At 41.6% G+C, this 72,089-nt stretch overlaps 1 protein-coding gene across 1 annotated transcript; it reads left to right on the top strand.

Annotated features, from left to right (window-relative positions):
- Window positions 1–27,489: 27,489 nt before the first annotated feature.
- LOC131480287 (uncharacterized) lies at window positions 27,490–32,718 on the top strand. Its single transcript, XM_058664173.1, is given in 1 exon segment — window positions 27,490–32,718. A coding segment is annotated over 1 exon segment (5,229 nt).
- The last annotated feature ends 39,371 nt before the right edge of the window (window positions 32,719–72,089 follow it).

Raw genomic sequence — 72,089 nt, 5'->3', positions numbered from 1 at the left:
CATGGAAACAACCAAAATGCCCATCAACAGAGGATTGGATAAGAAAGCTATGGTTCATCTACTCCATGGAATACTACTCAGCTATTAAACAAAACAAAATGCAGTTCTTTGTGGCCAAATGGGCCAAACTGGAAACCATAATGCTAAGGGAAATGAGCCAATCCCAAAAGGTTAAATACCACATGTTTGCCTTAATTTAAGATGACACGATGTTATGTATAACAAGTTATGTTATGAATGTTATATGTTGTGTATAAACCTAAATTGAAATGTCAATGAGGTGGTCACAGAAGGTGGATAAGAAATCGCATTTACTTTTACCATATTGGTTACTCGTTACTATGTCAATTAATTCCATGGTGATGTAAATTTTTGCTGATGGTATGTTGGAGCTTTTAATTGATCGGGATGATAGTCTGCTGGCTCTGTCTTCAGACCAGAGAGTGTATACCTAAGAAGCCGTTGAACTTATCTGGACAATAAGATGCTGGACTCTATGTTTGGTATATGCTTGCAATGGGGGAATCTCAACTGAACTTGAACTGTGGTTATGCAACAAGGTGGAGGAATCCACCATGGTGGGAGGGTTTGGGGAGGGGTGGGGAGAATCCCAGTACCTATGAAACTGTGTCACATAATACAATGTAATTAATGAATTTAAAATAAAATTAAAAAAAAAAAAAAAGAAAAAGAAAAAAAAAAAAAATGGCTTTCATGGCAATCTGTAGGGTTTTTTCCTTGTTGTTTTTATTTATCTTTTTGGTTTTAATTCCATTTATTTTCGTTTTTTTTTTTTTTATTATCTCTTGCTTCGTGTTCATTCTTTTCTTTTTTAATGAGTCTTTCAGATGCATTATTAAATAATTTTTTTCAGATATTTTTACTTTTTGAAACATATTTACTTTGTGTTATAAATGTGCCTCTCAATACTGTTTTAGCTACATCCTGTTTTTTTATTTCTTTGTGGGTTTTTATATTTTTTCAAATTTTATTTCTTCAAAAAAGTTTTTCTTTTCATTTTCCTCAGTAACACATGGGTTATATATATATTCAAGACGATCTTTGATTTTCTTTTTCATTTCTTCAGTGACACATTGGTCATTCAGCATGTTATTTAACTTCATGTTGTGTATTTCCTAATTTTATTCCTGTTGATTTTGTTTTATGGCTTTTCATTTAAGGGTATGAGTAATAACTGTAATAGAGGCTGTCCTATTTAGATGTGAAGATAGAATGCAGTATGAATCTTTACTTTCAAATCAAATATAACTTCCAATAAAACTGCTCAATATATTCTGATAATAGGATGCAGGACTCTGCCATTGTCCATGCCTACAATGTCAGGATACACTTAAATAGCAAAATGATGGACTTATGACTGCTTATGAAGAAATATGCTATCATGATAATATAAGGGAAATCAGTAGGGGGTAGATGTTTTGAGGAGGGGAGAGCGGAAGTAAAGCTTATGGAATTTTATTAATAATTTAAAATGCACTAGAATAATAAAAAGTAAAAGTATTTGTACTATAACTTTAAAAAATGTAAGGTTTATCTTTTGCTAAATTTCCAAAGCCAAAGTGTTGTCTCCTCAATAGACCACTGTTGATATTTGACAGGTCTTTTACTACATCTGAGAGTTTAGGGCACAGCAGGGATTGCATCAACAAAAATACCAGCTTTGTGTTGGGCAAGTTAAAGCCAAACACAGCCTGGGGTCCCTTCTCAGTGTCTAGTCAAAGTGATGGATAATCCACTTTCCCACCAGCTTTTTACTAATTCTCACCTTGTGCGGGGATAGGTGACACCTCAAATACTTGATTTCTATCTCCCCCTGTGGGAGGTCCTATTGGAGTTCCCGTCCCCTGATTTCAACCTGGCCATCCCTGGCTATTGAAGGTGTTTGTGGAGCTGAAAAGAGAATATAAGGTCTTCCTTTTTGTTTCCTTGTAACTTTGTTTCTCTGTCTTTCCAATAACATGAAAAAAAAAAAGTTCAATGCTCTAAGAGATTCTTGACTCATCAGGGAAGGGAACTATGCATGTAATCAATGAAATGCAGCCATGGTTGACATGCAGAGTTCTTTGACTGTAAAAAGTTGCAAGCCTTTGGAAGTCCAGACAGGCTCAAAGAAGTAACACTCAAAATGGGAGTTATAGAATGGATAGGAATCAGGTACTGCCCATCTATTTCTAAAAATTTATTTATAGGTCCTTCTGCTGTTGCTCTCCCAGATACATTAACAGGGAGCTGGATTGGATGTTGAACAGCCAGGCAGAACCATGCCCATGCAGGATGCCAATATCATAGCCCATGAATTTACCTTCTATGCCACAGATCAGCCTTTAAACAATTAATTAACCTCTGTAAGATATAAACGAGAAGAAATGATACGGGTTGTTTCTTAAGACAATGGAGCAGAAATTAGTTCTTATGGATGACCACTGATTGTATAAACATGTCCTCCATGTTATCTGACTCTTTTGCTAATCCTCAACATATATTCAGTTAAAGCACACCCAGTTTTGAAGAGCAGGGCACTATGGTACCTAGAAATGGAATATTTTAGTTTAAATCTTCATTTGTCAAATTAGAACATAAACTTTAACTTCGAAGTTTAGAGTCAAAATTTCAATAGATATTACACCTGTTCCCAGACCAAGGATCATTCATTCTGAGACATAGACATTTGAAAGAAGAAAACATACATCTTCACAAAGAGGTTATAGAAGAACATGAAATACAGGATAGAAATTGAACCGGGAGAAAAAATAGACATATCTTCAAAGATGGGAAAGGAATTGGTGCTTGACAAGCAAGAGTCATACCTTTTGATTTGAATGAGTTCTCCTGAGCTGCATTGTTTTTGTAATAGGATGTTGGAGGATTGGTCAAATATTGCTGCGGAACATGAAAATACTGGACCTGCTTTCGGTTAAGCCCACAAGATAGGAAGGCTGCCTGTGTCCCTACCTCGTACATGGGTGGAAATTCAGAGTAAAAGACAACAAGCCAGGCACAACCACAGCACAGTAGCTGGCATTTGCACACTTGCTCCCCACAATCCCTTAGCCTTAGGGAGGTAGAAGCCAGCTTGAAAGCGAACATTCACCTTCCATTACATGGCTAGAGGAAATGGCTTATGGATTCCTACCTAGTGAACCTGCTCCAGGTCCCCACAGGCCTCCAGATAAACCATGCAATGCCTGTAGCAAGTGGTGACCTGAAGCAGAACACTTTCATGAACAAAGCAAGTGCTCTATGGGCCAATAACTACATGAAACCAGGATCCTATGTTTTTCTTACTCCCACCTACCCCTGGGGACTCTGAAAATTTCAACAATCAGGACAGGGGTAGGGAACATCTGGCCAGCCAGCCAGCTGCATGAAGCCCATGGAATCATTTGGTCTGGCCCTGGCAAGGTAAACAGTCATGTCTCAAAATTCAGTAAATTTATAGCAGACCCTTTAATAAAATATTTCAGTATTTGAGAGAGTTACTGAGAGAGACAAAGATGGAGAGAAAAACAGAGAGCAAAATTTCAGTCTGCTGGTTTAACTCCCCCAGATGGTCACAGCAACCAAGCCTGAGCCAGGCCGAGGCCAGGAACCAGGAGTTTCCACCCAGTCTCCCACATGGATGCCAGAGGCCCAGATACTTAGGGCATTTTCTGCTGCTTTTCAAGACCATCAGCTTGCATCTGGAGCAGAATTAAAGCAGTCAAAAAACAAATTGAGTGCTACCCATATGGGATGCTTCTATGCCATAATATCACCCCCAACCAGGGCAATTTTGAGCAGATAATTTTGCATGGACTACACATAATGTTATAAACATCCAAATGCTATTTGGTAAAGGAAAAAAAATTCCCATACCAGCAGACAACAAACAGGTACACGATATACAGGTTGAGATAACAAATAAAATGATCAGAACAGACAGATGCTGGGCAGACCAACATTTATGCTCCATTGCCACACATGGCCATGCTCAGGTGTTGAGATTTCAACCTTGGCCGTTATTTGCATAATTAACCAGCACTGATTTGCAGGTCATTGTAAGTAACCACTAAGCAGGTGAGGTGTTAGAAGGCCCCTCAAGTCATCAAATTCAGACCACAGCCTTTGATTTAGGAAGGCGAACTGCAGGTGAATATCAAAAGGACATAAAATCACCAGACTCCACAGAGCTTCCGAAGAAATAAAATGAATTATTTTGGAGGCCATAAGAATGACTCTCCATTAAAGAGAAGCTTCAAAAATCAGGAATGTTAATGGGGCTTCTGCCTGTAGGAGCAGTATCAAATGAAAACACATTTAAAGAGAAGCTTGAGCCCCTGTGGTGTGTGCACCCCGGGAGAGTCATTAGCTTTTAATAATGTGGCTGCATTCCTTCCCCCATATTGTTGAAATCGAAAAATTGAAGATTCTGAGAAGCTGTTTTCACAAGAGACACTCTTTCCAGCCTCATGAAATTGTTTATTTTATTGACTTCATTTCATTTTAAATTTCTTCCTGCAGCAGTTGAAATTGTGTTTACCTTGTTTTATATTTTTTTCAGAAATGCACAGCTGCTCATGAAAATCAGATGTGGTTTAGAGAGTGCATGCAGAGATTAAAAAGTACAAAGAACCGCGGAGATCCATGGGATCCTCTGTCCAAACACAGAAGAGATTCCTAAGATTTGGTTAAGTTCAAAATCTCTATTCCTGAGTCTGGTGAGGCAGGCTAGTGGCTAAAGTCCTCCTCTTGCAGGCGTTGGATCCCACATGGGCCCCTGTTTTAATCCCGGTGGCCCCATTTTTTATCCAACTCCCTCCCTACTTGTGGCCTGGGAAAGCAGTTGAGGACAGCCCAAAGCCTTGGGACTCTGCACCCACCTGGGAGACCTGGAAGATGCTCTGGGCTCCTGGCTTTGAATCGGTGCAGCTCCACCACTGCAGCTGCTTGGGGATTGAATCAGCAGATGGAAGATCTTCCCCTCTGTCTCTCCCCCTCTGCCTTTCCAATAATAATACAAAAGAAACAAAAACCAGGTCCTGTGTCATTGTTATATGACTAAGATTAAACATTATCTGTTAGTTATCCCACCTCAAAGTTGTAGCCTGCTGGTTTTTTAAATGATTGGCTGATGGTTAAGTTCACACCATCTGTGGGCCCATCTGCTCTGTGGCCTCCACATCTCTGCAGTGGTTCTTCCAGCCTGAACTCTGTCCTTTGATGTCCCTGAAACTGTAGTCTTGTTCGGTGTGTAAGAGGATGGAGCAGCAGGACTTGCGAACCCCTACTCCCTTCTGCTTCTTTATTCTCTGGCACCTTAAAATTCTCTGGCTCTTCCGGGTCTCCCACGCATGTATAGGGTCCCAAAGCTTTGGCTTATCCTTGACTGCTTTCCCGGGCCACAAGTAGGGAGCTGAATGGGAAGTGGGGCTGCCTGGGTTAGATTCAGTGCCATTATGCGATCCCAGCGCGTTCAAGGCAAGGACTTTAACAACTATGCTATAGCGCTGGGCCCAATTTTTGCTCTTTCATCTCTTCTGTGCTTGAATTCCTTTGAAGCCACGCCCCAGTTTTTTGAAGAAATATTCTTCACTTTGGCCCGGCAGCATAGCCTAATGGCTAAAGTCCTCGCCTTGAACATGCCAGGATCTCATATGGGCGCCGGTTCTAATCCCGGCAGCTCCACTTCCCATCCAGCTCCCTGCTTGTGGCCTGGGAAAGCAGTCAAGGACGGCCCAAAGCTTTGGGACCCTGCACCCGCGTGGGAGACCTGGAAGAGGTTCCTGGCTCCTGGCTTCAGATCAGCATAGCAATGGCCATTGCGCCCACTTGGGGAGTGAATCATCGGACACAAGATTTTTCTCTGTGTCTCTCCTCCTCTCTGTATATCTAACTTTTCAATAAAAATAAAATAGATCTTAAAAAATTTAAAAAAAGAAATATTCTCCACTGGACAATAAACAGACTTATTTACCTGCTAGGTTTGGGGAAAAAATGAAGTCATGTAACTCCGCTAATAATACCTGCAAGTTCCTGAGCCTAATCCACACTTCACCTCCCCAGGCCCCAGCATCAGAAGGAACCTTGGGAAAGGATTCCTATTGTCAAAGTTGCCCTGCCCATAGTCAACTCTTAAGCATATTTCAGCACCCACTGCCCTTAACTTCCCTGCATTGCTGCTGCTTCTCCATGGAGAAGAGTCTGTTGCATTGTTCCTGTTCTCTCCTGGTCACACCCATTTCCCTTGGCTGCCGTCAGAGCTCAGCCATTTTTCCTGGGTTGAAAGTGCGGAGTGCAAACCCCTTACATCACAGAACACCAGCTTCCGTTTTCTACCCCAAACAGAAAGATGAAAGGAATAATTCAGAAAATATTAGATTAGAAACAGAAGGGAAATAAGAGTTGAAGCTACAATCAGAGGAGGAAGCCACCAGTCCCACCTTTGCGTGTCATTTGGTTCCGAACAAGGTGCTACATTGCTGCCTATTCTAAGTGAGGCTTTCTTTCTTCATGTTTTTTTTTTCCCTCACTTTTGCCCGTTGAGTACCTCTGTTCAGATGGTATATAAGAGGTAATATTTTCTGGAGCCTGGCATGGTAGCCTAGCTGCTGAAATCCTTGCCTTGCATGCAAAGGGATCCCATATGGATGCCAGTTGTAATCCTGGTAGCCTCACTTCCCATCCAGTACGCTGTTTGTGGCCTGGGAAAGCAGTCGAGGATGGTCCAAAGCCTTGAGACCCTGCACCCACGTGGGAGACCTGGAAGAATCTCCTGGCTTGGGGCTGGCTCAGCTCTGGCCGTTGTGGCTGCTTGGGGAGTTAATCAATGGACAGAAGATCTTCCTCTCCGTTTCTCCTCCTCTCTGTATGTCTGACTTCACAATGTAAATAAATAAATCTTAAAGAGAGAGAGAAAGAGATTTTTTCTACTAATTCATGGATCGTTCCTTCCTTTGAGCCCCTTCCTGTCCCCATGGCATGAGATCTCTGTTCTCTCTTAAATTTCCTCATGTCTGTCCTCCCTTGGCACCCCCTCTTGTTGCTATGGTAGGAGCCCTCTTTCTTCCTTTCCTGAATAAAAAATGCTTTGCAAACTAGAAAAGAAGAATAAGAAGAACTGAAGCTAGAATGATCATGGTGGAGGTAGAACTTAAGACGAGACTAGGGAAACTGGTATTGTGTCAAGCCAGAGATTTTGATGCCTACTTTACCCCCATATCCGAGTTCAGGCTTGAGTCCCAGCAGCTTCAGTTCCGATCCACATCCCTGCTAAGGCATGCAGAAAGCAGAAAATCACAGACCTGGCACCTGGGTTCCTGCCACCCAAGTGGGAGACAAGGATGGTGTTCCTAGTACCTGAATTCAGCCTGACCCAACCTCAGTAGTTACAGCCATTTATGGAGAAAATGAACAATGGGATCTATCTCTCTCTATGTCACTCTATCTTCCAAATAAATGAATAATGTTTTGAAAAGCACAAGAATATATAAGCTGATATTCAGCATGTTGATGACCAGTAGGTAGTAATATTTGAGTCAAGAGGAACCTGACTCATAGTAGATGCTCAGTAATACTTTACCAGAGGGATGGGGGAATATTTAATCTAGTATCCCGCCCAATGCCTTTCTTTATGCTGTATTCTGTGATTCATCTTAAAGACGGTTTATGTTCTCTGAGAAGTCTGCATCAGGACCTCTGAGATGGCCTCACACTCCAGAAAAAAAAATATGATTTTTGATTTCCAGATGTAAATAGGAATGCCATACAGTCTTCACACATCTCTGTTGCAACACTTCATACTGCTCTGCAATAATTTATAGAGTTGTCCTGTCCATTAGACTGAGTTCCTGGAGGACGAAGGCAATGTTGCAGTCACTTCAGAAGACCCCCGCAATAATTTCTACCTGCTGCATGGCAGAAACTCACCAAATGATATAGAGGTGAGACTTTTATTTCTGACTAAATACCCTGCTTGGTATAAATAATTATCACTCTAGGCTTTTAAAAATATCTCATATTAATATGCCAAGTTAGACTGCTCTTGAGGTCATACGGTGTTAACACTAATTTATCAGCTTCCTTTTATGGGCCAGGGATTGGAAAGTGATAAAAGATGCAACACTGAGAACATTTTTTCATGTGCTAGCAGTGCTTATCAGAGCAGTATTTGTTTCTGTTGCCAACGTGCACACTAAACCAGGCAGAGCCCAGGAAATGCAGGGCTTCTGTAACTGGAATCGAATTATGTTATTCTCAAGATGAACATAACAGTCACACAAATTTAATTTAAAATCCTTATTTGTGCTGAAAACAAGAAGTTATGGCTAGGATACATCACCAGGAAATGCTGTCAATTTTAGAAATTCTGGAGACTATTTTCAATAACTGCTTTCAGTCCACAACCAGTAGGATGCCAGGAAACGCTGTACAATGTTATGCTAAAATTGTATTATGTTAGATCAGTTTCCAAAGCATTGCTGACACTCCAATCTTATTAAATTAATCAGGTGAAGTAGAGAGTAGATAGAATTTGATATCTTCCTTCATTTTTAAGAGCTGATAAAAGAATAAGGGATTTATGCAATGAACCAAGATCTCCCAACACAAATTTCCATTGAATTGAATGAATAAATGCCCAGTTGCTTTAGTACATAGAGTATGCTTTGAAAAGAAAAGTAGCAATAAGTTTTGTGAATGCGAAGATATAGAAAGCACGTACAACATTGGAGTACCTGACAAAACCCAAATAAGGAAACAAAGGATGGGATTGGAAACTGTAAGAAAATAATTGGGCTACACTTGTATTTTCTAGAGTAGGAAATGCACCAAGGAGCTGGAATCAGAGTACAGCAGGTAAGGCTGCTACTGGCCACATCAACTTCCCAAATGAGTGCTGGCTCCTGCCCTTACAACTTCTCTGTTGATCCAGCCCCCAGCTTGTGCTCTGGAGAAAGCAATGAAAGAAGGCCCAAGAGTTTTGGCCCCCGCTTCCCTTGTAGCCATCTGGAGAGTGAACCAGTAGATATAATCTCCTGTTTGCTCTCTTTCTGTCTCTCTACATGTTAACTCTTCCAAAAATAAATAACGCTTTAAAACATACGTGAAAATATAACATGAACTACATCATTGGCACTGTCTTTGTCTCTGCTGTTCTAGATCTTCATCCCACGTTTTTGTTCTGGATGAACATGACAATCTCTTGTCTCAGCTCCTTGCCAGCCATCACAGTTTCCTTCTGTGTGTGCTCTAAGAATTCTCCAGCCTGGCAGGAACACGCTATTGTAGGAACAAATTTCTTCAACAAGCTCATCAGAAAGCAAAGTCCAAAGTCAGTTAGGTGTGTGGCTCTGTTTACACACTCCTCCTTGTAGGCTATTCAAAAATAAGAAGCAGTGGTCTATGCACTCTCCTGGGACATTTCATGTGGTCTCAGTTTCCCTCCACTCTCTTTTATCCTTTTTCAGTCCATGACAAATCACATATACGATGTTGGTCTCATAAGTCGTTGACCTATGGCTGTGATAGCCATCTTAGATGTTTGCACAACAGTGAACTCATCCATGATGCCTTTTTCAGAATTTATCAAGCCCTTAAGTGACACACTGCTGTGTCTTCAGACTATATAGAACAGATATGTTTTCAATCAACTCCGGTGAAGATCTCAGAATGCCCAACAATGTATGAATCAATTATTGACTAGCATGTTCCAAAATGTAAAAGAGAAGTTTAATGCTATGGTGGAATTCAAGGGGTATGCTCACTTTAACAAGTAGCCTAGTAAAGGAAATGTGATGAAGTTAACCTACGCAAGGCTTTGGGACAGACACGTTTTACAAACGAATGATCTCTACATACAATAAGAGAAAAGTATCTTGAGCTTATTTATTTTTTCCTATAAAGACAAGTAAAAGGAGATTTGTTATATTTCTACTTAATCTGATGAGTCAAAATGTCCAAATTAGTTTTCAGGTTGGGGATGTTGTTGTGGAATTGCTTATTTCTGTGACATGAAATTAATGTGCAAGGCAAGACAAAATTGGTTCTCCATAAGAATAAAAAAATTGTATCATCTAGAAAGGGATAGTGGTTTTTTTATTTATTTGTTTTTATTACAAAGTCATATGCGTGGAGAGAGCAGGAGAGACAGAGAGAAAGATCTTCTGTCCAATGATTCACTCGCCAAGTGACTACAACAACTGGTGCTGCAGCGATCCAAAGCCAGTAGCCAGGAGATTCTTCCGGGTCTCCTATGTGGGTCCCAAGGATTTGGGCCGTCCTCAACTGTTTTCCCAGGCCACAAGCAGGGAGCTGGATGGGAAGTGGAGCTGCTGGGATTAGTACCAGTGCCCATATAATATCCCAGCACATTCAAGGCGAGGATTTTAGACGCTAGTCCAATGCACTGGACCCGATATGGATTGGTTTTAAAGATAAAGGGACAGCACCCTAAATTATTAAATGTAAATAGATTGCTTCTTCTTTTAAAGAGTGAAAATGCTTTACAGAATCAACTTTTATCATTTTTCCACTGATTTAGATATTATTCCTTTTAAAAGAGTCTTATGTGTTACTAGGTTTCTTCTTAGATTTTACTTTTATTTATATATTGTAAGTAGAAAAGTGTATTTCTTTACTCACTTGATGAGCTACCCTCAAACATTTAAGCCCCACATATCCAGATTCTATCAAAATCAACTTGAAAATACAGGTCTTGCTGAAAACATTTTTTTCACAAAACTCTTCTTTACAAAGCTGTGGCCATAATGAATCTCGAGTTACTCTAAAATGTCACATTACTGACTTGTATCTTGACAGCAAAACAATGCAAAACAATCCCCTTCTCCCCCTACACCATCAAAATAAACTCAATCATTTGATGAACAGAGTTGCAGAGAGAGAAGAGTCAAAAGCAAAAAAATCTTCCTTTCATGGATTCACTCCCCAGATGGCTGCAGTAGCCAGGGTTATGCCATTCTAAACCCTGGAGTCAAGAACCTCTTCTGGGTCTCCCACATGGGTGCAGTATTCCAAGGATTTGAGTCATCCTCTACTGCTTTCCTAGGCCATAAGTAGTGAGTATGATGGAGCGTTGAGCAGCCATATCACAAACCAGGACCCATATAACATCCTGGAACGTGCACGGTGAGGATTGAACTACTGAGCCATTGCACCGGACAAGACACCTTATTTTGTGATACCTCATCATATCTATACTTCTTGAGTCGCCCATTTATGACATTTTTCCTGCCACATTAGCTATTAATTCTGTATCTTCCATGCTTGCGCACCTCCTCACCTAACACTTGGACATTTCACATTTTTCCACTTCCTTCGTTATGTCACAGTCCTGTCGTTATGATTACCCAAGAAAATGTCTCTAAATTAGGACCCACCTTCCCATGTTTCTTCCTGCCATTGCTTCAACTATCCATATTCGCACACCTACCTCTAATTGACAGGCAAAACTCTGTCCTCCTAGTCTGCATCATCACACTGGTAGCTTATCACCCTGTCATGTGTCTCAGGTCCAGATACCCATGACTCCTCTCCATCAGGCCCACATTTCATCCATCATTGTGCCCCTGCTGCCCTCTAGACTCATGCAGAACCAGCAGCTTCTTGCTTCCACTGCTATCAAACCTCAAAATCTGCCACCGTTCCCCATATGAGTCACTGAAATACCTTCCACTTGTCCTCCAACATCTGCCTTTGTCATCTGTCCTCCACCTACCACCCACATGTTAGGGAGGGTCATATGAAAGTGCAAAACTGCCATCTGACTCTCTGTATTGGAAAATGAAGGAAGCAAGGAAGAAGGGAAGGAAGGGAGGGAGGAAAGAAGGAAGGAAGGAAGGAAGCAAGGAAGGAAGGAAGGAAGGACATTTTCTCATCTCCTGAAACTTGCAGGCCAACAGAAGGTGTAGAGTCCCATATCTTTCTTGGGCTCCCTTCCTACTCATTATTGCAGGCCTTGCCTTAGTTCCTTCAGTCCATTATGTGATCAGCTCTGAGTTTCATCAACCAAGCACATTAACAAATAAAACATACAGAGTACAAAATCAGTGTTTTTTTTTTTTACATCTGTTTAATTTGGGGCACTGTTTCAATAAAAATAAATGAGAAGTGTGAATAATCTTAAAGAAAAAAAAAATGGGCCCAGCACAGTAGCACAGTGCCTTAAGTCCTTACCTTGCATGCACCGGGATCACATATGGGTGCCAGTCTGTATCCTGGTTCCACTTCCCTTCCAACTCCCTCTTTGTGGCCTGGGAAAGTAGTACATGATGATCCAAAGCCTTGGGACCCTGCACCCACTTGGGAGACCTGGAAGGAGCTCCTGGCTTCAGACCAGCTCAGCTCCAGACGATGCGGTTACTTGGGAAATGAAACAACAGATGGAAGATCGTTATCTCTGTTTCTTCTTCTCTCTATAAATCTGACTTTCCAATAAAAAAAGAAATGATATTTAAAAAATAAAAACAAAAAAGAAAAAAGTTTATGCTTGATTATAGCAAATTAAATAAATTTTTGATTTGAAAAAGATACTAGAATTTCATTAAAATTGGTCAGCCAGTATTTTTAAATGTTAAAGACAGAGTGACAGAGAGATGGAGAGGGAAAAATGGTAGAAGTAGATACACAAATAGAGAGGGCAAAAAGAGGGGAGGAGAAGCGAGGGGTGAGAAGATGGGAGGGGAAAGGTGGGAATGGACAAAAAAAAAAGAGTAGAAGCCATTCATACTTTGATTTTCTCCCCAAATACCTGCAATGGCCTCATGATGAAGGACTCATATTGAAGCCATAAGTCTGAAACTCCATCAGAGCCCCCGTATGGTTGACAGGGCCTCCACCACTTGTGCCATCAGCTGCTGACCCCAAATTCTAGTTAGCTGGAAGCTGAATCCGAACAGGAGTGGCTTCATCAATGGCCATCAGAGCAGGCACTTTGCATGGGATGTGGATGGTTCTGAGCTGTGATGTCTTCCTCCTGGAAATCCTTCTGATGCTTGTTCTGGCTTACATTCTGGGTTTAAATAAACTGGGATCTACTGGGGGCAGAAGGAACAGCAGTAGCCTGACAGTCCAAAGGCACCCAGCATGCTCTGCCTTCCCCCACCTTCAAGATGCCTGAGAACGAGGCATCTCTACCAGAGAGGCCATGGAGGAAATGCCTGAGGAGGGTGACCTCGTAGACTGCACCTGCAATGACGAAAATGAAACCCAAAGAGTAATCATAAAGAATAAGTCGTTTGAAAAAAAAAAAGTGCAGTTCATTGAAGAAAGAAGTGCTAAGGAAAAACACATCAATGTGGTGAATCAAGAGAGTAAATATTTACCTGCAGAAAACAGAGAAATAGAAACAGGTGATTTGGACCCTGATGAAGCAGAAGAGGAGGAAGGTAAGTCTAACACCACCCAGTGTAACTTATTGGTGGTCCTTGCCCCCCTTCCTACACAAGCCAGAGAAAATTTTTTCAGCCACTGTTTTGCAAATCCAAGTGTTTTAGCAGCTATGGAAGCATTTTGTAGAAGTGGATAAGCCCATCCCACCGCACTTTAGTGTAAATGATTTTGCAAAAGGGAAAAGCATCTACCAATTGTCTTTTTTTGGTACAGAGAATCTCTCAGCGTCTCCCACATCTCACTGTGAAACTGGCTGCTGTTGATTTTCTCCAAGCACTGTCATGTTTTTTGAAGGAAATCACTTAGCTCACCTTGCCCAAATCCACTTACCGATTTGTCTGGTTGTAAGATACTCCTAACACATGTACAATTGTGTTTATGTGAGGAAACAACCCATATCTATGTAACTTGACTTTGTTCAAATTCATCTTATGGTTTTCAAATAAGCATAAGTCATAGCAGAATCATTTCATAAAAATACAGTGTGAGAGGAGACCAGGTTCATTTGTTGAAAAAGCACCTGAGTATTCAATATGGTTGTCTCAGTTATATTGATATCAACAGATGTCAGGGTAAATCTTTCTGGGTATGTCAAAGTAAATGACAAAGTAAATCTTTGGACAATTGTAAGAAATTGATGACTTAAGAAAAAAAAAATAAGAATTTAATGGCTTAGGAAATAGAGCTCATTCCAAAACTACATAGAAAAATCCATTTAAGTTTTCATCTCAAAAAGGGGTCAAAAGCTCATCACTTTGCCCTAATTTGCATAGTGCTTCACTCTGTCTTAAAGCTTTCCTTTAAAGTTTTCAATAGCAGAGACAAAACAAACAAAAACTGTCCAATCCATGTCTGAATGAGGCAGTAGCAGTAATTCCTTTCAGGTACAGATACCTGTCTATGGCAACAGATCCCTGAAAGTGCACCATCTCGTCAGGTATAGATATCTAACACATATGCCATCATTCTGGAGGATGGCAACTGTCTCCTCTCTTTAACATGTGACACAGTTAGCCACATGGGAATCATTAACCCTTTCTGAAAAGCTATCCTGATAATCTTGCAGTCTAAGGATCCCACTATGAAACTGCCAGCAGGCACACTGTTGGAGCTAAAGAATGACTTAGTAATAACACAGCCCCATTCTTCAAATCCTTCCATGGCATCCAAGGAATTTCACTCCAAAACAAAGTGCAGGTTGATGGAGAGTAAAATGTGAAACCCACTGTCTCCAATCCTTGCAGCACATCCAGCACCAGGAGCTGCCTCATGTTTGTGTTGTGGGTCTTTGTCTTCTTACGCTGTCAGGGACTTGCCCCGTCCACTCTCAGACAAGGCTGTCCAAAGTCATCTGGAACATCAGTAGGGCTCATTTTAATCCACAGACTCTTTGAGGAGACTATTTTCATTCTAAGCTTCATAAAAAGCATTTCCAAGACTTTTCAGACATTGCCCTCACACAACATGGAAAAACTATGAATGCAAACCTAAGAATCACATGACACAGGCCCAGCACAGCGTTATAACTTAGTGGCTAAAGCCCTTGCCTTGCATTCACCAGGATCCCATATTGGTGCCGGCTTGTGTCTAGGAGGCGCCACTTCCTATCCAGCTCACTGTTTGTGTCCTGGGAAAGGAATCAAGGACAGCTCAAAGCTTTGGGACCTTGTACCCCTGTGGGAAACCCAGAAGAAGCTCCCGGCTCCTGGCTTTGGATTGGTGTAACTCCAGCCATTGAGGCTACTTGGAGAGTGAATCATTGAACAGAAGATCTTTCTGTCTCCTTTTCCCTGCATATGACTTTACAGTAAAAATAAATAAATCTTAAAAAAAGAATCACATGACACAAAAATGTTTTTTGCCCGATATGACAGGTGTTTTGTGTGGCACTCCAATCCAGTGAACTCATAGGGCCTGCAATGACCCTGCATGTTTGACACCATTTGGTTCCTCCATCCAGGAAGGAGACGGATGCTTCGAATGATGGCAGCAGCTTCCCAGGCCTCACAGGCACCCTTGGTTGACATCATTAGCACGACTCCTAATTCACCCCTTCCCACTGTCAATGGACCAACATGGGTCTCCTAGCAGCTCTTCAAGTGTCTGGACGTAGAATCATCCTCAACACCACAATATAACAGTTACGAGTTTCTTGTCTGAACACTTAAGACCCCGATTTTTGAAATCTAGCCATAAATTGTTGCTGTCACTCCTTGCTACTTAATGTATGCCAAATAAATTACAATCAAGATTTAATAATAAAAACAAACACTTCTGTGTTAGTATCCATAGAATAAGAAGTTGATAAAAGCTTTTTCCTCATACAGGGCAAGGAAAAGCTTAAAGGTTTAAACTGCCAAAAGTCCCCAAATAATCCTAACAGAAAACAAAAACAAACAAAACAAAAACAACCACAACAACAAAAAGAAGCCCCAGGTCAGCAGTACACTGAACTCTAAGAGAATGGGGCTGTGGGTTGTACAGCTGCAGTTATGGATCTAAGACATCTCTCCTCTGCATGAACCACTTTTCTGTTCAACAGCAGCAGGAGTTAAAGTCTGAACAACGAAGAGGGCTACGATTGTGTTTAGACCATGTAAGTCCTTACCAGCCTCGAACTGTTGGTCATGGAGTAAGCAAAGAACACTTCATGTACAGGTGGAGAATTCTAAAACACTTGAAAGCCTGGTTTTGCTATAAAATTAGAAGCTTATAAAACTAGCTACAAATGAGCATTTCAGAATTCACAGAACTAATTCCCAGAACTGACTGGCTCCAAATCATAAACCTCCCTAGTTCATTCAGATCCCACAGAGGCTTAATCCTAAGGTACTGGTATAAGACTCCACCCAACAGGCTTGTTGTGCCTGTATCACTAAATCAGAGTCCTGGGTTTAATTCCTTAAGTCTGAGAATAAAGTCAGCTCTCAGCCATGTTTAGAACTCTTGTAGGCTTTAAGTTTGCACAATGATTCTTCAATGTTAAGGAATTGGGAAGTGTGAGGGATTCACATTTACAGAAGGCCCTCTCAGCAATGTTATTTAAGATTAATATCCAGTAATTGAACAGGTCAATTCACACACATTTGCTACGTGAGGATCAACCAGCGCTGATGTGATCTGCACTGATGCACTATAAGTCAGTATTACGAAATGGTGACATGTGATTCCATACATTCTTATACTATAAAGTAACACATTTTACTTCCAGTAGCTACTATAAAACTTTATGTTATTAACCCCTCTAGCATAGAATGAGGTAAACCTGTGTGTATTACCAATGCTATTATTCCCAAAAGTAGAGCATTATTTTAGAAAATAAATTGCTGGTTTTTAATGTTCTATGCATTTTAAAAATGAAAACAAAAATCTTATCTTGTTTTATTATTATTAATTTTGCGTGATGTGAACACCCTCTCCCATCAATATTTGTATTATGGTGTTATATATTTGGTAATGATCCTTTCATATTGGGACGGGATTTTTAAAATGCTGTGATTAAACTAGGTTTCTTCCTTTGATTTTCGTACTTTAAATAAAGCCACAGTCATTTATAAAAAAAGAAAAGCATCTGTCCCTGGGCAACTCTTTTGAGGACAGAGCTCAAAGTAAACTGCATAAGGTTTTTACAGCATTTCTGTATGCTTTTGATATGTAGATTAATATCTGTATAAATTGAATCTTTTATTTTCTAGTAACTTGTGATCATTGAGAAAGTGTTTGAAACTTTCTCATGAAGTATATATATGATGGTGAGAAAAATTCCTTCAGGGAAATTTACCTTCCTTTTATTTTTACTAAATTGCAAGTTATCAGCATGGATGTGAAAAGCATTAAAATTATAGCTTTGTGTACAACATGAAAATAATTCACTCAATTTGCCCTTTTTTACACAAAATAAAATGTTAAAGTTTTAAAAAAAGATTCAATAGCACACTGATGGAATATATGCCAACTGAATGTAATCTCCTATCATTTTCTCTTTCATACCAGCAATAAAAGTGACTGCCTGGGAACACTGACAGTCAGATCAGGCACATGACATTTATCCATGTAAGTGTGCATACCAGAACCAGAACTGCCCATCAGCACATTAGGCTGCCACATGTAACATAAGCAGCCTGTGGTTGCCAGTTGAAGTCTTTGTATTTCTACCTTTGATTCAACTTCCTCGAATGTACTTGGGAAAGAAGTCGAAAATCTCACCTACCCCATAAGCATGTCCTTCAAATCAATAAATACATTGTTGACACTATACGAGAACAAGTAAAGCGCTATGGATATTGTGATGTAACCTTTGCAAAGGGATGCAAAGGGATGGATTTGGAGAGTTAAGCAACAACATAAAGTACCAGTAAACCTGTCATCGTTTGCTCAGCTTGGCTCCAAGCTTGCCAAATTCCAGCAACCCCCTCCCTAGAATAAAAGGAAGGAATCAGAAAGAAAAAGAAAATATTTTTCACTTCTACCTATAAAACAGAAAAGTTGGGCCCAGCGGCGTGGCCTAGTGGCTAAAGTGCTTGTCTTGAATGCCCCGGGATCCCATATGGGCACCGGTTCTAATCCCAGCAGCTCCACTTCCCGTCCAACTCCCTGCTTGTGGCCTGGGAAAGTAGTCGAGGATGGCCCAAAGCATTGGGACCCAGCACCCATGTGGGAGACCCGGAAGAGGTTCCTGGTTCCCGGCTTCGGATCAGCACAGCACCAGCCGTTGCAGCTCACTTGGGGAGTGAATCATCAGACGGAAGATCTTCCTCTCTGTCTCTCCTCCTCTCTGTACATCTGACTTTGTAATAAAATAAATAAGTCTTAAAAAAAAAAAAAAACAGAAAGAAACCAGGTGACATTTTGTAAGCTAAATGTATTTGAAGCACCAATCTTCAAAAATACATAAATAAAAAGATCAACAGATTTCAAAGAGTTGCAGAGAAAGAGGTACAAAATGAGATTTCTCATTCACTGATTTGCTCCTTGAAGGACATCAATGGCCACAGCTTGACCAGACCAAACATGAGAGTCATCCACATGTTTGGAAGGGCCACAAGTACATAGCCCATGCTGTGCTGGTTTCCCATGAATATTAACACAGAGCTGGATCAGAAGTGGAGAAATCAGTAAACTCACACTGGCAGTTATATGAGACTTAATATTGGATAATGTGAATTGCAGAGTATCCCAGAGAATAGTAACAAAAAGTACTCACGTCTCATTAAAAAGCCAATAGTGTAAATAATCTAAATTTTCTCTACCTCTGCTCTGTGACCATGACCAATTTCCCTATTTCCTCATAATTTACACGTGTTTTCTAATGAGTGTAAGTTTGCATTTTTAGACTTGGCAGAACGATGAAATGTAATCATGCATGAAACATCTACAGAAGGAGGTGGACAGTCAGTAACCAATGCTTCCCACTGGCACTACTGTGTTGGCTATAGTTAGCACTGTTTCTGTCACACTTTGACGCCCCAGAGGAAACCCTCCATTCCCTGTGGCCAAGACTGAAGTGTCTGATGTCATCGCTGTCACTGGACCTGTTGATCTGCCTCATGAGGCTCCCCTGCTTTCCCAGGGAGGACAACACAGGGTGGCCTCCAACTTGGTCATCAGCTGTTACTTGTCTTTTGGGACTTGGGAGCTTGACAAATGAATTCTCCATTCCTCCTCCTCCCTCTCCTTTTTCTCTTCCTCTTCACCCTCCTCCTCTTCTCTTACCCTCCTGTTCTCATTCTCCTGCTCCTGTCTCCCTCTTCTTCGTCTTTTCCCTTTTTCTTCCCTCTACCTCTGTCCCGCTGAAGTTGCTGTGTGTAAATCCGAAGCTTGCCCTCCTTTCCACTGAAGGTTTCTCCACAGAGAAACTTCCCTGGATGATCTTTACATTCTGCTTAGATGTCTGAGTTACAAACCCAACCTCTCTAAAGAACCACATGAGATACAGACACTCTGACCTATTACTCTTTTCAAAGGCTAGTTAAAGGGTGACCAACTGTATCTCTTTTTATATAAAGCACTCTGCCCTGCCAATGGATTGCCATGTTTTATTGCACCTTTCAGTTTGAACATGCTGAGAATGTTACCTTTAGTGTTACACAGTTTGGGATTTCTCTGTTAAGTATATGTTAGTAATTGTTATTTGTTTGTGCTGGAGTAACCTTGGCTACCTCTCACATTATTATTTTAAATGCTAGAGGGTCCACAGGTTCTTTATACAGGTATCTCTTCTGCCTATACTGATACATACATGTAATATCTATGTATTGATAATTCCCAAATGTACAATCCCAATCAGAATCTCTCCCAAATAATTCTCAGACACCAAAGATTAAGAAAATAAATGCAAAATCTAAGATCAAATTCAATAAAAATCACAGTATATGAAAAAATGGAGTCAAGCCATTTCACTGACTTCAGTTCCTACTTCATGTACCTGGTTCAGTAAGGACACATTGAAGGTCTGTGCCATTAGACATGAATATATCCCAACATCCCTCACTCATTGAGGGAAGATATTTCTATGGAAGAAACACCTCCACTAGGTCACGAAGGATGAGTATAAGTCGTCAACACAGTACATCACCCTGGGACTAGGAGACTGGACAGTTCTCTATGGATTGAACAGGAGGGATTTCCCCCCCACCCAAAAGGCAAAGAGATTTTTCACATGAAGAAGTAAGAGATACAGAGGCAGCCATGCTAGACTGCTCACAAGAAATCATCAAAGCTGAACATCTAAGAGAAATGTGTGTTGTCTCACCTTTCTGGAAGCTTGAGTCCACACAAGGCAGAAGCAAGGGCTGTGCTTCCTGGACTCCTCTACTTCCTGGTGATTGGGCGTGTCCAGGTAGCAGGATTCTAGAGGCTGAGTGACATCATAAAGGACCACTCAGAGCAGACTTCAGCTCAGTGTTGGAACAGGGCCCCGGAGTGCTGCAGCTGAGCTGTGTATCAGCCGTTCAATTATCATAGCACAGACCTAACCAGGGGACTGAAAGGGGTCCCCCAGTGGATTTGAATCTCAAACCCTGTAAAGTATCAAATCTCATTTGGAACAACATGTTTGAGCTATATTTGAAGGACCACAGAACTTTTCCTTAAAGTACTGGTTGAAATGAATATACTAGATATTCACTTGGTTAAACTCTGGTGTCTTGAAAGAGCACATATTTTAAGTTCTTTAGGATCTGATTTCGCTGCCAGCTGTAGTGCTATCATACTAACCATAAGGCCTCAGGCCAATCATTTGTTCTCTTTAACCTAATTTTTATTCCATTTGTTGAAAAGGTGTGTAATACACTTCCTCTTACACAAGCTGCTGTCACAGAGGAAACCTTAAGAGAAAGGGATCTATGCAAGGCATCTTGCTGTTCTTCAGTTTTCTCACAATCTTTTCCGAAATCATACTAACCCGGAGCACGTACTTAGAATGTGGGATAGGCAGTAGAACTGAGATGTTATTATGAAATTATCATTATCATTATTACTAATGCTTTTGCCAAAGAAGTGGGCTCAGGGCGGCGTAACCTAGTGGCTATAGTCCTCGCCTTGAATGCACCGGGATCCCATATGGGCACCGCTTCTAATCCTGGCAGCTCCACTTCCCATCCAGCTCCCTGCCTGTGGCCTGGGAAAGCAGTCGAGGACAGCCCAAATCCTTGGGTCTCTGCACCTGTGTGGGAGACCTGGAGGCAGTTCCTGGTTCCTGGCTTTGGATCGGCACAGCACCAGTCATTGCGGTCACTTCAGGAGTGAATCATCGGACGGAAGATCTTTCTCTTTGTCTCTCCTCCTCTCTGTATATCTGACATTGCAATAAAAATAAGTAAATCTTAAAAAAAAAAGAAGTGGGCTCAGAAAGAAACAGCTGTGGTTGTGCTAAAATGTCAAAAAAGTAGTAATCAAAGAAGTGTTGCCCATTGGGTGTTCCAGTTCTGGATTTAATAACTGGTAAGTCTAAGTTCCCTCTTAGTCATTGTGTGCTGAGAGTTTAACAGGTCAGGTGTATTCCCTCACAGCTCTGGAAGCTGAAGTACAATGTCAAGATGTTGCCAGATGAGGTTCTTCTAAGCCCCCCTGGCTTGGTTAGTAAATGACCACCGTCTCCTCTTTTATAAGACCAATTATATTGGGCCCTGACCTCAGTTTATATATGCTGCTGTTGAAAAAAAAAATACCTCAAACTGAAAAATCACTAAAGGATAGAAATGTGTTTCTCATAATGTTAGTAGCTGGAAAGAAAACCCAGGATCGAGACACCAGTAGAGGCTGAGCATGGTGAAAATGCGGTGGATGGTCTCTGGCTGCAACCTCAGGCTGTGCTAGGGGTGCGAGGGACAAGATCTGTTCTGGAATTGCCAATATGTACACTAACCTCATCCTAGTGAGCGGAATCTGAATCATCTAATCACTCCAAGTGATTCCACTTCTTAAATTGATTAGTTTGTGGTTTAATATACATTTTGAAGGGATACATACATACAAGAAATAATTAGCAGGGAGACAGCACTGTGGCATAGCTAATTAAGTCACCGTGTATAGTGTGAGCATCCCACATGGGCACTGGTTCATGCCTGGCTGTTCCACTTCAGGGACAGCTACCTGCTAACACACTTGAGTGAGCAGTAAAGGATGGCCCATGTCCTGTGTCCCTGTACCCTTGTGAGAGACCTGGAAGACGCTCCTGGCTCCTGGTTTCAGATCAATTCAGTTCTGGCCACTGTGACCAGAAGTAGTAGATGGAGTTTTCTCTATAACTCTGCACTTTGTATAAATTAGATAAATATTTAAAAAATATTTTGGATCCACTCTGATGGATTTATTTTAATCCTATCACATCTTTAAATACACTCTCTGAGAATAAAGTGTTTTTCTGAAATATTTGTTAGTAATCCAACATGCAAAGTTGCACAGGCAATTCCATCCATAATAATCACAAACTTTTCAAAGTATTAATGTAAAGAAAGTTTGCAGAGATATTAACCTTTTACTCTGCCTCTGTGCTGTTAGTTTAAGACAACATCCCTATTTAAAATTACTGTATAAAATACTCATTTCTGTTATGTCTACTTGAAGGCAACACTTTTGTGTGAAGAAAGAGAAAAAATAAGCATAGCAAGTAAAAAGGAGTTCCTACCCCGAGTTATTCAGCTGAGATGCAGGTGAAGTCTTTCTCTAAACTGGGAAGAAAAACAAGGTGATACAGATTTGTTCCTGAGGAGTAAAGAGAGCTAGCTCCCGATCACAGCTCAGAAGTCCTCTAATCATCATGCTGCCTCATGTGTGGGCGAGAGATAAGACCTTGTTGAAAGGAAGAACAGTAGCTCTGAGGTTCACAAAGCTTGCAAAAGAATATCTGGGAGGGCCCGGCGGCGTGGCCTAGCGGCTAAAGTCCTCGCCCTGAACGCGACGGGATCCCATATGGGTGCCGGTTCTAATCCCGGCAGCTCCACTTCCCATCCAGCTCCCTGCTTGTGGCCTGGGAAAGCAGTAGAGGACGGCCCAAGGCATTGGGACCCTGCACCTGCGTGGGAGACCCGGAAGAGGTTCCTGGTTCCCGGCATCGGATCGGCGCACACCGGCCCGTTGCGGCTCACTTGGGGAGTGAATCATCGGATGGAAGATCTTCCTCTCTGTCTCTCCTCCTCTCTGTACATCTGGCTGTAATAAAAAATGAATAAACCTTTTAAAAAAAAAAGAATATCTGGGGAAGGGATTTGTTTTGCAAATATATTGTTCATGCTCCAGAAAATTTGGAAATTCAAGCAACAGGCTTGAAAGAAAAGTAAACTTTTGGGTTGCTTTGATACAATGATTATATTCCAGAAAAAGCGTTCATTTATTTTTCAAAAATAGAGCTTATTTTGTAAACAAATCTTGGACATTTTTAAAGAATCATTTTATTTTTATTAGAAAGTCAGATATAGAGAAGAAAAGAGAAAAGACAGAGAGAAAGATCTTCTGTCTGATGATTCACTCCCCAAGTGGTCACAACGGCCGGTGCTGCGCCAATCCAAAGCCAGGAGCCCAGAGCTTCTTCCAGGTCTCCCATGTAGGTGCAGGGTCCCAAGGCTTTGGGCCACAAGAAGGGAGCTGGATGGGGAGTGGAGCTGCTGGGATTAGAACAAATGCTCGTATGGGATCCCAGGTGTGCAAGGTGAGGACTTTGGCTGCTAGGCCACCATGCCAGGCCCTTGGATGGTTCTTTGTTGAACATGAACTTCTGATCATGTTGTTGTAGTGTGTTCTCAGTTCTCTCAAGTTATTCCAGAAGAGACATCTGCTCATCTATCCAGGCTGAACCAAGAACCATACTCATTCCTTTTCTATGATCAGCTGGTTGATATTTGCACATACAAAATGAAATACAAAATGCATTCTTACTTTCTCACAGTCGTCCTGATTCGGTTAGTGGATCTCAAAGCCTGTCCCACCTGTCTGACACACTATACCCTTTGATCAAGAATTCCTCCTTCCCTTCCTCATATCCGATAGCCTCTGCTAATAGCCATGTGGATCTTGCAAGTTCAGTTTGATTTGTTTCTATAGGTAAATCATGTATTTCTCTGCCTGACTTACTTCTTGCATTATAGTGTCCTCCAGGATTATCCACGCTGTGCCAATGATAAAATTTCTCCATGTTCAAGGCTGAAAAGAACATATGTGTATGGGGGGGTGCCTTATTCATTCATTCACACTGGGGCTGCTTCCACATCTATTGTGAGAATGGTACAATAAATAAAGGACAGATGTTCCCAGATTCTATTTATGTGGTAGTTCTCTTTCCACTTTATTGAAGGACATTTGCAGCATGTTCAGTAAGGGCTACGCTTCAACTGTAACATACATCCCCACTAGTAATGTAACAGAGCTCCATGTCTCTGAATCCAGTAAGGGCTACGCTTCAACTGTAACATACATCCCCACTAATAATGTAACAGAGCTCCATGTCTCTGAATCCAGTAAGGGCTACGCTTCAACTATAACATACATCCCCACTAGTAATGTAACAGAGCTCCATGTCTCTGAATCCAGTAAGGGCTACGCTTCAACTATAACATACATCCCCACTAGTAATGTAACAGAGCTCCATGTCTCTGAATCCAGTAAGGGTTACGCTTCAACTATAACATACATCCCCACTAGTAATGTAACAGAGCTCCATGTCTCTGAATCCAGTAAGGGCTACGCTTCAACTATAACATACATCCCCACTAGTAATGTAACAGAGCTCCATGTCTCTGAATCCTCTTTAGCATTCATTCCTTCTCATCTTTATGAGAAAATTCATTCTGACAGGTGAAAGGGATATTGTGAGTGTAATTTGCTTTTCCCTAATAATGAGAGATGCTGTACGTATTTTTCTTCATGCATCTTTTCCCTGTGTGCCGGCATTCTTGGGAGAAATGCCGGTTCATGTCCTTGCCTGTTTTATAAGGTGTGCTATCTTCTTCCTTGCTACTGAGCTGTTTGAGTTGGTTAGGTATTTTGGAATTTAACTCCTAGTTGGATATGTGGTTTGCCAATGCTTTCCTCTCATCCTACGCGATTTGTTTTAATTCTTATTGATTATTTTCTTCTGCCATGCAGAAGCCTGTCATTTCAGGTCATCAGCTTTGCCCGTGCTGTTTCTTGCCTATGCTTGCAGAGTTATTGCCCACAGAACTTTCATGGAAATTTTTCCCTGTTGGTTTTTATATTTTCAGGCCACATGTTTAAGTCATTAAGTCATTTTCAGTTAATTTTTGAATGCATTATAATTCAAGGACCTATGGTCCTGTGACCCTTTAGTTCTCCCATTTCCCTGTATCCAAGAGACATTATCTCCCCTACTGTGTGTTCCTGGCACTCTTACCCAAAAGCAGCTGGCAGCAAATGTTTTTTCTTTCTTTTTTCTTATCTTTTTTTACATGTTCCATTGATCAACGCATCTATATTCATACCATTACTGTTTTAATTACAATTGCTTTATAATATGTTTCGGAATCCAGAAGTCTGATGTTCCTAGTTTAGTTCATTTTTTCACAATTGTTTCTCTGTGGTTCCATTCAAATTTCACGATTCTTTCCACTTCTGTGAAAAATGACATTGATATCTTCATAAGGATTATATTAACAATGTAGATTATTTTGAAAAATGTCAACATTTTTACAATATTATTTTTTCCAATGAACATGATATATGATTTTATTCATGTATGTTTTTGTCAATTTATTTATATGTTTTATAAACTTCAATACACATATGCTTACCTTTTTGATTAAACACGTAAGCACAAAATTGTATGTATTTTAAATGAGATTATTTTCTTAATTTCCCATTTCAGGAGGATCCTTATTAATATATAGAAGCAGCGGACACTTCCCAGTGTCCAGGAGATGAGAGCGAGGAGTGATAAATAGTTATAAACAGTTATAAATAAATGACCTGAGGCATAGCCCAGTCACTCTATGTTGGCATATGATACAACAGAGCCCACATGTTGTGGAGGCTGCCAACTGTCTCCTTCGGCTTCACACACACACTGTCTCCCGGCTGAAATGTTCGTTTTTGCCACTCTCCCGAGCCCATACGACACCCATGTCTACACACAGGCCGAAGTTCCTCTGAAGTTTACTTCAACAGACGTTTAATTGTACCTGCTGTGTAGCCTTGCCCACCAAGGCTAGAAAGTGAGGAATCTTGAGTGCTTTCACGTGTTGTTACTGACGCTTTGTTCACAGGAGTGCTGCAGTACAATTCCACTTGTTCTCTGCAATGCTTACTTACGTCAATGCTAACGAGCATTCTTAAACAGCTACAAAATGACTGTATCATTAAGAAAACTGTTCTTGAGTCATACACGAGAGAACGCTAGACTAACCCTGGATAATCCATTATGATACATTGAGTTTATACGGGGATTTTTTTTTTACTTCCAAAATCTGAAATATATATTACATGAACAACCATAAAGGAGATGGATTTTCTTTCATTTATGTACCGAGTGTGCGTTAACTGAATACTTCTCATGAATCAAAAAACTTGGTGAGTATGAATACAATGAAGTTTGGAAATATGTTCTGTTACCAGAGGGTGAAAGACCCTCACCAAAAAGCATGAGCTTTAGCAGCAGCAACGCCATTTTGCAAGGCTTAGAACTAAGAATAACAGGATCTCTGGGAAGGAAGCGGACAAGGACAGGGCAAGCTTGCCTCATATCCGTGGTCAAACATCTGGCCCCCAAATAAGGCAGAAATATTAGGAAAGAGAGCTAACTCAGCGCCAACTCAGCTGTTATCAGAAATAGGGAACCAACTCAAGGCTAAATCAGTCATTATTAAAAATCCCCGGTACTAAAATAAAGTTGCCGTCACCATGACCCTGGTCTTATAAGAATCCACCAATCAGAGTCCTGTAACTATGCTTCTTGCTTCTGTAACTGCGCTTCTGCTCCTGAACCCTATAAAAACCCCCAGACCCCAACCTGAGGCGCGCAAGTCTTCCAAGAGACTTTGTTGCCCCAGGTACCTGTGTATCTGAATAAACCTCTTGCTGTTTGCATCCGCACAAGTGGTCTCGTTGTTCCTTGGGAGGGGCCTCTCCAAAGGAGGGACACCCATTTCGGGGGTCTTTCATTTGGGGGCTCGTCCGGGATCAGAGACCCCTGCCCAAGGACCACCGACCCACCTCCGGGAGGTAAGCTGGCCAGCGCTTGAAATTTGTTTATGTTCTTGTCTCTGTGTTTGTATTGAAATATTGCGCTTGCGTTTGTACGACCCGGCCGTGTCGCTTTGTACTTGGCGGACCCGTGGAGGAGCCGACGGGCTCGGACTCCCGACCGCAACCCTGGAAGACGTTCCGGGGACATTTGGAGTCAGGTTTCTGGCTCATTTGAATTTTGTGAACCTGACCCGAATAGGACTCTTTGGGGCTCCCCCACTGTCTGAAGGGTACACGGTTCGTTTGGGAGACGAGAGATCCGGACTCTCATCACGATCTCCATTTGAGTTTTTGCTTTCGGTTTGGCACCGAAGCCGCGCTGCGAAGTTGTTTTGTTTCAGTGCCGGCCTATTGTTTGTGGTCTTTGTGTTCAGTGTTTTGTCTGTCGAGATAATGGGACAATCCATTACCACCCCACTTAGCCTTACTTTACAGCATTGGCGAGATGTCCAGGACATAGCTAACAATCAGTCAGTAGATGTCCGCAAGAAAAAATGGATTACTCTCTGCTCCTCAGAGTGGCCAACCTTCAACGTTGGCTGGCCAAGAGATGGAACCTTTAATCCTAATATTGTTTCACAGGTCAAATACAAAGTGATGGATCCTGGTCCTCATGGTCATCCAGACCAGGTGGCCTATATAATTACCTGGGAGGCCCTCATTCATGCTCCACCTCTGTGGGTCAGGCCTTTTATTACTCTTAAACCACCCTCTACCCCTATCCCCTCTGCTCCTCCTCCTCTCCCAACCCCTGGGCGCCCCTCTCAGTCTTCACTCTACCCAACCCTTGTCAAACCCACACAGATCCAAAATGCAAAGAAGAAATCACCCAGAGTTAAGGTCTTACCCCCAGGAGAAGATCTTGTAATGGACCTGCTGGCTGAGGAACCTCCACCATATCGAGATCAACAAGCGGCAGAAGCTGAACCAGAAGGGACCCCAGCCGCCGATCCTGCACCTTCCCCGATGGCAGGGCGGCTACGAGGGCGTCGGGAACAACCTCCTGACTCCACTTCCCGTGCCCTCCCCCTGCGGGCCGGTCCCAATGATCGGCTCCAGTACTGGCCGTTTTCTGCCTCTGATTTATACAATTGGAAACATAACAATCCCCCCTTTAGCAAGGACCCCTCTATGCTAACCTCTTTGATTGAGTCTATTTTAGTGACACACCAGCCCACTTGGGATGATTGTCAACAGTTACTACAGACATTACTGACGACCGAGGAAAAACAACGGGTTTTCCTGGAGGCCAGGAAAAATGTTCTAGGAGACAATGGCCGCCCCACCCAACTACCCAATGAGATTGATGCAGCCTTTCCCCTGGAGCGGCCCAATTGGGATTTCACTACGGATGAAGGTAGGAACCACCTGCGTCTCTATCGCCAGTTGCTCATAGCGGGTCTCCATGGGGCGGCACGGCGCCCCACCAATTTGGCTCAGATCAAGCAGGTAGTACAGGGGTCCGAGGAAACTCCCTCGGCATTTCTTGAGCGGCTAAAAGAGGCCTACCGTATATACACCCCATATAACCCAGAAGATCCAGGGCAAGCCACCAATGTGGCCATGTCCTTCATCTGGCAATCAGCTCCAGATATTAGAAAGAAACTTGAGAGACTTGATAATCTCAGAGAAAGCTCTATTCAGGATTTACTTAAAGAGGCAGAACGTATTTTTAATAAGCGTGAAACTCAGGAAGAAAGAGATGAGAGACTTAAAAAGGAAACAGAGGAACGTGATGAAAGGTTGAGACGTGAAGCCGAAGAGAGAGAGAATGTCAGAGATCGCAGGAGAAACAAGGAGATAAGTAGACTATTAGCCACCATAGTGTCAGGACAAACTCAGGAGAGACGAGGAGGGGATCGGAGGAGCCCCCAAGTAGATAAAGATCAATGTGCCTATTGCAAGGAAAGAGGACATTGGGCCAGAGATTGCCCTAAGAACCCAAAGAGACTTAAAAGACCAGGGCACCAGACTCCCATATTGACTCTAGAAGATTAGAGAGGTCAGGGCCAGGAGCCCCCCCCTGAGCCCAGGATAACTCTTAATGTTGGGGGGCAACCTGTCACCTTCCTGGTGGATACCGGGGCACAGCACTCGGTGTTAACCCATGCCCCGGGACCTTTGAGCGACAGATCGGCTTGGGTCCAAGGAGCGACCGGAGGAAAAAGATACCATTGGACGACTGACCGAAAAGTGCAGCTGGCAACTGGTAAAGTGACTCATTCTTTTCTACATGTTCCTGATTGCCCCTATCCATTATTGGGACGGGATTTGCTTACCAAACTAAGGGCGCATATACATTTCGAGAGTAATAGGATTCGAATAACTGATCCAAAGGGAGCGCCTCTCCAGGTCCTCACCCTCCAACTAGAAGACGAATACAGGTTATATGAGATTCTGGAGCCAAATAATACAGAGATAAAAAATTTAAACTTAGATTCTTGGATAAAGAGATTTCCTATGGTTTGGGCGGAAACCGGAGGGATGGGCCTTGCACTCCGGCAGCCGCCTCTGGTCATTGAACTAAAAGCCACTGCGACTCCGGTCTCTATAAAGCAGTACCCAATGTCCCAAGAAGCTTATCAGGGCATCAGACCACATATCAAGAGACTTCTGGATCAAGGCATTTTAGTTCCTTGTCGATCACCTTGGAATACCCCGCTTCTTCCAGTAAAGAAGCCGGGAACAGAGGACTATAGACCTGTGCAAGATTTAAGGGAAGTTAATAAGAGAGTGGAAGATATTCATCCCACTGTGCCTAATCCCTATAACTTACTTAGCACACTTCCACCTACACATATTTGGTATACAGTTTTAGATTTGAAGGATGCCTTCTTTTGTCTCAGACTTAGTCCCCAAAGCCAATCTTTGTTTGCTTTTGAATGGAAGGACCCGGACTTGGGACTCTCAGGTCAACTGACCTGGACCAGGTTACCTCAAGGCTTCAAAAATAGTCCCACATTGTTTGATGAGGCTCTCCATCGGGACCTCGCAGATTTCAGAGTCCAGAATCCGACTCTAATACTTTTACAGTATGTGGATGACCTCCTATTGGCAGCAACCACCGAAACAGATTGTCGACAGGGCACTGAGTCCCTGTTACAAACTTTGGGACAATTAGGCTACAGAGCCTCTGCAAAGAAAGCACAGCTCTGCCAAACCCAGGTCACATATCTAGGATATCAGTTAAGAGATGGACAGAGGTGGCTGACTGCCGCCCGCAAGCAGGCGGTGACCAACATTCCCGCCCCAAGGAATTCTCGTCAACTACGAGAATTCCTGGGGACCGCGGGTTTCTGCCGCCTATGGATTCCTGGGTTTGCTGAAATGGCAGCCCCTCTTTACCCCCTTACAAAGCAGGGAGCAACGTTTAACTGGGGGTCTGAGCAGCAACAGGCCTTTGATGATATCAAGCAGGCTCTTCTGACTTCTCCCGCTTTGGGCCTTCCCGATGTCACGAAGCCCTTTGAATTGTTTGTGGATGAAAAGCAGGGCTACGCAAAGGGAGTCCTGACCCAAAGATTGGGGCCCTGGAGGCGACCTGTAGCCTACCTCTCTAAGAAACTGGATACTGTTGCCTCTGGCTGGCCACCTTGTTTGCGGATGGTGGCAGCTATAGCCGTTTTAACTAAGGATGCTGGCAAATTAACTTTGGGACAATCATTGACTATCTTGGCGCCTCATGCAGTTGAGGCCCTAATCAAACAACCGCCAGACCGCTGGCTCTCCAATGCCCGTATGACCCATTATCAAGCTATGCTCCTAGACACGGACCGGATACACTTTGGACCGGTTGTTGCCTTAAACCCAGCAACTCTGCTTCCCCAACCGGAGGATATAGAGCAGCATGACTGCCTACAGATCCTCGCAGAAGTACACGGGACACGACCAGACCTAACGGATCAGCCCCTCCAGGACGCGGACTTCACCTGGTATACGGACGGGAGCAGCTTCATAGATAATGGAGAACGGAAAGCTGGAGCAGCAGTAACCACAGAGACCGAGGTAGTCTGGGCTAAGGCCCTTCCATCCGGGACTTCAGCCCAGAAGGCTGAACTCATCGCCTTGACCCAGGCGCTCCAAATGGCAAAAGGTAAGAGGCTTAACGTTTATACTGATAGCCGTTATGCTTTCGCCACGGCACATATTCATGGAGAAATATACCGAAGGCGAGGGTTACTGACTTCAGAGGGCAAAGACATTAAAAATAAGTCTGAAATCTTGGCTTTACTTAAGGCCCTGTTTTTGCCTCGAAAATTGAGTATCATCCATTGCTTAGGACACCAAAAAGGACAGAGCCCAGAAGCTCGGGGCAATCGACTGGCAGACACTGCTGCCCGGGAAGTGGCTCTGGAGAGCAAAGCTCCGCCCCGAGCTCTTTCTCTAACTACCCAGGAAATGCGGTCCACCCTGGATACCTCTTTTGAGTATGGCTTTGGAGATATAAGAATCTTACAAGAATTAGGGGCACAACATGATGCTGAAAAAGGACATTGGATATTTCATGGTAAACCTGTAATGCCCCAAAAGCAAACTCGTGAATTAATTACCTGCTTACATAAATTAACCCATCTCAGCAGCAGAAAAATGAAAATCCTTCTGGATAGAGAAGAGAGTCCTTATTTCCTACTAGGGAAAAATAAAATCTTACAAACTGTAGTGGATGAATGTACGGCGTGTGCACAAGTTAATGCGGGAAAAACCAAAGTAGGACAAGGAACTCGAGTGCGAGGACACCGCCCTGGGACTCACTGGGAAATTGATTTCACTGAGGTAAAGCCTGGACAATATGGTTATAAATATCTTCTAGTATTTGTGGATAACTTCTCAGGATGGGTAGAGGCTTTCCCCACTAAGCACGAGACTGCGAACGTTGTGACCAAGAAACTGTTAGAAGAAATCTTCCCAAGGTATGGTATGCCTCAGGTATTAGGAACAGATAATGGGCCTGCTTTTGTTTCTCAGATAAGTCAATCAGTGTCCAAGTTACTGGGGATCGATTGGAAATTACATTGTGCTTACCAACCCCAGAGTTCAGGACAGGTAGAACGAATGAATAGAACCATTAAGGAGACTTTAACCAAATTTACGCTTGCAACTGGCTCTAGAGACTGGGTGCTCCTCCTTCCGGTAGCCCTTTACCGAATTAGAAATACCCCAGGACCACATGGTCTCACTCCTTTTGAAATCTTGTACGGTGCACCTCCGTCCCCCGTTAGTCTTTCTAGCTCAAATTTAATTCCTTATTTTGCCAATAATCCTTCTTTAAAAGCTCATTTGCAGGCCTTACAACTTGTACAGCGGGAAATCTGGAAACCACTTGCAGCTGCCTACAAGGACCAGACGGATCAACCAGTGGTACCCCACCCTTTCCAGATAGGAGACTCTGTGTGGGTCCGCAGACACCAGACTAAGAACCTGGAACCTCGGTGGAAGGGTCCTTACACCGTCCTTTTGACCACACCAACAGCACTCAAAGTAGACGGCATCTCATCTTGGATCCACGCCTCCCACGTCAAGGCTGCCCACTCTTCAGAGGAAGAAAGCAACGCCACGACAACATGGAAAGTCCAACGCACTCAAAATCCTCTAAAGATAAGACTTACCCGTGGGGCTCCCTGATTATTATAGGAGTCATGTTAAATTCTAGCTTAGTTCACAGCAGTCCCCATATCTCCCGGTCAATGGCTTGGGAAGTTCTCTCTCAAACTGGGGATGTTGTGTGGTCAACCTCCCAAATCGCCCCCCCTGGGACCTGGTGGCCTGATTTAACCCCTGATGTGTGTGATTTAGTTGCCGGTCTTAATAATTGGGACATCCCCTCAATAGATCCTGCAAAAGAAAGACCTAAATGTGTCCCTAAGTCCAAATATGGCTTATGTCTGTGCCATCGGGCACCTTATAAGATACCAGGATGCTCCCATCCCCGCTTTCGAGTAGAGCTGCAAAAACTTCCATTTTATGTTTGTCCAGGAACTGGAAGAGATAAGACGCAGATACACACTTGTGGGGGAATAGATGCTTATTTTTGTGCTGCTTGGGGTTGTGAGACATCTGGGACAGTCTATTGGAAACCCAACAAAAAGGATTGGATACAGGTCAGCCGGAGTAAGCATACTCCGACCAGCTCAGGACCCGGTACTTGTTTCTTTAACCCTGGAAAAAAATGGTGGAAAGGTGGAGATTGTGAAGATTTCTCTTGTAATCCACTTAACATTTCCTTTACCCCTGAAGGAAGAAAAATAAGTGATCTGCCAGAATGGATTAAGGGAAGGACATGGGGTCTGAGATTTTATATGTCAGGAACAGATCAAGGATTCATTTTCACTCTCAGATTACGTCTGGACCAGGGCCCCTCAAAACCTATTGGTCCCAACCCTGTCCTTCCTAGACAGAGAAAACCCTCTTTATTGGCACCCCAAGTCCCACAGGTTCGTAATATGTTCCAAAATGTTACCACATTATCTCCACAGATTAGTAACCGCGTTGCGACAACCACAACAGGGGACAGATTATTCGATTTATTACAAGGAGCCTATTCAACCCTTAATCTCACGGACCCAGATCGGACTCAAGACTGTTGGCTATGTTTGATCTCTAGACCTCCCTATTATGAAGGAACCGCCATTATAGAAAATTATACTAATCACACCTCTACGCCCATTAACTGTACTACTGTTCCTCAACATAAATTAACTCTGTCTGAAGTATCCGGACAAGGCCTTTGTATAGGAACTATTCCCATGACCCATCAGGCATTATGCAGTCAAATCAAAACATTAACTAAAGGAAATTATAATTTAATGGCTCCCAATGGAACCTATTGGGCATGCAATACTGGATTGACTCCGTGCATTTCTTCCGTGATACTTAATTTGACTTCTGATTATTGTGTTTTAATAGAATTATGGCCTAAGATTATTTATCATGGTTCCGAATATATTTTTGACCATTTTGAGAATAGATTTCGAACCAAGAGAGAGCCAGTGTCCCTCACTCTGGCTTTATTGCTCGGGGGCATAACTGTAGGAGGAATTGCGACAGGAATAGGGACAGGAACCACCGCTCTCATACAAACCGGTCAATTTAAACAACTCCAAAATGCTATGCACAATGATATAAAAACATTAGAGGAATCAGTTAGTGCCCTTGAAAAGTCTTTAACCTCTCTCTCAGAAGTAGTACTGCAAAATAGAAGAGGATTAGATATTCTATTCTTACAACAGGGAGGACTATGTGTGGCACTCCAAGAAGAATGCTGCTTTTATGCAGATCATACGGGATTAGTGCGAGATAACATGGCTAAACTCAGAGAAAGACTCAAACAAAGACAACACTTACTAGAATCAGAAAGAGGTTGGTTTGAGAATTGGTTTAACCGGTCACCTTGGTTCACTACCCTAGTATCCTCAATCATGGGACCCCTAATTATTTTTCTCTTAATTTTGTTTTTTGGACCCTGTATTTTTAAGAAATTAGTTGCACTTATTAATAACAGATTTGCACTGATTCAAACTTTAGTAGTAACCTTACATTCTGTACCATACCAGGTCGCCCGATCCCGGTACCGTGCAATTGAACAAGATGATCCAGATATCCTAGAAATAGAAACCACTACCACCTAGCCGAATGAAAGATTTCATTCGGAGTTAGAAGAAAAAGGGGGGAATGAAAGACCCTCACCAAAAAGCATGAGCTTTAGCAGCAGCAACGCCATTTTGCAAGGCTTAGAACTAAGAATAACAGGATCTCTGGGAAGGAAGCGGACAAGGACAGGGCAAGCTTGCCTCATATCCGTGGTCAAACATCTGGCCCCCAAATAAGGCAGAAATATTAGGAAAGAGAGCTAACTCAGCGCCAACTCAGCTGTTATCAGAAATAGGGAACCAACTCAAGGCTAAATCAGTCATTATTAAAAATCCCCGGTACTAAAATAAAGTTGCCGTCACCATGACCCTGGTCTTATAAGAATCCACCAATCAGAGTCCTGTAACTATGCTTCTTGCTTCTGTAACTGCGCTTCTGCTCCTGAACCCTATAAAAACCCCCAGACCCCAACCTGAGGCGCGCAAGTCTTCCAAGAGACTTTGTTGCCCCAGGTACCTGTGTATCTGAATAAACCTCTTGCTGTTTGCATCCGCACAAGTGGTCTCGTTGTTCCTTGGGAGGGGCCTCTCCAAAGGAGGGACACCCATTTCGGGGGTCTTTCAAGGGCTCCTGGTATAGTTGGGAAGAGGGATTAGAGAACTCAACACCAAGAGATCATGATGAGGGGTCGGACAGAAAGAAGGAACAAAAGGCTGGACTGGGGTTCATGGTGAGTTTTTCCATTGCTTTTAGTTAAAATTCAATTATTTCACTCTGATTCATCCTCTTCCTCCATGTGTCTACATGTCCTGGAAATTCACAAATGAATTGTGAATATTAATAATCCTTTTCTTAACATAGTGATGAGTTAATGTGTGAAATTTAACTGGGTGGGGCTGAAGTATAATCTCATTGCGCCTGAAGGATTTGAAGCACTTATTTCTCTGCTGTCTGAAACACTTCACAAGGACACCCACTCTATACCAGAACAATCACAGCAGCAAACACCAAACTCATGCATCATAAGCTATGATGATGATTCCTGTATGAGTCAAGCCCACAGGGATGATTCCTGGTGCCATAAGCACACATCAGTGATAAGAGGTAGGAATCAGTCCCAGCGGACCACCTGTTCAGGTACAAGTTCATTAACTTGTCTGAGACAGTCTCAGGTAGGTAGGGATATCAAGGTGACAGTAGGAAATGAGGTTGTGGAGGGAAAATTAGGATAATTCCTCTTATTGAGAGATAACAACTTTTGAACAGCGGAGCTTATAAAACTTGATTTAGTCAGCAGATCAGTTGCACTTCGAGGAACACTTGTTTACAAGTGAGTATATTCTTCCATAAGGATTAAATTAAGAAAGAAAACCTGGATTTAATAGAGATGAAAAGTGAGTGGCAGCGTGGATAGGAAAAGAAACATATTTGGACAGGAGCATTCCGAAGTCTAGCCTCTGCTTAGTAACAATGCTCTTACAACTGAGTTAAGCAAGAATCTGGCTCCAAAGCAACTGACTGACACATTTGTCCTTCTTGCTTCTCAAATCTTGGGTCATGATTGAGCATTTTGACTTGTATCCTTAGCTGAGACCACATGTTTGCAGTTTTATTAAGCAATGTATTTTATTTCAAGAATGCTTTAGAGTAAGTAATTGAATTTGTTAAATCTCAACCCAGTGCTCTCCAAGGGACAAAAAGAGGGTCAAAGAAAAGCCAATCATAATTAAAGTCAATAAATAGAATTGATTTAATAAAATTATAAAGCTGTTCAATGACTGTCAGAATTCGTGTTCAGGGGAAAATTGACATTGTACATTAATCAATGTACATTTTATTAAAATCATTGCAGTCGATTCTGTTGAAGGAGCATTAATAAAATCCAATCTATAAAAATAAACCAATTGTAATTCTACTGAAATTCAACTTCATGGCAGCTATAATGTTCACTTAACACATATTTACTGAATGCTGACTAGGTCTGCCTTGTGGGGTGCTGGAGTGCAGGTACTTGGCCCATCTTGAGAAGCCTTGCCCAGGACGTTAGTAGAGAGCTGGAAGGCAACCAGCACACATAGGGACTGAGCCAACACTCCCAACACCGCAGGCAGCAGCTTACTCCTTGCACCACAATGCCAGCATTGCATGCTTTTTCTCCTTTTTTTTTTAAGATTTTTAAATTTTTATTGCAATGTCAGATATATACAGAGAGGAGGAGAGACAGAGAGGAAGATCTTTCTTCCGATGATTCACTCCCCAAGTGACCTCAACGGCCGGTGCTCCACCAATCTGAAGCCAGGAGTCAGATCCTCTTCTGGGTCACCCAAGCAGGTGCAGGGTCCCAAAGCTTTGGGCTGTCCTCAACTGCTTTCCCAGGCCACAAGTAGGGAGCTGGATGGGAAGCAGGGCTGCCAAGATTAGAACCGGCGCCCATATGGGATCCCGGTGTATTTAAGGCGAGAAGTTTAACCACTAGGACACAGCGCTGGGCCCGTATGCTTTCTTTTTGATCTTCACAGCCCAACAAAGCTATATCTGGGAGGTAGAGTTGTGGCACAGGGGGCTACACCACTACCTGTGACTCTCCATTGCTCTGCCTTTCAAATAAAAAAGATATATTTTGAGTTTTCTATTTTGAAGCAGGCATTGGGTCCAGTGCTTAAGCTCTACTCTACCCTCAGTTAGGACATCCACATCCATAGCATCCCATAGCAGAGTTTGTGATTCAGGTTCCAGGGCTGATCTGTTCATAATGTTGATACACTAATATCTGGACACATCTCTGCTGCAATTCACTTATAATTAATCATGAATTACCCTCAACTAGATTAGAATTTTGTCATGATATTGAGTTTCCGTAAAGGCTCTTCTGAAAGAAATACGACACACCATGAAAGGCAATGTCAAACAATCATGATGTGTTTGAATGTGTTTTAAAACGCAGGACATTCCAAGCTCACAAGACTCTTGTATCATTCTAACAAAGATTTCTCAAAACTTATTTATTTATTTACTTGAAAGGCCAAGTTACAGAGGGAAAGAGGAAGACACAGGGGTTCAGAGAAAGATCGTCCATCTTCAAATTTATTCTCTGCATGGCCATAACGACTTGGGCTAGCCCTAGCTCAAGCTAGGAGCCAGGGGTTTCCTGCAGGTCTTTCACATGGGTGCAGAGCCCAAAGCACTTGGGTTGTCATCTGTTGCTTTCATGGGCATATTAGCAAGGAGCTGGATTGGAAGTGCAGCAGCCAGGATTTGAATCAGCACCCTTATGGGATGCTGGCATCACAGTTGGCAGATTAATGCACTATGGCTGTTTCTGTATTTTTTAAAGTAGGTGGGCAATGTTGGCATGATTATGTGAAGTTAAATGCAAATCATCCGTGAATCCTTGCACTTGATGCACGGGTTGTTAACCCCCATGCCTTTGCTTACACGCTGATTTCTCCTGGAATCCCTGCCCCCTTTCTGCTCTGATGAGCATTTGTTCATGCTCCACCCTCAGCTAGGTCTCCTCCATACTTTGAGGCTTGCTCTGATTTATACAGACCTTACCCGCACATGGAACAACATCTCCATTCTCTTGCCTTCTCTTTGCCCCACAAGCCTTTACTGAGGAAGACCTTCTGATATGTCTTTGCATTTGCTTACTTAATGCATGAGTTACTCTCTCCCACCTTCACCTCTCCAGAAAGCATCATATTTCCATCACTGCTTTTCAGTCAGTAGCATTTAGTTAGACTGTAACAGATATTTCAGACATCCTTTTGGAAGTATTAATACATATTGTTTCAGTCTCTGCCTGTATGGAATTCTATGAAGAAGACAAGCTTTCAGAGTGGTGTAAAACTAACATATGACCAATACATTCAAGTTGGAGGAATGTCCTTGATGTTTCAAATCTAAAGTTTATATGTGCATCACCATCAAATGGCTGCAAGCTAAAATAGCACTTCCCCCATTCCTGTGAGCGTTTTGGTTGCGCGGTTTCCTTGGATATCCATATTAACTTGTATTTCCCCCATATACCTAGCAAAAGCCAACCTCAGCAGAGTCGCTCCTTTTCTTCCTGAATGAATCAAGCTGCAGGTGCTCATCTTGCTTTCAAAACCACCTGACAGATACCTTTGCTACAACCAATGAAAATACTAAGTAAGCTTTCCTCATATATTTTTATGGCTGGCATTTATTCCCAGCAAGCAGTAAGTGTTATTCTGGGATGAAATCATCTGTAATTTGTGAAATTTTCATTTTGCTATGAGTCAAAGGGAAGATTTCCACTGTGAGGCTTTTATATATATATATATATATATATATATATATATATATATATATATATATGTAAATATATATGTAATATATATATATGTAAAGTAATAGCCAAACTACATGAACTTTACAATTTTCATAGAGATTCTGTCAACGAAGTTTTATTCTGGGAAGCACTTGCAGCGATGTAGGTCATTTGGAACGCCCTAGAAAGACTAACAAAATGTCATCAGAAATACTTAACCTAATTATACCTTGTGAGTTAATATCTACCCATGCGTGCTTATATAGACAGATGGGCACAATCAAGGCATCAAAGCAAAAGTGCTGAGCTGCAAATGCCTCTCTTCCGTCGGTGTGGAATCATTGCTTCTAATGATCTTTCAAGGTGATTCCCACCTGCAGAATTGCTGAATCTAGTAATCCATAGCAGCAGATGTCAGAAGAAAACCTCACCTGCCAGGTGAAACATTCCTCCCTGTGAAAATTTGACCAGACATACCAAGGAGAAAAGGAACGAATTTTAGGCGTAGAGATAATAATAGTATACAACTTATCAGAGATGAAGTATTTATTATGCAACATCCCTTTGAACTTCGTGACAATGTGTAAGGGCACGTGCTGTCTTCACACAATTTCTGCTGTAACTAACTACCTGAGGCTTCTACTTTCCCAAGGAAACACTCCCAAGAGAAAGAGGCCAGCTCTAAAGAGGGCCTCCCATCTGCATCACAACCTAGGAGAGGACATCCTGGGGATGGCACATGCAAGAGGGCCAGATCACACAGCAAGTTGCGAGGCTGGAGGGCATGCAGTGGATGGTGTGGCAATTTGAAAATAACCCAATCTTACAGGAATGAATTAACCCCAAGAGGCCATCATTGATCATGTCAGAGAACAGTGCCCTGCCAGGCTAGTCACCTCCCTGCTAACGTCCCACCAGGCTTCCATGTCACCACACTGAGCACCCCATTCCTGCCCTTAAATCTGCAGAACACATGCAAACTACAAAAAAGCAAACCGAGTGCAGTACATTATAAATGGTGGACTTGAGACTTAAGAAGTTTGTATAATGGCCCCTGACCATACACCTGCGGGTTGGAGATAGCTGACTGTCAATGTGGACTGAAGTTAGAAACGAAGGAGTGGAATGCCTCACATGATTTACTCCCTTCATTTTTAGACTAAAATTCAGGAGAGAGAAGATTACTCATCTTCAATTACTCACACAAATGATCTCTCATTTCCTCCCATCCACATTCTGGAAGGCTCTACAAAGCTGCAGCATTCATTCCGGGACTCCCCCAGCAAGCCCAGTGCCTGACAACCTGGCTAGCACAGTCTAACTGTTTCCTAAGGACAGCTCTGATCAATACATCATAGCACCCTAGTTTGTCTGAGTTGGATAAAAGCAGAAGCTGTTTAAGTTTTGTTTTTGTTTTGTGTTTTTCAATTTTATCTACCACTCCCAATTCTAAGATTTCTTCTAAAAGGAAACAATAGGGGGATTAACATGCAATGTCATGTTTGTTAGTATCACAGAAGTTCCACCTTACCTTCGCCAAAGGTGCTAAAAATATGATTTCACAAGCATTGCATATTTCAGCTACCTGCAATCTATCTCACTTCATCTATGTAAGAGCCCTATTAAGAAACTTTTAGCCCATCACACGAATAAAAATGTTTTAAACTGAATGTTCAATTGAATAACATATTGAATAACTTAATATCCAATTGCCTATTTAATTGAATAAATAGACCAAGATGATGGAGGCCTTGAGCGGCAGAGCCAAAGATTGAGCATGAATTCAGCTGTCCATCCAAGACAAGATCCTCACTCATTCTTCCTAACTGAACTAAATTAGTATGCTTTGCAAAGGCTCAGGACTGCACTTCCAACACCTTCTTACCTTTGCCTAACTTTTGTTATTTTGTTATTTGAAAATGGTTCACATAAAAGCACCCTCTGGGCCCAGTGCAGTAACCTTGCAGCTAAAGTCCTTGCCTTGCACACGCCGGGATCCCATATGGGTGCTGGTTCGTGTCCCAGCAGCCCTGCTTCCCGTCCAGATTCCTTCTTGTGGCCTGGGAAAGCAGCAGGGGAAGGCTCAAAGCCTTGGGACCCTGCACCTACACGGTGATGCAGAAGAGGCTCAGGGCTCCTGGTTTCGATTTGGCTCAGCTCTGGTGGTTGTGGCTATTTGGCGAGTGAATGATTGGATGGAAGCTCTTCCTCTCTATTTCTTCTCCTTTCTGTACATCGTACTTTCTAATTAAAAAAAAAAAAAGTATCCTCTTTTTACTTTTCTTTTTTTTTTTCCGCTGAGAAGTGCTAAAGAAATAGTTTCAGTGATGTTATAACCACTATTGGAAATTTGTCAGGATCGATTATTAATATGATAAACAATTTATTAAAGATTTATTTGTTTTTACTGGAAAATCAGATATACAGAGAGGAAGAGAGAAAGAGAGGAAGATCTCCCAGCCATTGATTCACTCCCCAAGTGGCTGCAACAGCCAGAGTTGAGCCGATCTGAAGCCAGGAGCCTGCTGGGATCAGAACCGGTGTCCTTACAGGATCCTGGCACATGCAAGGTGAGGACTTTAGCCATTAGGCCACCACGCCAAGCTCATGATAAATACATTTAAGGGGAAGATTTTTTTCCCTCTGGCCTATTACGTCCCTGGGAGGCAATCACACATATTTATTTTGATGTTAATGATTATCACATGTATGAGGGACTCATAGAAGTAAAAATTTAAAAAAAAATAAGGAGGGCCTAACGGGTAGGAGTTCTGGGTCTTTCTCTTTTTCTACTTTTCTGTGTCCGAGCTGCTCCACTTCCAGTCTAATTCCCTTCTCATGCTTTGGTAAAAGTAACAAAATTGTATGAGTGGGTCCATGACACCAGTGACACCCATGACACCCATGAAGACCCAGTTTGAATTAAAAAAAAAAAAAATGCTCAAAACCAACTAATGAAAACCACTTCAAAGATCCCACTCGACTTTCCAATTATCTGACCTTGAAAAACTAGGACAGCATATGGTTATTTATTAACATCACACCATTTCATATTAACACATCACAAATAATAGTTTAAATGATGTCTAATTTCATGCTGGTTTATTTTTAAAGGCAGAGCGACGTAAAGGAAGAGAGAGCTAGAACTTGCACCCTTTGCCTCAGTCCCCAAGTGCCCACCCAGCTAAGGCTAGGACACATTGAAGCCAGGAGTTCGGACCTCCGTTTGCAACACCACATGGGTAGCAAGAATCCTTAATCTTCTGAAGGTACTCAGCAGGAGGACGCTGGAGTCAAGCATTAGGACTCAACCCAGGAGCTCCTTATGGAAAACAGGGGTCTCAAGTAGTATCTAATAGCTCAGTTAAGGCTTGACTGGTTAGTGGATTTTTATAGCACCAAAGACAATCTGACACACAAACGAAAACTTGATTTTTCTCATCTAGAAAATCAAGTGAGCTACGTGAAATTATATTGAACAAAGGCTGAAGTCATTAGGACCAATTGATTCAATAAATACATCATGTGGGTCAATGACTGCAAATATGAATATCTGTAAGTCTTACACAGTATTTTAATTCAGAGAAGTGGTTATTCAAGTTATTTATATCGATAAATGGAATAGTTTAGACAACTATTTGTATAATGTTTTATAAGAAACCAGAATGTAGGGCCCAGCACGGTGGCCTAGCGGCTAAAGTGCTCGCCTTGAATGCGCCAGGATCCCATATAAGTGCTGGTTCTAATCCTGGCAGCCCCATTTCTCATCCAGCTCCCTGCTTGTGGCCTGGGAAGGTAGTTTAGGAAAGTCCAAAGCCTTGGGACCCTGTACCTGTGTGGGAGACCTAGAGAAGGTTCCTGGCTCCTGGTTTTGGATCGGCACAGCACCGGCCATTGCGCTCACTTGAGGAGTGAATCATCGGACAGAAGATCTTCTTCTCTGTCTCTCCTTCTCTCTATATACTTGCCTTTCCAATACAAACAATTAAACCTTTTAAAAAAAGAAATCAGATGAAATTTCTAAACTTTTAAGTGTGAGCCAAACTTCTGTGCATCAAAGTTTGTCTGAGGGCTTGATTTGGCCTGAGGGTTCAGAGTCTAAATGATCATGTGAGTGAAGAAAGTCTGAGTGCTGTGTAACTTCTACTAATAGACTGTCAGCAGAAGTTTTCTGATACATATTTTTAAACCTTCATTTTACCCCAGGCGCTTAGTCCAAATTTGTGCAAGCACTGGGTGCTTTAAACATAGGTTCTACCTGCTGGAAGATTACAGTTTGGAACAAAGCAGGTTATAAATAAACAAGCCACACAGGAAGCCAAATTGACTATTCCTACTTTTTGTGCCAGAATTGAACCTATCCTGATTGCAACTTCTGCAACTCTTTGTTGTCAACTCTGGGTATTTATTAGCTTAGTGTTTGTAGTTCAAATGATGGGTTGTCAGATTCAAAGGCACAGTTTTGGACCGAGATAGAAATGCAAAGTACAAATGGTGTGAGATCCACGCAGCAAGGCCAGGTTCAGGGCTCCCTGCTCTGAAGACCTGCTGTCTGCACTCAGGAGCCCACCTCCCTTCTGCATTCTCGAATCCCACTTTCCATACACACCTCCTCAGTTCCCCTCCAGAGGTCATCTCCTCTTTCCAGTGTCTCTACTGAGACACTGAGCGATCCTCAGTTCAGATTCCGCTCTTTTGGCCGTGCCATCCAGGCTGCCCCTGGTGTAGCATGTGGTATTATTCGGTAAAACCCTTATCAGACCATCCTTCTGCTCAGTGCTCACCCTTGCACGCACATTTGTTTCTCCAGGGTGGACACAGCTTTGGGAAATAGAGATGCCATTGCTTCATTGTTCTGCATTGCAACATTATCTCAAACATAGTTGATTAAAGAACTGCCTGCTGCTAGGCTAATTACCCTGAGTACTCCAAACTGCTTACCAAGACCTAAGTAACTGCACACCCTCCTCCTCATCACTCACGGTCACTTGCTCTTCTAAGCCAAGCTGTCCCCTCAAACCTGCCAGGTTCATCTCTGGCTCCAACTCTGCACTTGCTATTTCCCTTGATAACTGTGTGTCTCATTGCCTTCCAACCTCAAATGTCCCCTTTTCAAACAGGCCTTCCATATCATCTTACTGAAAAAAAAAACCTCTCCCTCAGGTCTCTCTCCCCATCCTTAGTGTAAGTTTTCAGTTGCTGTTTCTAATCACTTTCTGACATAAATCTAAGTTCCATGATCACTGTTGACATAAACACTCAATAAATGTTCAATTACTCACCTGCTCATCTGATTATACTGAGCATCATGGAGGACCTGAATGAGACTGGTGCTTCATTTCTAAACAAAGGCCTTCTTGGGGAGAACAATGGCTGTGCAATCCATCTCAAAGGCTTCCACATGGGTCCTATGAGAAATGTGCAGCTTTGCTGTCCATTTTTGCTCCAGACTCAGAGCTTCTTGGATTGCAGTAATTGTGTGGAGGTGTCTGTGCATCCCATGTCTGGCCAAATTGCCTGCCAATAGTGCAAGACTTTAGAACGTTATCAAAACATTAAGTAGGATGGTGACCGACAATGTTTTCAAGTAGTGAAACTAAGAAAAATAACTTGACTCACATTATAATCATGATACCTTTTGTGAGAGAAGAAATTATCTTCAAAAAATATTTTTTTTCCTGGGCCCGGCATGGTAACATAGTAGCTAAAGTTCTTGCCTTGCACATGCTGGGATCGCATATCGGCATCTGTTCTAATCTCCGTGGCCCTGCTTCCCATCCTGCTCCCTGCCTGTGGCCTGAGAAGGCAGTTGATGATGGCCCAAGACCTTGGGACCCTGCTCCTGCATGGGAGACCCAGAGGAGGCTCTGGGCTCCTGGCTTTGAATAAGAGCAGCTCCAGTGGACGGACGATCTTCCTCTCTGTCTCTCCTCCTCTCTATATTCTGGCTTTCAAACTAAACAAACAAACAAACAAAAAAAAATATTTTTCCTAAGATATACAGTTTTACTTGACATGAAACTTAGGGTTCAATTCTACCCCTCTCCCAAAGAGGCCATTTCAATGCACATGCGTCTGTCCACTCTTCCCAGGTGGAAACTAAAGAGGAAAGCCTGCAGAGCGTGGTGCCAGGAGAGTCTGCAGGGACTGGGCAGAGGTTTCCTGTCCCCACATTCCGTGCAGCAGGGCTGGGGTGGGCCCATTTTTCATAATGCATGGCTTTTTGGTAATAAGCACAAGAAGGTTTCCGTCAGTTGAATAATGAACTGTCTAACAGCGTTTCTCCCCTGGCTTCAGCTCCTCAAGAGTGGAGCAAGCATAGGCAAAGGCACGTGTGTGAGCACATAGGTCCAGCTGCATGTTATCCCTGTTGGATCCCTTCTGCAGAATGGAGACCTGCAGGCAGAGGAGATTGCTACCGCTGGGGCTGGCTTCTCCCCCAGCTACAATTGTGTCTTTCTCCACAGACTTCCACACCTCAGGGCTCCTGCTAGTCCAGCTGTCTCCCTCCCCACCAAACACACACACCCTGCGTTCTTTGCATCATGCAACTAATAGCAGATCTTAAAGAAGGACTCCCAGCTAGGAAATTGGAACCACTGAGAAAAACGGGAAATGCTACAGTGCTGTTAATGGGAAAGAAAATAAACGTGGCAAGAGGCTTAGTTCTCCAATGAAACATCTGTGCTTCTTTCTACTTAGCTCTACCTAGTGTGAGGAACGTAGCCACCGTGCCACCATTCTGTGCTCCTCCGTGGAGTGGGCTGCAAAAACCCTCCCTTCTCTCCTTCAGGTCCTGCTCAAATTCATAAAGTACAGAGCGTGTGACCGGGATGTCTGTGTGGAGTGCAGTGGAGCGGGATCCACGAGCAGCCAGGTTCACAGTGTCTGCCCTCAGCCACCAGGTTTCTTTAGTCACAGGTCCTGGCAGCAGCCTTTGCACTACACAGTGCTTTTCCCTTATTCCCCATCCTGGCTTGTCCAAGGTCATGTTCAGAGACTCTGCAATTGGGCACCATGGGTCTGTCTCCGGAGGTCCTGGTGACAGCCTCTGTATTATGCAATGCTTTTTTCCCTTCCTTCTGTCCTGGCCTGTCCAGGGTCATGTTAGCATCTGGATACCCTCTGGCTTGTTCAGGTTTGTGAGACACGATGGACTAACAAGGAGCAGGATCCTTGACTGCCTGATGTTTCCTTGGTGGACTTCAGCCCCCATGTTACTTTGGGGTGATTACAGACACACATTGATTCAAGTGTGTGTCTGTATTCCTTTGGGGTCTCAACAGATGCTCCCTGACCAGACACTTTCAAAGGATTTAGATGGGAGCCTGGGAAAACGCAGTGAGCATATTTCCCTGTCTAGACAATGCCTTTCTGTTCATAGAGTATAGCATATTACGAGCTTTGGAGTAGCTAAATGGACATGACCGGCACTGCTGAATTGCAGATAAGAGAAACCATGAGGGTAAGCCTCAGGTCTTTGTTCCTTCATTTGGTCTTGAAGTCCCTGGAGTGACAAAACTGTTGTTGGTTCTGATGGTTGTTCAGGCCCCTGCCTTCTCTATGTTGTTCTGGGATTCCTGGAATCCAGGACTCAGGGGTGGAAGAGAGACTGAGTCGGTCACCAAAATGTATGGCAAAACATGAAAGTCAATTCACACTTAAAAATCACTTGAATTTAAAAGCACATCCTCCACGCTGGTATCCCATATGTGTGCCAGGACATGTCCTGGCTACTTCACTTCCAACCCAGCTCACTGCTAATGACTTGAGAAACAAAGGGAAACAATTCAAGTGCTTGGGTTATTGCACCCAGATAGAGTGTCTAGAAGAAGTTTCTGACTCATGGTTTCTGTATCAACTTCTTGCAATGAAAAATCCCAAGGGGTTACTAAATGCTAGGAAGAGGAACCTTGGGTCCTCTCTGGAATGTACCTGACTTTAAGACCAGCTGCATGTCTCTACTCATTTGCCCTTTGCCCTTCTCTCTGTATCTTGAGCATTGTCTACCTTTGACACGCCATCAGCCACCTCTTTAATATACATACCAGCAGAAACTTCCGCCTTTAAGGTCCCCAGTAGGGGCGAGCATGGGAAGCCATAATGGAGAGGATAGAGATGCTATACTCCTAAAAAGCTTTCTTGCCCAATGTCAGTCCTTACTGAGAGTGAAGAACTCCTCTAAGGTTAGTAACAGTGATGATAGTAATGGGGTATGTGGAGGATCAAATCCTTTCCAAGAGTAACGACAGCTGGACACAACCTATTTCTTGTTCTTGAGCTGCCAAGAACAGCAGGTGCAACAAGAACAACTTATACATCTCCCACTCTGCATTAGTGCCTCATGGATGGTTTTCCAGACTAATTTCATTTTGAATGCACAGGGAAAATCAAATTATTCTCTAGTATTCACATGGGTACTTAGGCACATGATAGATCCCAGCTTCTGTGAGTGGAAAAGCTCAAGAGAAACACGCAGTCACTTCTTATCTGACATCCTTGGGTGACGATGACAAATCTGCGGTTTATGAGAAAATACTGCATTGACTCACACAATTCCCCTGCCCTTCCAAAAGCCACTGCCAGCTCCACAAAGATAGTTTAGAGGACATGCATAAATAAGAATTTCCTGGGCTGTACCAGAATACAGGCAAGGGGAGTGAGAGGGTACATGGACACTGCACAGGCACAAGGTTGTTAACTAAGCACAGCTGTTGGCCAACTGACAGTGGAGAGTCTGCAATGATCTATGACAGTCAACCTGCAAGGGCAAGAGCTGCCAGATGGTGCAATGGATACTGCCTGAAGACTTCCATCATTTTTTTATGAAATAGCAGCATAAGAAAGTCTCTATAATCTTTGCTATTTCACCACTTGACAGTCAGAAAAAAAAAACTAGAATGTCTGAACTTGCTTCATTGTAGCATTTGAAGCTATCCAGATATGTGAAAATTAACAAAATGAAAATTCACATAGTCCTAGGTTCCAATTGGTAATACTCCCATTCATTGCTATGGAATGGTAGATGTTGGTTTAGAGAATGGACTTAGGGTTCAGTATTGAACCCTAAGTGAAACACATGATTAAGTAATGGACATCAATGACTTCATTATCCCTTAGTTCCAGGTGCCTGGATACTGGCACCATGCATGGCTAACCGACAGCTCCTATCCTCCGGTATCAACCATGACATCTGCAGACAGGAGGTGTGTGGAGACTCTGTATCCTAAAGTGAATGTCAGGACATGGGTGGCATCACCTGGGAAGGAAAAATGCTCCCAAAAGAAAGCAAACTTACCTTAATCTCATAATGCATTAGTTTTGACCCACATGCTTGTACAAAAATATGACAAATCAGGAAATATATCAAAGAAAATATATCAAAGAAAATATATCAAAGAAAGCCAGGTGGCAATCGTCAGCTCAATCCCAACTGTGAAGAGTTCTGTAAAGCAAACAACATTTTCAACAAGCAGTATACATGGGAGAAAAGTGAGAAGGGGGACTTTTCATAGGTCAAAAAGCTGTAAATGGTTACATCAACCAAATGCAGCCTAGGGATCTGGTTTGATCTTGATGTTGACACCAAAGATCTCCAGAAAGTAGGAATACACTGAGTTTTAGGTGATATTTTTCTGCTATTAAAAAAATTGCAATTTTTGCAGTGATAATACTACTGTATCTATAGTTCTTCACAGTGCATGTTTATCACAAACACATATTGTAATGGTTGTTGAAAATTCAACATATCTTGCATTTGCTTAAAAAAATTCTTGGCAAGTATATAGCCAATTTTCCCAGCACCATTTGTGGAAAAGGCAATCCTTTCTCTCTGGGTTGATTTTGATTTGCTTTCTAATGTGTAGGTTCACTTCAAAGATATCTATTTCATTCCACTGATTTTTTATTGTTAATAAAATCACATTGAGGTTCCAACTCATTCCAGTGAGAATGGCTTACATACTGAAATCAGCAAACAGTAGGTGCTGGTAATGATTCAGGGAAAAAGTACCTTAATCCACTGTTGGTGGGAATGTAAACTGTTGCAAGCACATTTGGAGACAGTATAGAGATTTCCTCAGACATCTAGAAACATCTACCATATGACCCAGTCACCCCACTTCTGGGAATATATTCACACAAAATGAAATCTGCACGAGAGAGAAAGAGAGAGTTTCCTGTAATGCCATAGCAGTGCAATCCCAGGAAATAACTGATGCACACAGCACATATTTTTACTCCTGAGTGATATCAGGATTTCTATTTTTATTTGTAGTTATATTTTACATTGCATTACTTGTTTTCTTCCATTTCCTCTTTTTCCATGTCATTTTACATTTACATATAGAAAATTAAGCTTGTTTTAAAAGATTCATTTATTTTTATTGGAAAAGCAGATATGAAGAGAGGAGGAGAGACAGAGAGATCTTCCATCCTATGGCTCACTCCCCAAGCGGCCACAATGACTGGAGGTGAGCCAATGCAAAGCCAGGAGCCAGGAGCTTCTTCCGGGTCTCCCACACAGGTGCAGGGTTCCAAAGCTTTGGCCCATCCTCCCTGCATCCCCAGGTCACAGGCAGGGAGCTGGATGGGAAGCGGGGCTGCCAGGAACAGAATGAGCTGCCATATGGGATCCCGGCATGTGCATTCAAGGCAAGGACTTTAGCCACTATGTTATAGTGCTGGGTCTGAAAATTAAGCTTTACAATGGTGAAATGAATGATTATGCTATGTAATAGCTTGGGAATAAATAATAAGAGAGGGATATAGGGTAGGAAGAGGGAGATATTCCTCTAAATTAGAATCATGAAAAATAAGAAATCTGTCCGTCTTATGCAAATCTAAAAATAATAAGTAAAAATTAATCATCTACCAAAAAGACAAAAGAAATGGGGGTGAACAAAATTAAGACAGGATGATAGGACCTTGATCACTGACGAAAATGAGTGAGATGTGCTGAATTTGTTTCTGAAAACATTCACGGTAAAAGGTTGAAAAAATACATTTACAACTTAATTATTAGCTGTGTGATATCATGCAAGCTGTAAATTTTCTGAATCCTGGTTTTTCTCATCAATGGATCAGTGATAGTATTTTTCCTTCCATGATTAATTGCCTTGGAGATTAACAACTGCAACAAGCCTGAATAATGCCAGGCTCCTTACACGAACTTCATGCAGACATTACCTGGAGACACCATGGAAACTCCTTAACACTGTTGGTACTGATACACTGAAGCAAAAAGCTTCCATGTCAACCAACTTTTACTCTTCCTTTTGAGTCAGGGTTTAAGCTTGACCTGTCCTCATGATGTTGCTTGAAGACAGGGTTTGTTCTCCATGCCTGTATTCCTCCCATACCGCACAATGCTGTGTGCTTAGCACTCTACCAGTGGGCTGACTGAAGGAATGAATGATGTCTGATGACCTGGCATATTTAAAGTACAGTTAATGTCCAGGTGAATGAAAATACAAGCCATAGGATGTGACTATGAGCTGTGGCTAAAGGAGGAGAGGATCAGTGAGAAGAATGGATAGATGCTCTGGATCAAAACGGGCAGCATTGAGAAAAGGTGCAGGTGTCAGAATTCCATAAGAACAGTGGTAGAATGTTTGTGAGACAAGGGAGAAGGAGAAGTCAAGAGACTACAAAAGTGCAAGAGAGCGAGAGAGCAAGCAAACTCATTCCCACCCAAGAGGAATGCAACACTCACCCACATCCCGAAGAGCAGTGGAGCACTGGTTCAGGCTGAGGCATCATACACGGTACATAGGGATGAGGTAGAGTCAGACCTTTGTTCCAGATGATGTTCAGATTCCCTGAAAATCTCTGTCTTCCTGAAAGCATTTTGGGAAAGTGATGTTTGCATATTTTCATCTCCTAAAGCAAGATCCATATTCTTCCAGTACAGACCATGGTCAGAGAAGCAAGACAATGGAAGGCCTGAGTGTAGCAGAAAAGTAGAGAGGTGAGCTTTAAAGCCCCTGATATCCCTTGGAAATGTAAACCATAGGGCAGTTTATAAGAAGAATATCCAGGGCCCGGCGGCGTGGCCTAGCGTCTTAAGTCCTCGCCTTAAATGCACCGAGATCCCATATGGGCGCCGGTTCTAGTCCCAGCAGCTCCCATTGCCATCCAGCTCCCTGCTTGTGGCCTGGGAAAGCAGTTGAGGACAGCCCAATGCCTTGGGATCCTGCACCCGTATGGGAGACCTGGAAGAGGTTCCTGGTTCCTGGCTCAGGATAGGCACACACGGGCTGTTGCGGCTCACTTGGGGAGTAAAACATCGGATGGAGGATCTTCCTCTCTGTCTCTCCTCCTCTCTGTATATCTGACTTTGTAATCAAATAAATAAATCTTTAAAAAAAAGAAGAATAAAACACAAAATGCCAAGGTGAAATGGCCTGTGCTAGTAGGGAATGCAACACCCGACCAGCACTCCTCCTACTGGTTTAGGTGAGGGATGAGAGTGTGATGGGCAGAGCCAGGGAGAGATGCGATACTCATTGGTTCCAATAGAGGTCAGGGCTCAGAAGAGAACCAACCCAGGGGTTAAAACCATCAGCTGATCGGAGTGATGGACGGTGGCGGGCACTGTGCTTACTAGTAGTACATGTAGGAGCCTGGACTGGGAATGCCTCAAAGATTTTTTATAGGGGGATTCCCCTGAACAAAATGGAGGAATCAAAGCACTAACCAAGAAAAGATGGAAAATGATGTAGATGAATCAACCACCTCAGCTTTATGCTTCCAGCAGAAAACTGGACAAGGGGAAACCCTAAGATGGATTATGTCAATCAGTGGACTCTGCACCAGCCTCATCATACCTGGACTGTTGCTGATGATATGTTGGAGCTTCTAATTGATCGAGGTGACGCTCTGCTGGCTCTGCCTACAAACCTGAGAGGGCCTCCCTAAGAGGCGGTTGAACTTGAACTGGACAAGTGGGATGCTGGACTCTGTATGGTGTAAACTTTTAATTAGGGAATCTCAAAGGAACTTGAGCTGTGGTTATGCATCAAGGTGAAGGAATTCATGATGGGGGAAGGGTTTGGGGTGAAGGGGGGGGAATCCCAGTACCTATGAAATTGTGTCATGTAATGCAATGTAATTAATGAATAAATGAACATTAAAAAAAAGAAGAAGAATATCCATCAAATACATCACTTACGGCTTGAAAGGCTGGAACCGCCACAACAGGGATTGGCAACAAGATGAGGAACTTGCTACAGACAACCTACCTCATTACAGCAGAGAGGAAATCTTTGTTGAAAGCAACATCAAAATCAGAAAGTATGTGAGCATTAATTAGAAAGAGATCTATTTTCCGCACTTTGTAACTTTTAAGGCCTGGTACTCTCAGGCACCTGATGATAAATCATGTATTAGTAAGAAAGTCAAACATAAAGCAAGCAGTCTATATTGACTCAAAGGAAAATAATTTGGAACCCAGCAATTTCCCCCATGCCAGAAGAAGCATGTTGGGGAAACAATGAGGCTTTTGTTTCCCCAACATACTTTGGCTTTGTAAAGCATGTTAAAAGCAGTGCTGATAAATGTGGATGCAATTTTGAGCTGTCTGTGGCTTTCAGAAGCTTGAAGCCTTGTAATATCTGACTAATTTAACCTGTCAAACCTAATTATGAATGAGTTCAATTTCTCCAAAGAACAATCAGTCATTGGAACAAACTTACAGAAAATATTGTCACATGCAAGGACTATGCTTATTTCCAAAAGGAGAACATTCCTACAGATAGGGTTGAACTTGCTTCTTGGTTCTAGCGCACAGTTCCTGGGGACAACCTAGATGCGTAGAATCAGCTGTCATTGCTTCTCACCTGAACCCCTGAAAAAGGTCCTTATTCTTTTTCTTTCTTTTTAGCTGCCCATAACCACTGCTCTCTGTGTACTATCCATACATTTTAAAACCTTGAAAGTGCTATTTTTAAGCCTCTTAATTATATCCCATTACATTGAGGATAAAGAAGTAAGGTCCATGCACCTTGCAAAGCTGGGGAATCTGAGAATCCTCAGCCCAGCCTGCACTCCTGCCTGCATTTCCGGGCCTTAATTCCTTTCTGTGTACTTGCCCCATTACCCTGGAATCTTCTCACGCTCTTGTTTCCACTCCCCAGAATCTTTTTCACACTTCCCAACATCTCATATATTTAGCACCTCCTGCTCACAAACCTCAGATAAGATCTCAAGCTGTTTTCCCTGGCACATTTTTGTGAGTTCTTTGAGGGCACACAGCTCTGTAGTGCATCCTCTTGAATTCTTGGGCTTGGTATCCCACCTGCTGCAGTGCCCTCATGGGAAAGACCATTCTTAAAAACTCTGTTTACATTTCCAAAGCCACTACTCTAACCAAAGTCTTCTTTTCTGTACCATTGTGACTCCATGCTGTCAACCACACTGTCTTTTCTCTGCCTCTGGCATCTTATCAATATTTCACAAAAACAAGAACTCCCTCACCTGAAAACATGCTTATTCTCTCCAGATTAAGGGCACACCAAGCACCCAATCTTCCTCTACCACATGAGCCAGTGGTTGTCAGAATACGTGTCTGTGTGTGTGTGTGTGTGTGTGTGTGCACATGTGTGTGTGTTTTAAGATTTATTTTTTCATTGGAAAAGCAGATTTACAGAGATGAGGAGAAACAGAGAAAAGCATATTCTAGCAGATAATTCAGTCCCAAATGGCCTCAATGGCCATAGATGAGCTAATCTGGAGCCAAAAGCTTCAAGCCCACTCCAAGTCGGCTACATGGATGCAAGATCCCAAGGCTTTGAAAGGGCCATTGTCCACTGTTTTCCCAAGTCACAAACAGAGAGCCAGGTGGAACGTGGTGCAGCTGGGACACCAACCATGTGGAGACTTAACCAATGGATGAAATCTTTATATGCAGCCAATATGCAACATCCCCCATTACCCACCACCCTCAGAAAATGCGAAAAGACCGTGGATTTATTTCCCAAGTTACAATGGTTGGACATACCTTTTTTAAAAATTACTTTTACATACAAGTATGAAAATGTATAATGCTACAATCATTCTGCTTCTCGTTTTCAGTAAAGTATTACATGAATTAATGAGACATTCAGTAATATATGAGAAAGGAAGTTTTGACCTAGGTTATTTTGTTTCAAGCATCACTCAGAGGCCAGGCTAAGCTGTGACGTTTGGGAGTTAGATGTGTTAAATGCCTTATTGGTGTCCTACATTTCTCAGTCTGGGTTTACGGAGATGTAACCCCATCTTAAATCAAGGAGCTTCTGAACTTTGCCATGATGTTATGTATACTAAACATTCTTGTTAAAACTAGAAATAGTTCAGATACTGTGTTCCTGATAAAAGCAAGCAAACAAGAAACACGTGTGTGTGCCTCCCCAACCACAGGAAGTGAGGAGAGATTGCCAAGGACCTGCCTTTCCATGGCTCCCAGCCACTTCCGCTTCACACAGTGTCTGCAACTTCTCCCTCCTTCTCTTGGGCTGAGTTTGCTGTCTGGAGGATCATGTCTCTGTTGATACCCCGGGGCTCTAGAAAACCCCATACCTCTCCAATCTCTCAGCCATCGTGTGGTGGTGGCACTGTCCACGACTGCCCTCTCAGCTACATGGAGGACACGAATGCTGCAAGGAGACAGGCTGGGGAGAACTGATCTTCAATTACATCATGTGGTATAATCTCAGATTTATAATGATCACTCAGTAGTTATTGAGTTAAATTAAGTCTTAAAAAAAGTAGTTAAGAGCCTGGCACAGTAGCCTAGTGCTGAAAGTACTCATTTTACATGTGCCAGGATCCCATATGGGCACTGGTTCATATCCCAGCTGCTTCACTTACCTTCCAGCACCCTGCCTATGGCCTGGAAAGGCAGTGAAGAAAGGCTCAAAACCTTGGGACCCACCTGTGTGGGAGACCTAGAAGAAGCTTCTGTCTCCTTGCTTCTGATCAGCTCAGCTCCTGCAATTGGCTACACTTAGGGAGTGAAACAGGGTATGGAAGATTTTTTTATTTGTCTCTCCTTCTCTCTATAAATCTGGTTTTCCAATAAATATAAACACATCTTTAAAAATATGAAGTTCCTACTCTGTCTGAAGTATCATTTACTTAATCTAATCTCCAACAATGCCTAACTATTGGAGGTATAGCCCTCCCCTCACCTGACTAATTCAACCATAGTTGAACCAAAAAGCCAAGAGGGCTGGAAACACCATCCCAACATCAGCTGAAATGGAAAACACCTGGTAACCTGGGTGGTCTTCTTGTCTCTCTGGACATCAAAATGGATCACCACATTTTCCAGTTTCTTGCTGAGCTTACTCCTCCCTTCCACTGATTTTCAACTCTTTCCTGTCTACTGATATGCCAGGTTTGTGTCATGATACAGTAGCCTCTTCCAAACCCTTACTTCTGACAATGCACTCTGATCTGTGATGTCTTCACATTTCCATTTTCATTTTCTGGCTCTGTTCTGTCTTCTGATTTTATCCTTAGATGCCAACACTGCAGGAGATTTCTCTGAAAGTAAACCCCCAGTACTCCAGAGGACATCCTGCTATACAATGGGAAGCAAACCAGCGGGGAAGAAGACTCTAAGGGAAGTTGGCAGCAGTTTCTCTGCATGAGCAATGCCACAAAGCTTGATGGATCAGGGACAATGGAATGCACAGGTGATGGAACAGTCACCAAGTGACAAACGCCAATGTTACAGTGAGCAGCCAGCGCTGCCATCATGTGGACCTCAGCACAATAAAGCCCAACATAGCAATGAATGTGATTGTGCGATGGATTTGCTGTGCCTTGCAAATGCACATACATTCTTAACTGAGGCAACCATGGTTCTCCCGAGTACTTTTCAAAAAACAGAAAAAGCCATGCAGCATGTTCTGACATTATTCAACTTTTACACAATGCTAATTTGGAAGTTATGAAACATTCCAAGAATAGTGAGACTCAGGGTATAAACTATGCTACATACACACATGACAGGGTTCTATTTAACTGGGGTAAAAAAGAACGCAGGTGATTTCTGCAAAGCCTTTAGATTTCCAATTATGGTGACAAGCAAAAGGAAAAACTTCAGCTCTGAGTGTTATCTTTCAGGAAAAAATAGAGAAATAAGAAGACACATCTATATAGAATTCTCATCTTCACCAGTAGTAACATAAGAAGGTTAAAGTGGAAAACAATTTAGCCAGTTTTCCTAAACCTGGAAGAGAGTTAAAACAGAGGTATGTTCATTTGTGTTTTTTTCTGGGGGGGGGGGTGTGCTGCTTGTTTGTTTGTTTTTCAGAATATATGTTCTTTGCAAGTGACTATTACCTAACAGATGAAGACTCTGAATATAGGTTATAGGTGGTGCAGTCCTTCGTCCTGGCAGACAGGACTCAGACAGGTGCTCTGATACGGGATGCAGATGTCCCTATAACGCATAACCCACTATATCACAGCCGTGTCCATCACAAGCTTTAAAAGCATCTAGCATTTGTGTGTGTGTGTGTGTGTGTGTGTGTAGAAAGAGGGCACTAGTAGTAACAGGTGAGTCTGAAAAAGTTGTATACAGGCTTTGTACTACGAACTTTGCTTACTTCTTTTCTGAACTTTAACACTACTTCCAACAAAAAAAAATAATGTAGAGAGAAATTGGTTCTTTTTTTACATTTTTGTGTGTCTATGCCTGTTATCTTGTGTGTGTTTAAAGTCAAAGACCCACAATGAGTGCCAATAGAATCATAATAATAGTCACTGCCTGCTCTGTCCCTGCTATGTATCAGACCCTGACTAGATTTCCACGGACATTTTCATTCATAGTCACAGCTTGCAGAATTTGCATTTTCTGCCGTTTTCAGTTACTAACCTATAGTCTTTCATGTCTACAATGACTATAATTATTTCTAGCCTACATCCAAGATGAGATTCTAATCATAAATATGTAGATATGCCCTACTTATGAAAATAAGGAAGCATGGCAACCCATTAGTTATGCCTTATGATAATGAGCAATAAATAACAGTATCACCACTATTTTTCCTTTCTGTTTACTTTTCCAAACTTCCACATCAAGCCGTTATCAAAAAGTTTGCATTTTAGCCATATACTTTGAAACTCAGGAATAGCCACTTTTTCTACTCATGGTTTTCTCTCCCCAGGGAAGTTGTTAGAACTGATATCAGAAACACCTTTCATTCAGTCATGATACTGCACTAAAATATTTCCTTGCAGAAACAGAATTAATATTCCATCTTTTTCCTGGAAAATTGCAAATGAAATTGGATATTTAAAAAGCTCAGCATGAAAGGCGTCTGGATAAATGTGCTTTCAGCTGGAAAGAGGAAGTTGAGTCATTGGTTATCTATGTAGCTGATATTCTAATCATTACTGAACCACATAATTATCACTCAGTGATCAACGATGAATATAGAAATGAAACCTCTGGGTTCAAAGGCATTTTATTACATTAACGAGATGTGTCATGAGTTTAATTTTAACATCAGGAGGTAGAAAGCTTCCAATAAAATGTCTCATGAGCCAACAGAAATTAGTGCTGCGCTTCCACCAAGAATGCTGTCATCCCGTGATGTAGGAACCTGTGCGTCACACATGAGGGTGTGGGAGCACAGAGACGGAGACCCTGAGGTCCTTTAAGAAGGCAGTGCCACAGCAAAACTATAGCTAGGTCTCCTTAATTCAGTTTGGTCCAGCCCTGGCCACCAGTTCAAGCCCCAGCTACTCCGCATCTGATCCAGCTCCCTGATTATGGCTTGGGCAAGCATCAGAATATAGCCCAAAATCTTCGATCACAGAAGCCAAATGGAAGATCCAGAGAAACTCCTGGCTTACACATTCAAACTTGAGTAGCTCTGGCCGTGGCAGCCATACTGGCATTTGGGGAGTGAATATGCAGATAGAAGATGTCTCTCTCTCTTTCTTTCTTTCTCTCTCTCTCTTTCTCTCCATCCATCCCCCACTCCCTCTCTTTCTCTTATTTTCAGATTAAATAAATAAAAATTTAAAAATAAAATAAAATAGCAAAATGATGGTATAGGATAAGTACAGGTTTAATCTGACAGAGAACCATCAGCCAGGGCAAAGCAATGAGGGCAGATTCCAGGAAATAAGCTAAGACAGGAAGATGGGCACCCTGAGACCCACAGACACAGGGAAGCAGGAGAGACAGTGGAGTGCTGTGGCAATAATCAGATACCCCAGCAGTGGTTAGTGATCAAAGATTTGTGATTAGACTTCCACTGGTGGCCAGAGTCCTATCTGCAGCCACTTGGGAAGCGGAGTTCACCAGGAGTTCAGAAGGTGAGCCCAGGCATAGAACTATCCCTCCTGCTGATTGTTTGAACCAATCATGAGCAGAGATAGCATGGCAGACCCCAAGCAGGTGGTGCAGAAATGGGGTGGATTTTACATTCCAGATACCCACCAGTGCCACATTAGGTGCCATTTTGTATACTGTGGCAAAAGCTGTTGGGACTGAAGGGATAACTGAGCTTTTTATGCCCTAAGGCACAAGACAACTCACTTCCACCTCAGCACATTGCACTGAGCCCATAGGGTAAACAGTACTGACTTGATATTCTACAGGAATAAATTATAAAGGAGATAACAGCGATCAATCAAATGAAAGCTGGTATATAAGAAATTAAGGAAAAAAATGGAACAAAAAAAAAAATCAGTGGAAAGCCTCAATAACAGAATGAGTAAGGCAGAAGAAAGAATTTCAGAATTGGAAGTTATTTCTTGCCACAACTCAGAAAAAATCAAAGCCTGGAAATGGAACTGAGTCAAGTCTCAAAAATTATTCAAGAATTAACAGACAATATAAAAAGGTCAAATATAAGAATTACAGGACTTCCAGAAGGCACTGACAGAAAACCTGGGCTTAAAAATATGGTCAATGAAATAATAAAGGAAAACTTCCCTATAATGGAGAAATAATTGAAAAACAGTAAGACCAATAATCAAAATACAAAAGAAGTCATGCAGATATCAGGAGACTGAATAATATGATAGTAAATGAACAATAGGTTATAGAGGAAATCAAAGGGGAAATAAAAACAACATTTGAAACAAATGAATATATCAGATCATATAGGACGTAACCAAGGTAGTATGAAAAGGAAAGTTAATCTCACTAGATGCTATGTTAAGAAATTCAAAAAGCACCAAGAAAATGAGCTAACCATACATTTGAAGGAGCTAGAAAAGCAACAACAAAATGATCCTAATACTAAAAGGAATGAAGAAACAACCAAAATAAGAGAGGAAGTAAACCAAATAGAGAACATATATGTATATGCTCAATGAATCAGAGCTGGATCTTTGAAAAAATCAACGGAATAGACTCCCCACTAGCCCAACTAGGTAAAAATGGTGGGATAAGATATGCATCAATACAATTTGAAATGAAAAATAATATAAAAACGGATATCTCAGGCATACATAGAATTATTGGGAATTCCTACAAGCAAATATATGCCAAAAATCAGAAGTCCTGGAAGAAATGGATTGATTTTTGGCCACATACAATGTACCAAAACTGAATTATGAAGAAATTTATAATCTAATAGACCTATGAAAGACTGAAATTGAATCACTAAATCCCTTGCAACTAAGCAAACCTCTGTACCAGATGGCCTCGCTGCCGATTTCTACCAAATATTTCAATATGAACTTACTACAATTTGCACTAACTATTCCAAGTAATGGAAAGAAAGGCAATCTTTCCAAGCTTTCTTTGAAGTCAATATCATCTTCAAATCAAAGCCACAGAGACACAACAGAAAGTGAAACTACAAACTGCTATCCCGGATGAACATAGACGAAAATCTCCTCAGCAAAATACTGGCCAAAAGCATTCAACAGTACATCAGTAGGATGACTCACGTGGACCACGTGGACTTTATCCCTGGCATAGATGGATGATTTAACATTCATAAATCAATAAATATGATCCACCACATCAACAAACTAAGATAGCATCCATATAATCATCTTGATTGATGCAGGATAGGCATTTAATAAAATCAAACTCTACTTTATGCTATAAACCTTGAGCAAGATAAGAATTGATGGAAATACCAGTTAGCCATTAAAAGGATTGAAGATACTCAATTTGTGACCGAAGGTTTCCAACTAAAGACCATTATGCTCAGTGAAACAAGTCAATCCCCAAAATACAAATAGCACATATTCTCTCTGATATAAGGCAACCTTCATGGAAATTACAAGCTCACTATCCCTTTCAATATCGTTTTTGCTACCTCTCATGCATTTTGATATTTTTGTTTGTATTTTCATTTCTTCAAGATATGTTCTATTATTAGTCTTTTAACTGACTCATATATCATACAGTAGAATTATCTTGAAGAACATTTTTGAGTCTCTGTTTTCATTTCCTCAGCTCTGCATTACTCATTTAGTAGCAAGCTATTTAACTTCATAGTTTTGTAAATCTCTATTTTTCTTCCTGTTCTTGATTTTGTTTTATGGCTTATCATTTAAGGGTATGCATGGTAGCTACTTAATAGAGATATTCATAGACAGATATGTAGATATAATATGGTATGCATCTCTACTACCAGATCAAAGATGAACTCCCAATGAAACTGTTACATATGTTTTGACAATAGGAACCTGGACATTATGCCATTGTCCATGCCTTAAATACATTTAAATAACAGAATGATGGACTTGTATCACTATTTAGGTAGGACTATACTGTTGTGACAATATACAGAAAATCATTGGTGGGTGAGTGTTGGGAAGTAAGGAAGGGAATTTCCCAAGCCTGTGGAAACATATCATAAAGTAATAAAGTTAACAATTAAAAAAGTAAAATAGAATAAAAAAACAATAGAAGATAAGATTTTGGAGCACACATGTTCCTTCTGATTAGACATTACAGTGTATACATGGCTTGAAAGATGATATAACATCCCATAACTGTATAAGTATATTTTTGCTTAAACATTTGTAAATGATTTGTAGAAAATAAATTCAAACATTGATTCAATTCAATTCAGATATCAGCAATAAAACAATCCAAAGGAAGTAAAAAAAAAATCAAAGCAATAACACAAGAAAGTAACAGAAAAGTATTGAATAAGAAATCAGATACAAGAGCTCTTTTTTATTGTGGAGGAAAAAATGCATTTAGAGGAACAACAATAGGAAAGAATAAATGTTCAGCATTAGAAGCTAGTATTAAGAAATAATCATGGAAACACAGAAGAAAAACAGCAGCTCATGAACACAAGCTTTTCTCGGTCCTTATAAAAACATCCTGCTGTAAAGCGACCTTTCAGTGAAGCCACAGCTCTGAGTGTCCTCATCTCACTTTGGAGGTATTTGGCTTGAGCACTATCTCTACTCCCAACTATACCATTCTTCTGATACACTTGGGGATCAGCTGGAACTAACTGGTGGGTTCCTGTCACTCAGATGGAAGAACTGGGTGGAGTTTTTGTATCCTGACTTCAGTCTGGCCCTTGGAGGCATTTTGGGGAATTGAGCCAGCAAGGTGGAGAGTGTTTTTCTCTCTCTCTCTCTCTGTTTCTCTCTCATGCCTACTTTCAAATAAAATATTTTTAAATGTGTGCTGATTGAATACAGTAAGTGCTAAGCTAAGAAATCATTTAAACCATTTCTCACTATTATAAAACAGGAAAATGACTAAAGGAAATTGGGAAAAGTTTTCATGTAACTATTTCCACCAAAGAAATATAATTAAACATACTAAAAGAACAAATACATCATATCTCTGAAATAAACAACTAAAATTTAAGTTTCAGATGAAATATGAGGTCACCAAGGTGGCTCACTGGGTAAAGCCATTGTTTGCATTGATGGTTTCGCACCTTAGAGCCTATTCAATTACTGGCTGCTCTGCTTCCAATCTGATTCCCTGCTGCTGCACCTGGGAAAGCAGGGGAAGATGCCCCTCCTGCCTGAGTTCTTGCATCCACGTAGAGACCCATAAAAATCTCCTGGTTCATGCCTTTGGCTTGGACCTCAACTTTTGTAGCCATTTGGAGAGTGAACCAGGACTTTTGTTTCTCTGTGTTTCCCTGTAGGAAGATATATATATATATAATTGTACTAATATATATATACATATATATATAATTGTACTTATTAAATACTTATTTAATTGTATATATATTTAAAATAAATATTTTTAAAAGATGAAATAAGCAATTTTTAATATGAAAGGGCAAAGATTAAATTACTTTCTACTTTATGGCATAGGAGACATTCTGGTAACTAAATGTCCTAAAGTATGACCAGCATATACAGTCTTTATCAACATCTGTAGGGATTATAGTTTTTTTTCCCCCTTTGACTCCAAAACTCTACATTTAGTAAATGATATCATCTGCAAAAGTTACAAAAAGGTGCTAAATTTAACCTTGCTTCTTACAAAAGCTTTTTCTAAGTGCCTCTGGATAAGACAATTAGTTAACAAATCAATGTCCCTCCAGACAATGGAGCATTGCCAGCTTGTTGAGGAGGATGCTGTTGGTATTAACTCAAAGCCAGCATTTGAGGTGGTAGGAACTAGCTTTTCTTGGTTTGGATGTTGAGGCCAGGAGCATATCCAGTTTGTTAAAGTTTTGCAATCTGTTCAATTTGCTTCATTTGCATATGTCACATATCATTTCATTATAAATTGAACAGGTTGGCAATTAGTTTACTAACTCAGATGGTAAATGTCCCGGTTGGGAGTCACCCACTCTCTGTGTGTTGTAACTTCTCAATCATGCTAATGTAATGAAGAAATGACCACAGAAAACACATTCAGTTGTATTACTGCAAATCTTTAGAAAAACGAATAGTGAGTCTACAGCCACTATTTGACAAGCCTTGTAATATATTTATATGCGCCAAATAAGTTTGTCTTTAATACACCCTGCTTCTGTGATGGGAGGCAGTCAGTTAATAACCAGCACTGGTTGCCAGGTTGACAGTACAGATAGTGTGGAAAACGGAGGTTCCACGCACCATCCTTCCTACCATTTCCCACAGCATTCAAGTTAATAAACATTACAGAAATTACTCCAGAGGCTCTGTGCACCCAGCCCCTCCTGCCTACTAGTGTACTATTTTAGATTAACTACAGGCAAAATTGGAATGCCAGAAGCTCCCTTCCTGACTCCTGCCTCCTGCCATCCAGTGAATTGAATGCATAGAAACTTTATTCTGTATAGCTCTCAATCTGATTGAAGGATGAGAGCTTAAAAATCTCCTGACTTCTATCTTCCAAGTTGTCATCTTTTCATCTCAGATTAAGGCAAACGTGATAGTACCTGTATATTGTAATATTAGTGCAATCTCTAACAACCTGTATCCAATGCAATGATAATGCGATATAATCTATAAACCAACAATTAATGTCAGAATACTTAAGATCTACATCGAAAAACTGTAAAACCTACTATACCCTCAATACGCTATGTTAATCCGTAGTGGGGAGGGAGTGCAGGGAAGTCTTTCAGGACCATAAAAAGAGTGAGGAAAAATTACAATATAGCCTATCAAGATCAAATCTGGTAATTCATACACAACAGACTCAAAGCAGCACTAAACAATAGTAAAACTACTATACCAATGCATGAGGGGGGAATCGGGTGCAATCCTGACAACCTCTTAACTGGAGGTCACATGTGTGGAGCAGGGGGCACTCCAGAGTGGAGCAGGTGGTAAGGAGGAAGCTTGGATCCCAACCATGAAGACTCCCAGACCTTCACCACAAACTATTAATACGAGCAACAAGGACTATATCCCAACTGCCAAGGAGGCCACAGGGAATTGGATGCCCTCAGAGGCCGAGTACTCTGAGGTCACCCACCCCCAACCGGAGCTTCTGCAGGGGATGGAAGAAGTCCAAACACTACCGTGCAGAAACCAACGTCATCGGAAAGACAACCAGAAGCCCTGAGCAGTCCGCAGAAACAGAAGAACAATAAACGTCCTTCAGGACCAGGGAGGAGAGCTTTCTCTGTTCTAAGCCTGGCTTCACCTCTGGACCCCCACTCTCCCTTGCAATGACCATCGGGATCGCCCTGAAAACCCCTCATAGCAAACAATCATACAAACTAAAAAAAACTAAAATAAATAGACAAACAACAAAAAGTAGAGCTTGGAATCTGACAGGAAAGAGCTGGCGTGGATTGGCTCATGCCTCGCTGGGTGGGACACAAAGATTAGTCACTCCTCACCATGGTGTTGAGGATTTTCCCGCACACCGCCCCCCCCCAAAAAAAAATGTTCTGCACCTTAATTGTTGACAAATGTCTTGTTAGAGTTACAAGCCAGTATAGATTATCCCCAAATCTGCCAAGATCAGCAAAATTATACTTCAACACAACAAATGGCTAAATACTAAAATGAAATAGACACGAGACAGCTGAATGGTACCTTATAGCCATTTTAAGGTATATAGCAGCCGGTCCTGTATATAAACTAAAATTGAAATGTCAATGAGCTAATCATAGGTTGCAGTTAAGAAATGGTCTCTCCAAGGAGCTGTTCAACCCATCTGACAATAAGTAACTGGACTCTATGCTTGGTATACGTTTGCAAGGAAAGAATCTTGATTGAATTTGAACCGTAATACTGCATCAAGGTGAAGGAATCCACCAGGGGGGAGGGGCGTGGGGAGGGGTGGGGGGATTCCCAGAGCCTATGAAAATGTCACATAATGTAAAATAATTAAAAAAAAAAAAACTCCTGACTTCTGCTGTGCAGCACAGTGGCTCCTGGAGCATAGCAGAAGCTGTTGTTATCAAGCTTGGGCAATAAAGATTTCTCTTTAACACCTGACGCTTGTGTTCAGTGTGACCTCTCTCGAACTCTGCAACACGTCCTTACCTGTGCATTCAACCATTCATAGATCCACATGCAAAATATGCAATCATTTCAAAAAAGATTCTACACCAAAATAGACATCTTTTTATATAATTTTATCTTTCTAAAGATTGGTATTTATTTTTAAAGTCAGAGTTACAGAGGGAGAGGGATAGATTGAAAGATATCTTATGACAGCTGGTTTTCTACTCAGATGACAGTACTGAAAGTACTGGGCAATGATGAGTGTGCTGAAAGGAGAAAGTGTTTTGTGGGGATCTTTATTTTTTTGTTGGTTTTAATTAAGGAAACCATTAGTTTCTTTTTTTTCCTACTTCTATCACCCAAGAAGATTGCTTATGGTAAGAATACTGTACATCTTTTGGGGTTAGGTATCGTGATCTATGGAGTTCTTCTATAGTGATTTCCATAGAGTATGTACATCAGGAAGGCATTTGATACTCATGTCTCACCCCCAAGTGCCTGGGTTCAGCTCCTTATTCCAACTCTTGATTCCAGTTTGAGATCCTGAAAACCCCGGAAGATGGCAAGCATAGGTCAAGTAGCTGAAATATTGCACTAATGTTTCAGATCCAGATGAAATTACTGGCTCACAGTCTCAGATGCACTGGAGGAGTGAAGCAGTCATTTAGGAGTTGCCTCTCTTCTTACCTCTCCTCTCAAAAAAAAAAAAAACAGTTTTAAAGTTTTAAAAAGTATGCATATCAGTTACTTAATATAAACTTGATGCAACCAGTTTAGGAACATAAAATCCAACTGTTTTTTTTTTATACCGGATAGCCTATAATTTTTGATAAGGAAATAATTTAATTCATCATGAAAGTAAACATGTAGCTGTTAAAATAAATCCAACTCCCACAAGAAGTGGGAGCTGGATAAAATTTATTGGTGGCGTCTCACAGAACCCTGTGGTTTTCATTCTCTATAATATCAATAATTTTTATGGAATGTATTCTTCATGTGTGTCACATGACAGACACATAGTGTCAATTATCTTTGTAAAGTTTCTTCACAAATGCTGATGCAAGATAATAACCAGGTGCCAGCAGCTCCTATCAGAGCCCTAATTTGAATCATCACTGCTCTGCTTCCAGCCCAGCTTCCATGTGATGTGCCTGGGAGTACCAGAGACCAGATCCTGCTGACTTGAGAGCTTGTGAAGGATGCATAGATCGGTGAGAAAGCCAGAAGAGGAGAGAAGAGGTGTGGACAATTATGGCCTGACGCTCATGATGGACAACTCAGAAACGTTGCCTTCTTTATTTATACACAAATCATCACAAGCTTTTGCACAACATCCAGTTATTTCATTTTTACTTCATTATAAAAGAATGATTACAAAAACAGTCCTAAAAACATAATTATTATTTTACTTCAGAGAAAGTATTTTCAGCAAACTATTACTCATTCAAACTTGCAGTGATCTGGCTGAAGCCAGGAACTCCACAGTTGGAAGTACATGCAGTTACATAGTGACAAGTGGTTTACTTATATCCAAAATCAATTTTCACTAAACCTAAACCTAAACTAATATTATTTAAAACACAGAATTATAAAGAAAGCTCACAAATGAAAGACATTTATAAAGGCATATATCATAGGTCCTTTAATAAATCTTACAATCAGTCATGCATCAATTACCATCAGGTTCATTTACTACTGACTCAATTGCTTTTTGTTCTTTTGTTAAAGGCCAGTGAAAGGGATCAGGGCACCTCAGCCTTTCTACAGAGGATATTTAGAAGAAGCTTCTTTTTATCTTCATAAGCTGTTTTGTTTCCCTAAATATGAGTGCCAATATAAGATAGTTTTTATGCACTGTTTTCTGTCCCTAAATTAAGTGCCAATATAAGGTAGAGGTTTTAAGTCATTGGGAGGGGTGTCACATTTATCTCCCTTTAGAAGATGCCCTATATACTTTTTGCTTTCCATGTGAAACCAAAATGTGTCCTTTCATGTAACAGTTTAAGACATATGGTAAACAAACTCTTTGTAGCTCCATGACTGCCATCTGTTCCAAGATAATATTAAACCATTTCTTAAGGGAAACATTGCTTATATTAGGGCAAGCTCCAGGACAATGGTGGGCACATGACAAGATGTTTGGAGGCGTTGTGGGCTCAATTGTGCCATTGTATGCTTTTAACTGTATGTCATTGCCTTAGGTTACTAAATACGTTTTTACCATAACATGATTGATCAGTTTGAGGTGTTATACCAGTTACAGGAATCATTTCACATTTTCAGAAAAACAACACTCCCTCATGAGAATTCTATGAAATACCAGAGAAGTGACTGAGTGTCCATACAATGGGGTGAAGCAGCAATGAGGTGACCAGAGACATTCTACCAGGCCTTGCCACGCAGACAGAAACTCCTCGCAGCCTTGCTATTCAAGAAGCAGTGTTCATCACACCTATGCCATCCTACCTAAGTGCATGACTTCCCGCACGGGAAGGCAGAGGAAAAAGACACAGGTACTTAGGCCCTGGATACCCATGTGGAGACCATAGAAGACCTTTTTTTTTTTTTAAGATTTATTTATTTTTATTGCAAAGTGAGATATAGAGACAAGAAAAGAGAAATGAAGACCTTCCATCCTATGATTCACTCCCCAAGTAACCACCATGACCAGAGCAATGCCCATCCAAAGCCAAGAGCCTGGAGTTCTTTCAAGCCTCCCAAACAGGTGCAGGGTCCCAAGGCTTTGGGCCGTCCTCAACTGCTTCCCCAGCCACAAGCAGGGAGCTGGATGGAAAGCGGGGCTGCCGGGATTAGAACTGGCACCCATATGGGATCCTGGCATATGCAGAGTGAGGACTTTAGCTGCTAGGCCACCACACCAGGCCCTGAGCACACCTTTTAAGTGAGAATCTGAACTATAGGTTTAAGACTTTCTTCTGTTTCTGCCTTCAAAGGATGTTGAATTTTTAACAGTTTTGAAAGCTCTGTTTGGCCCTTAATAAGCTCTTCTCTAATTATCTTGACTATTTCAGTGTAATTTTTAGCCCAAATAAGATCAGCTATGGGACCCAATTATATCTTTGGAGTACCCATGAAATAGAAACAGGAGGGCAATGCCATGCTTAGGTCAGAAATCAGCTAAGTGTAGGTAAAGGATTCCTCTGAATCTCAAATAGTGGGAATGTATGCTACACCAGAATTCGCCTTCAAAGTAGTGCTCTCCCTCAACATTTACACAGCTGGGGTCACAGAACAGGAAGGGATGTTGTTCAGTCAGGAGTTCTACTGTCCCCAAGCACAGCTGAGTGACAGGGACAATCTGGGAGTTTCTTGAAATGTCTGTCCCCTGTGTGGTATGAGTGAGGAAGAGGTTGAAAACAGGCAGCAAGGATTCCTATGGAAGGAGAGACGTCATATCCACCAGCACTTTGTGAGGTGGGCCATTTGAGTCTGCAGCTAATTCACCTTAATGGTTTACTCACTTGCGGCAAGATGGTAGATCCTGCCCCCTTCCTTGGAAACCCCTTGCTGATGTGAACAGAGGCTTTTCTTTGTTATTTCTTCACAAGGCAAAATAATTTTTTCAGCCACTTTCCCTTCTGTTTCCAATCTATTCTATTTCTTATCCCTTGGCACATCGGTTTGAAGTGGGCCACTTGGGTATTTTATCTACTGGGAATTTTTGTTTAGACATTACTGCATCATTATTTTAACACTGCTCTAAGTGTGATGCTTCAAAGAATGTGGGAGTTTCTAATTCGAATCTCTGCTTTTTAATGAGATCTTCAACGGTAACTTCAGTTCCAATGATGCCATCAAGGGCAAAATGCCAGTGTTACATCAGCACAATCTTTAAATCTTGAATGTTTGCAGACTATGCTGCCTTATTGATTTGTAAACTCTTCTGTAACTGCATTTTTCTTTCTCCATATGATTCAATTCTGATTTGGCCAATGGTCACTAGAATTTTCCAGGTAAACCTTCCGAGAAACTTGGCCATATTTTATGACTGTTTTTAGTTCCTTAATTTTAGTACAGAAAGTATCACCCTACAGGTTCTTTTTCAGCTCATTCTCATTGGTCTTTGCTCTCCAGGATGTAATGTTTGGAATCTGACCAACAAATAATTACATACAAGTTGACTTAGATCAAGCAATTTTGAATTTCACTCAAATGATTCTGGATTTTTTTTCTAAGAATATTTGCTACTTTTAGCAAAATCTTTAATTCAAAGTCAGACCCTAAAGGTTTAAATTCTACAATTACTTGCACACCTGTCTCATGAGAGGGAATACAGTTTCGGAAATAATTGACATTTGGAGCCCTTAATCATTGATCAGAGCTATGGTGTATGACAAGGGGAAGATGAGGGAAACAAAAAATCTAGGAAACAGATATTCTCACAGCTAGAACTAAAACATACCCCTGTGTTTCCAGAAATATTACAAGGTCATATAGCTACCTAGAAAGGGTATAACTTATTTTTTTATTTGAAAAGTAGAGTTACAGAGAGAAGGACAAGCACAGATAGATTCCATCTATTGGTTCACTCTCCAAATGGTTACAAGAGCTGGAACTGAGATAATCAGAAGCCAGGAGCTGTCTCCAGCTCTTCAACAGGGGTGCAGGGATCCCAGGACTTGAGTGATCTTTCATTGCTTTCCCAGGCCATAAGCTGGGAACTGGGTCTGAAGTAGAGCATACGGAATTTGTACAGGTGCCTATATGGGATGCCAGTGCTGCAGGCAGACGCTCAGGCAGAAGCTCAGCCTGCTACACAATCATGCCTGTCCCACGTTTATAGTTTTTCATGGCAATGACTATGAAATAATTACAATGAAATCTTACAATATCCAGAATGCAAAACCCCAGGAACCTGGACAATTTGAACATGCACCATATTCCAGAGGAAATTTGAAAGGAGATAAATGAGCAAAGCAGTGGAGAGACGTAGTTTGGCTTGCTGACGCTAACTTAGCAAATTCAATGGTTAAAGGAGTCTCCTCACTTTAAATTCATTGCACTTCCGTCTACAAGCAGGGAGCTGGTGTGGAAACATGTCTGCTGAGACTAGAACAGGGGCCCATATGGGATCCTGGAGGGTTCAAGGCAAGGACTTCAGCCACTAGACCACTGCACTGGGCTCCTTTAGCTGTCTCTTAAATAAAAGTTCTGTAAGCCTCTTAATGACTCTATGGACCCGAACATAATCGGGGATTTAGTCAATTGCTGTCAGAGTTTGGAAAAAATGGAAGGTCACATATGTAGAACCTTCCTTTAAACCGCACTTGAAGCCCTCTGTTTTACGCTCTCCTTCTCATCTGTGTCTTGCAGTCCTGAAAAGCGACGCCTCTTCCCTATTTCCTGCCTTGTCCATATTCCAAATCCCAATCACTTTCCCCTCCTTCCACCCAGCCACTACACGGAAAAAACTCCTACTCGTTAACGCTTCCCAACAGAAATCACAATCTTCCCCTAGCCCTCCTCTTCTCCCTACTCAACCAGCACTCACTGCAGTTTTGCCAAGACTGGTTTAAACTTTTTTTTTCTCCTTTGTCATCTCCTCCCCTTAGTCAAAAAGGTAGGAGATTAGCTAATTAAAGGGTTAGGAGATTAGCTAATTAATATCTACTTAAAAAGAAAAGTTACTTGGCATATTTGTTTTGTAGCTGGCTTTACCAGGAATCCATCAAAAACATTGAATCTCCTGCTATAGACACCCTAGAGAGATTTTTACTGAATTAAAAATTTTGACTTAAGTGAGATAAATATTTTCTAAATGTAAACCTAAGAATACCTATCCTCTTGTACTCTATGAACACTGTTTATACTCTTAAGTTATTCTTTAAAAAACATAACCTTGTATCAAAGATAAGCTGATTAAAATCTAATCCACTGTTAAATGATTTTAAGGTATGAGATGAACCCATGTGTTCTGACCTACCATTTCTTATACATGGAATTAAAACCTGATCCTCTGTTAAAGCAACAAAATCGTAAAATATACATTCTGTTGTCACATCTCCTTTGTTGTTTGATTCACAACTAAATTTCCAATCTAGCCCCAGTACACTCCAGCTCTGACTCCATTCAATTGCCTCAAGGTATGAGCTGAATCAAAGTGCTACCTTTTATCTGCAAGGATTTCTTATATTGAGCTAATCTTCCTGCTCTCTGGTTTTACTAATTTCTCATTGTTTAAAATCAGCAACAGTTATGTAATTGTTTTAAAGGTATTTGTGTGATCACTTTATGTCAATAATTAAATCTCACCATGATGTTTCATGTACAGAGATTCTCTTTCAACCAGATATTTTAAGCCTTCTTAGCATCCATGGCTGGCTTTCAAAAGCTCAAAAGTTTCCTATTTTGGCACCGTGATATCTGCAGTGAGGCTTCTGGAAATATTGAAGGATTTATCTCTCATTTTGTAGAGACATCAACTGACTAGGCTATTTGGATTATATTGAAAGTACTGGCAAGATGCAAAGTGGGGTAAACTTTTATTGTAATATCAAAATACTGCTGATAAAAATGTCCAATTACACAAGTCTAATGTCCTTTTCTGTGCTATCAATCATAATCTCCATCTTAATTCAAAAGGGTCTAAAAGTTGTATCTTTTTGTAAACTCTTAAATATGCTTGTTAAGATGAGTAGACAGATATTTCTTGTCAGTTAAAGAGTTCTCTATGTTTCCAGCCATACCTATTTGAAATTTACTTGCCAATAATTCTAAACCATTTTAAAAATATGGTGAAATCATGTTAGTACAGGCAAAAGGTAATTCTAATCAATTGCTCATCTTTTTTAAGATTTATCTATTTTTTATTGGAAAGTCAATTATACAGAAAGGAGGAAAAAGAGAGAGGAAGATTTCCTGCCATTTGATTTACTCTCCAAGCAACCACAATGGCTGGAGCTGAGCCAATCCAAAACCAGAAGTTTTGGGCCGTCCTCAACTGCTTTCCCAGACCACAAGCAGGGAACTGGACTGGAAGTAGGGTCGCCGGGATTAGAACCAGCACCTGTATGGGATCCCAGTGCGTTCAAGGTGAGGTCTTTCACCATAACATCATTGTGCCAGGCCCAAATCTCAGACTGTTTTTTTTAAAAAATTTTAATTCACTGCACTCAAGTTACTCAAGTTGTATTATCATTGCTTTTCTAATGCACAATTTAGTTTAACTGTAAATTTGTCTGAAATGTATAACACGACTCAAAACTTTGTAACTGTTTTCCAGAGTTATCTTTTATGATTT

This window comes from Ochotona princeps, chromosome 5, assembly GCF_030435755.1.
Source record: "Ochotona princeps isolate mOchPri1 chromosome 5, mOchPri1.hap1, whole genome shotgun sequence".
NCBI lineage: Eukaryota > Metazoa > Chordata > Mammalia > Lagomorpha > Ochotonidae > Ochotona > Ochotona princeps.
Note: the sequence above shows the minus strand (reverse complement) of the source record. Positions and strands in the feature narration are given on the sequence as shown.